The sequence below is a fragment of the Equus asinus genome, chromosome 21, assembly GCF_041296235.1.
Source record: "Equus asinus isolate D_3611 breed Donkey chromosome 21, EquAss-T2T_v2, whole genome shotgun sequence".
NCBI lineage: Eukaryota > Metazoa > Chordata > Mammalia > Perissodactyla > Equidae > Equus > Equus asinus.
This window is the reverse complement of record NC_091810.1, coordinates 93,314,222-93,386,310: the sequence shown is the minus strand read 5'-3', so window position 1 is coordinate 93,386,310 and position 72,089 is coordinate 93,314,222. Positions and strand designations below refer to the sequence as shown.

At 40.9% G+C, this 72,089-nt stretch overlaps 1 protein-coding gene and 1 pseudogene across 1 annotated transcript; both read right to left on the bottom strand.

Annotated features, from left to right (window-relative positions):
• Positions 1-16,410: 16,410 nt before the first annotated feature.
• LOC123279477 (collagen alpha-1(I) chain-like) lies at positions 16,411-24,472 on the bottom strand (annotated as a pseudogene).
• Positions 24,473-42,140: 17,668 nt separating this feature from the next.
• CPA3 (carboxypeptidase A3) lies at positions 42,141-69,317 on the bottom strand. Its single transcript, XM_014838583.3, is given in 11 exon segments — positions 42,141-42,870; positions 51,614-51,698; positions 52,435-52,637; positions 53,658-53,756; positions 54,950-55,070; positions 56,419-56,520; positions 57,547-57,648; positions 57,753-57,855; positions 65,797-65,948; positions 68,670-68,745; positions 68,840-69,317. Coding segments are annotated over 11 exon segments (1,302 nt in total). The 5' UTR covers positions 68,911-69,317; the 3' UTR covers positions 42,141-42,682.
• Between the last annotated feature and the right edge of the window lie 2,772 nt (positions 69,318-72,089).

The window sequence follows — 72,089 nt, the reverse complement described above, 5'->3', positions numbered from 1 at the left end:
CTGCTGTGGAGAGCTCTGTAACTGCTGGAGGATGAGAGGACTAGGAAGTCCTGGGAGAAGAGCAGGAATCAGCCTGGAAAAGCGCTGGAGAATTTTTCTTGTGCTCTCTACTATCTGTTCTCCCAATGGGTTTTGATGACCAGAACTGCTCTGCTGAAAAGAAACAGTGAACTCCAGGGTCACACACAACTGACGTGGGTGGGGGCTGCCCTCACCGTCACTCCCAACACCACTTAGCTGCGTGTCCCCAGAAAAGTTGGTGTCTTGAGAGAATTGGCTCCCCAGGTCTAGGACACAGGCTTCTCGTTGCACAGTCTTGGTGGCTCTGTGAGGTACAACACACTGCAGGGGGGTCGGCGCTGGTCCTGCTCCCCGCCCTGTCTCCACGGCTCGCTAGAGGCACCGTAACTTAATCACTGCACTTCAGTTTTCTCATCACAAGTTAAAGGGATTGCATGAGGCAGCCTCAGAAGATTTGTTCAGCATTAGTTTCCGATGATTGGAGCTTAGAAAAGGAAGGCCAAGACCCAGCTCTTATAAATAAAGCAAGCTGTCGACAGAGAGCACATTCCTCTTGTAGAGAGTATTGGTCGCGTTGCATTATGGGAGGAAACATGAGGGCAGGAGGGTGAAGAGGGGGAAAGAGTGTGAAGTCTATCAAGATTAGCCATGGGTTCCACTTCTAACTCCACCTTGCCTTAACTGAGTGACCGTAGGAAAGCCGCTGAACTTCTCTGAGCATCAGTTTCATTTGCGGAGTGATGACACTGGGATGTGTCTGGCAGGGTCTTGGCAAAATTAAATGAGCAGGTGTTTATAAATGTCTGCCCTGTCTTCCTTCCTACCCTCATCCCACATGGAAGTCACTCCTGTGAATCCCGAGTCCTGTCTGAGAGAGGGGCTCGAGGTGAGAAGGAGTGAAGTCTCAGGGACTCAGTGTCAAGAACTCATCTATGAAGAATGGTGGAGAGCACGTGCCAGCAGTTCCGTGATTAACTCAATTACAGATCTGAACAGTTAATACGCTGTTTTCAGGCAGTTTTGATTGCCACAGCATTTTGCTGTTGCTCTGTCATCAAAAGAATCAAAGGAAGAATTGTGTTCAGGATCCAGAGGCTGCTTCTAGAGGAAGTGCCCACGGTGGGGACATGGCGGGAGCTGAAGACGACCCTCTGACCCACCTGCCACCGAGGCTGCAGGTCTTCACTGGGGCCTGTTGCTTTGACATAAGTCATCTTGTTCTCCCTGGAGTGTCCAGCAAAAGCTGTGTTTTTCAGCACCCCTGTGGGACGTGACGTACCTCTCTCCTTAAGGGAGGCCCAGTGCAGCGCGGCTATCTGAAGGGGAGGAACGAAGTGGGGTGGGGAGAAAGGCTGGCTCTTCAACAGCCAGCCGCCAGCAGGTGGTTCTGTGCCATGGCCATTTCCTAGCAAACCTCAGTCAGGAATCTACACTAATAATGAAGTAATCTCATCTAGAACCAACGAGAAAGGCCCATTTTCTTGCCTTCATTTCATCCTTAGATAAAGATCTGTTTTGGATAGAACCGTGGGATGGTTTGCAAGGCGTGATGTCACTAAACGTGGTTTCACAGTTTCATAGCATAACAAACAAAATTTCTTTGACTGATTTTTCTTGTAACAAGGCCCAGAACCACGTATTAACCTCTAACGTTTTCGGTGGACGGTTTAAAACCCAGCCATAGGTTCTTGAGGACAGAAGCTGCTTCGCTGAGGGAGGAGAGAGCAAGGCTTGGATGGTGTGGGAGGAGTGGAGGCGTAGGGTGAGAGTCAGACGGGAGAGGAGCCACAGCCCCTGGCTTTTAGATGGAAGTAAGAGAGGGAGCCCTGGGATTCCTGCCAGGGCAGAGAAGCACCTGTGCTGGAGCAGGTGGCAGGGCGGGACTAGGGTGAGGCACTCGAGGCATCTAGGCGGCTAAGCTTAAGGAGGCACCTGCTGTCAGGCTCCTGTGGGTGTAGAGCTGGTGCCTGAGAGTGAGCACCTCCTTAAGCTTTGCATCCTGAGTGCTTACCTTGCTCCTTCTGGTCCAGGCCCCGGGAGTAGAGCAAGATGGAGAGGGGCTGCCCGCCCGTCCGTGGCTTAGTGGTTAAGTTTGTGTGCTCCACTTGGCGGCCTGGGTTCGTGGGTTCAGATCCCCAGTGTAGACATCCTCCACCCATCAGCCATGCTGTGGCAGCGACCCACATATGAAGTAGAGGAAGATTGGCACAGATGTTAGCTCAGGGTGAATCTTCCTCAAGCTAAAAATGAGGAAGATTGGCGAAAAAAAAAAAAAAAAGGTGGAGAGACGTTCTTGTTTCTCCAAGACAGATTCCAACTTACCTCCTGCCTTGGTGACCTAGAGGTTCTGATAGAAATCTAAACAGTATAACTCTGGGAAAGAACATCTCAGGTGAATATTGGGCTTACACTACAGTAAAAATAGAGACCACAGCTTAACAGAATATAAACATTATTATTGAAGGTAAAAAAGTAAAAACAACTTCCTCCAAATTAGGATCCATTCACATTCTCGGTATATGGCTGGACAGCTGAGGTTTTTTCTCCTTCTTTCCTTTTCTCTACCTTTCTTCTTCTCTCTTTCAGCTCTTTCCTTCTATTTCTCTCTCTCTTTTCCTTCTGTTCTGTTTGACACCATTGAAGTGACTGCCCTTCTTTTTTTTAATTTCTCTTTCCTTTGCTTCCGTTGCTTATAACAGATTTGGAGGGAAAAAAAGGAATCAAATATCTGTTTCACAGCCATTTCATAAACAATACTGGCTCCTTTCTTTTGGTACCACAGGCACTGAAAGGCACTGTAGGAGGACATTTGTGACAGCGTGGTGATGAATTCGTGACGAGGCGGCAGCGTAGACTTGAAACAGGTCCACGTGTTTCTCTGCATTTAGCCAAGACCAAACCAGAACGCACGCCCCTGGACGCGCAGCTGGATGCATGAAACAAAGAGGTTTTCTATTTTGTCATGAAAGGGACATAATTTGGGGGGAAAAGCCCTGCCCAAACCAGAAGTTCAGTTTGCGTTTGTTTCAGCCAAACTGCTTCAAGCCTGGTCACAGACTTCTGTGGACCTCGATTGTTGCAGAAATGTTTTTTAAAAAGCCTTTTAGGTTTTGTTAAACCTCTCCAGAAGTTTATTTCAAAATAAAGGAGTTACTAACACAGCTTTTCCAACGTTAGATCATATTGTAAAGAACTCATACAATTCACTAGCAAATAAAAAAAATCGATTAAAATATAGGCAGAGGATCTGAATAGACATTTTTCCAGAGAAGACACACAGATGGCCAAGAGGCACATGGATAAGTGCTCAACATCATTAATCATCAGGGAAATGCAAACCAAAACCACAATGAGATATCAACACACACCTGTTAGAATGAAGTATTCTTTATTTTAAACAACTTGAACTTTTTGAACTCTTTTTTTTAAAATCGCATTTGTAAGTAGTCACATCTCATGTGAAACAGATTTTCAGAAATTTATTTTAAAATCTGATAAGGATTAAAATATTCCAGTCTACCACAACAGGAAGAAAAATTAACATGGTTTGTACCATTCTCCTTTTTCTTGTTTTTTAAAACCTTTCACAATAAAGAATGTGCAACATATTATGTAAAGACAAGGAAACAAACTTTCAGCCAGAGCCGAAGGCTGATGTGTATGGTTGTGCAGAATTCGGACTGCACAATGCTGGAAACGCCATTCCTGTAAGAGCCATTGTAGATTTGTATATTTGTTACAATAATTTCCTAGCAAATCACTAGGAAATATCTTGGGGAAGGGGTCCCCCACCCTGCACCCAATTTGCAAAAAGGTGACATTTTGGAAAGCTGTGGCTCTGAGGCTGAGTTAATGTTTAAGAGGTTTATTTTTCTTCCTTTGGTCCTAGGCCTCTGGCTGAAGTGAAATGATTAGATTGGATTGGTTGTATCCTACTGTGCTTAAACTTAGGACTTTTCTCTCAACTTGCTGAGCATTCTAAAACAAACAAACAAGCAAAACATGGAGCATTGGCGTTCTTCTGTTCCACTGGTTGCCATTTGCTTTCTCTTGAGCCTAAACTGTTTCTTGCTGGGTTCCTCTCCTTGGTCCTTACTTTATGCCTCATGCTGTTCTAAGCTCTTGATGGATGCTAGCTCACTGAATCTTACGCTCGCTGTTAACTCTTTTTCCAAGGATGAGGAAACTAAGGCCCAGAGAGGGTAAGTGCCGGTAGTCACACGGCCAGTCAGTGGCAGAACTAGGATTTGAATCGAGTTAATGTGCCACCAAAGTTCCTGCTCTTAACCTCGCCACTCTCTGCCTCTCCTGAGTTGCCTCTCCTTTTCTCTGAAAACTGTGCCACTCTGAAGTCCTATTTTAAACTGATCTGGCCATCCCCTGACCAATGGTGGCTATCCCCCCTCCCTCTCTGTGCCCCTCAATCAGATCTCCTCTGGGTGCTTTCATTCGGCACCTTGCCAGACCTCCTTGAGGACCAGCCCTAATCTGGGTCAATTCCCTTAGCCCTGGTCCCCTCCAATCCCAATTTTCTCTCAATTCCTACTGACCCACAGCTGAGGTCCTGGCAGGACTTCTGGTGGACCCCATCCACCGTGTGACAGATGAGGACAAGAGGGGGCAATTGCTATTGAGGGCTATGGGATTCCTGGGCCTTGGCATGCTGCTGAGGTCAGGAAGCCTTACTCCACTCTGTCCTCACCCAGCAGCCTCACTTCAGTAGCTTCCTCCCTTTCAAGGGACTTATCCTTATATCCTCTGCACTTCACATGCCAGCCCAATATTTCTGGTACATAGATAAAATTAATTTGTCTATATTTACTTATTCCCTGCCTTATTCCAGAAAGGATTTAAGAGAGGGTCTCAAATATATGCATGTATAAATGCAAAATAATGAGATAAATAAAATTAAAAAAATAAATGAATGAGGAGAGCAGGACAGAAGAAAAATGAGAGAGTTTGGAAAGGTCAGATGAAATCAAGAGTAAGGCTGGTACACCACACACGTGCCGTAAGGCCCTGCCCGTTGTGGGGTGACAAGGGTCTGGGTCGGGGAGGTGGTCCCGGCAATGTGGAGGGAGGGAGGGAGTAGGCAAGAAAATGTCACCTGGGAACACAGCTGTGCTGGATTGACACCGGGATAGATTTTAGAACACTTAATGCAACATTTTTCAAACCATGTTCTGAGTAAAACCAGTCCCATGGGATTTAACAGGGAATAAAAGGCAGGTGGGGAGATGGCAGAGGGTTGTCATTCAGGAAATTTGAGAAACACAGGGTTAGCAGACTGAATGCATTTCTTTACTGGAAGGTTTTTCTTTACGTGCTCAGGTGCATCGTGAGTCTCTAGGGAGAGGATAGGGTTGCAGCTCTTTCTAGACTTTCTCACCACTGGCATCATTCTTTTGGAGACTTAGAGACCGCTGCACTCTGAACAGACTTTGAGAAAGGGAGCATTAGTGGACAAGAAATGCTTTCCTGAAGAAGTTATTTTAAAAGAAAAGATCAGAGGCCAGCCCTGTGGCCGAGTGGTTAAGTTTGCGCGCTTGGGCCCGTTGAGTTCGTGGCCCGGGGTTTCACTGGTTCAGATCCTGGGTGTGGACATGGCACCGCTCATCAGGCCATGGTGAGGCGGCGTCCTACAGAGCAGAACTAGAAGGATCTACAACTAGAATATGCAACTAGGTACTGGGGCTTTGGGGAGAAAAAAAAACCCAAAACACTAGCAATAGATGTTGGCTTAGGACCAATCTTTAAAATAAATAAATAAATAAAAGGTCAGTAATTTTAAGTATAAAAAGTAAAAATGTCTACATGGGAAAATATTATAGAAAAAGTCAAGGGAAAATGACAAACAGAGAAAGGATAGATAAACAGCTAATTTCCTTAATATGTAGAGAGTTCTGACAAATCAATTTATATAAGATCACCAACCCACTAGAAAAATGAGCAAGGAGGTGAACAGGTTAAAAGAAACACAAATAATTTATAAACATGTGAAAAATACTCATCCTCACTCACAAGTGGAAGAACACAAATCCAGTTAAAACAACGGGCTGCTGCTTTTTCCTTAGCACTGGGCGAAGCCTCAGGGGTGGGAGAGCCTGCTGCCATGGCCAGGGCTCCGGCGACAGGAAGTGTCCTTTGTGGAGGGAGGATCACCTGGGGCAAGCACCGTGGAGGGCAGTTTGGCAACCGCTGTCACATACCTTTGAAGTACAGCTGGACGCTGACCACATTTTCGCACGCCCACTGCTGCCGCCCAGGTCTGAGCTGCCGCATCTCAGCTGCACCGCCGCAGTAGCCTCTTCTTGGTGTCCCTGCCTCAGAGTACGTATTTTAAAACAAAAGCCAGATCGTGTCACATGGCTTGCTCAAATCCTTCCATTGGCTTCTCATTTCATTAAGAGCAAAAGCCAAAATCCCCATAATGGGCTCCAGGGCCCTCCATAACTTGGCCCAGCACCTCTTTGATCTCATCTCTTAGTCTGTCCTTCTTTCTCCCTCTGCTCCAGCCACACTGGCCTACGTGCTTTTCCTTGCACGTGTCAGGGACTGCAGGCCAAATCCCTTCCCTCCTTCAGGTCTTTGCTGAAATAGCGCCTTCTCAGCGAGGCCTTCGCTGACCACTCGATTTAAAACTGCAGCCGCCTGATCGCATTCCCTCTTACTCTTCTGCACGTATTTCTGTAGCTATTATCTTCTAACCTGCTATATGACTGCCTCATTTATTGTGGTTTTGTCTGTTTCTTTCCATGAGATGGTAAGCTCCTCAACGGAGAAATTTATTTTTCTGTTTCAATCATTGACAGTGCCTGGCAAGCTGTCAAATAAATACGTATTTATAAATGTTTATTGAATACTTTTTGAATTTATTGAATGGCATTTGACCAAGCAATTCCACTTCTTGGAATTTATTCTATGACACACTTACACATGTGCACAAGGTAACGTAAACCCTGATAGCTACTGAACATTGTTTATTGTAGCAAAAGACTGAGCAGTTATCCCAAGAGATTGAACATTTCCTGAAAGGGGCGATTTAAGGGGTTGGACGAAGTGTCAAACCAGATAGGACTAAGGTTGATTCACGTTCCACTACTTCCTACAAGGAGACGGCTGATGTTGAAGACCACGTCAGATAGAGTCAGAACAAACTACATTTTCTTTGCACCTGTGAGTAAAAAGTTGGGGAATATATATATGTATGTGGAGTTGTACTTTTCCAATTTCTCCCAAACTGGTGAGTAAGGCTCAAAGCTGAGAACAAAGAGGTGTTCAGTTCCCACATGCTGAAGAGAGCTGCCAACAGTTAAGTCAGGCACTTGCCCTTGGGCTTGCTAAGAGGTGCTGAACTGGTGCTGTCACTCAACCATCAGCTCTGTCCACACATTCTTATATGAAAAGATCAGGGAATAAGTGCACTGGCCAAGGTTCTGGCTCCCAAGATATAGTGAAGGGGCTCCAAAAATCTCACTCACAGGGACGGGGCTGCTATAAGAAGGCAGCAGGGGTGGCTGACACTTCCTTTCCTGGCTGGATGCGGGTCCATCTGGAGGCTCACTGTGGTGTTACCACCGGAGTGGAGTTGACTACTTGGGAGGGCTTGACAGGTGCTCCCTGGTTTGGAGGTAATCTGAACCCGGGGACTACTTCTTATCTGGGGATTTCTGCAAGTAGGAGGCTGGCGAGGGTCAACCACTGCAGAGAGGTCAATAGGGAAGGGGTGGTTTGCATGGGAAGAGGAAGTGGGTAGCCCCAGCTGCAGCTCCCCATGTCCTTTGGAAAAATGGAAGGTGACTTCATAGAGTAATGGATCTGCATGTAAAAGAGCGTGAAGGAGAGGCTTGAGATACAGGCCATGAGGCTGTCCAGGCAGCCTCTGGTCCAAGTGTGTGTATAGGGTTTGGAGACTGTACTAGTTTCCTAGGGCTGCTATAATAAAGTACTGCAGGCTGGGAGGCTTAAACAACAGAAACTTATTTTCTCACAGTTATAAAGACTACAAGTCCAAGATCAAGGTGTGGGCAAGTTTGGTTTCTCCTGAGGCCTCTCTCCTTGGTTCGCAGATGGCTGCCTTCTTGCTGTGTCCTCACGTGATCTTTCCCCTGTGTGTGTGCAGCTCTGGTGTCTCTTTGTGTGTTTAGATTTCCTCTTCTTAATGGGACACCAGGCAGATTGGATTAGGGTCCACCCTAACGGCTTCATTTTAACTTAATCACCTCTTTAAAGACCCTATCTCCAATTATAGTCACATTCTGAGGTGCTGGAATTTTGTGCTGCAATAAATGAATTTTAGGGGGACACAGTTCAACCCATAACAGGGACCTAGGCTTTTTAGTGAGGCTGAAGGGAGGTGGCTCTCAACAATGGAGAAGGCATGGTGAAGCGGGGCCCATTCCAAGACAGTCATCCCACCCGTGGGGAGTCCTCCGCATTGGCAGAGACTCCCAGCAGTAGGTGGAACCAGACGGTGCCAGAGCAAGTCGAAGGGAGCCTCCCAAACACCCACAGGCTGCCAGTAATGTTAGAAGGTCTCTGCTTCTCTTATTCCTCCTGCCCCCGCCCCAAACTCGTTATCAGAAATGCCTGATCCAGAGAAGGAACCAGACCCTCTCCTGCCTCCTCCACCTGAAGAAGGAGCCTCTTCCCAGCTCCAAGTGCCTTGAGGCAATGCCAGGTCTTCACTGGAAAGAAGAGAGCAGAGGAGACTTAGATTTGATGTGAAGTGGAGGTTTCAAAAGATTGAAATGACATTTAACCGAAAGTGGCAAGAAAGTTATAGGAGCTGCCCAAGAAGTCCTGTAGGAGGACATGGAGATTCTTTAGAGCTCAGTTGAATATAGTGCTTGAAAAAATACTGCTGCCAGAATTTAAACTCCACCTGGTTGGTATTTCTCAATAAACTGAATGTCTGCTTCTCTATTTACATAAAGAAGCATGTCTTAGAAAACAGAACAAGCTGGCCTTTAGTAGTCATCTCTGGGGAAGGGGAGCATGGGGTGGGGGCGGTGTGGGAAGGAAGTGTACTTTTCACTCTATACCCTTTTGAACTTTTAAAAAAAATACCATGTGCATGTATTACTTAAAAACTCAAATGATTTAAAACTAAAGTAACTAAAACCGTATGATACTAATGGAGCAGAAGACTGAGTTAAGAAACAGCCCCGAAAGATACATGTCAATTCCATATATGTAAAGGAGTTTCTTACCAGTGGGAAAAATAATGGCTGTAGGGCGAACCAGGGAACCTTGTAACGGAAAGAAGGTGAGGTTTGCTGAGAGAGAGGAGGAAGCCAATTCTATGCATTTGGAGCAAGATCTGTAGAAGGTGGAGTGAAGAGACTTGGACCCAAGCTCGAATGTTAGAATCCAACATGAGCCGCTGACGCTGTTGCTTGAAGGGAGATAAATGTTGTGACAGATGCCTGCAAAGCTTTTGGCAAGGAATGGGGTTCCATTTGGTGTGATGCTTTTCAAGGTTAAGCTCTTTTGTGTCATGTAGATGTGGCATGTTTTTGGCTCAGTGATGAACCTTGGGGTTTGGGATTTCTATAATTGTGGAAAGCATTAAGTCAAGAGGCGATGCACAATGATTTGGCAAGTGACATTTGATGTAATTCCTCACGTACATATTAAACAATAGAAATCAGCCCCAAGATATCAGGAAAGGATTCTAGCAAAACAGGAAGAAAAGAGGAAGAAGTCATGTCAGTCAATGAGTGTTGAGTTTATGGATATAGCATTCATTTCCCCATACACGATTAATCCTTGGGTGTGTTGAGAAAAGAAAAATTGTAAAATCATCACAAAAATTGTGAAATTGTAGACATTCTATGTGTACAAACAGTGGCTTGAGAGTGGGACAATAACTCTCTCACCTTCCTGGAACTGAATTAGGCCTGGGAGGAAGGAGTCTGATGAAATGAGGTACAATCAATGTGGCTGGTCCACACTAATGCCTGCCACAATTCTTTCCCCTGATATTCGAAGAGATGAAAGCGGGGACAATGAGAAAATGGTAATAATGGTAATATACATAGTAAAAAAATGCATGTCTCTGCCTTGTGTTGGAAGGACTCTGCCGTTGAGCAGCACCCTCCAAGGAGTCTCCCGTATCTTACAGATATGCCCCTGTTGTCTTTATCCCGATGCTTGTTACTCACTCGAGCCGATGGGTCTGATGGCGTCAGGCTGGTTATGTTGCACAGACAGCATCTCTCCATGGAAGAACTCAGATACCACCCCCTCCTGGCTCGTACACACTCTATTTCCATTGAGTTTTAGAATGAAAGCTTTCACGTTTGTTGATTTAAAGCCTGGATGGTGTGAGACTCAGGGAGCTGACTGAGCAGGAGAGGTGCTGTCTCTCTTCTGAGGGACTTGAACGAGGAAGGATGTCGTCAGGTTGAAGCTGCTGTAGATGTCTTGTCTCCCGTGGGTGCCGTGGTGGAGCCTGTCCAGGCTGTAGCAACCCACAGGAAGCCTGGAGAGAACTGGGTCCCGATGAAAGTTTTTGAAATTTAGCTCTGCCTGGAACCAAGCCTGCAAGTTGATATTTTGAGTAATCTGAGTTAATATATTCCACCCAAAGCTTTACGTTGCTCCAGCCGTTTTGAGTGAGGACTCCTGGCACATGCAGCAGAAAGATTCCTTCCTACCTGTTATGGTGAAGTATTGTGAGGAGATCACAACAAAAATTTGAGATGTAAGAAGAAATTAAAACAACAAATGTAATCTAAATCCGACAATTAAGTCCCAATAAAGACAAAAGGGTGGGAGCTAAAATTACAATAAATAGATGATTTAAAACAAAGGATATAAAGAATCAAAGATGAAAAATATCACAGTAAAAGAGAGAAAAGCTTAACATAAAAGACTAAAACCCATGCTATGAAAGTTTAGAATATAAAAGTGGAGGGGGTTAAGGATTAAGAAAAGGAATTGAAAGTGATAAAAGTAAAACTGAACGTTAAAAACCTTAGAATAAGAATAGCTATTGAGAAGTATTAAGAAAATAAAAGTAAAAATCTTAAAGATTACAGAGAGAGAGAGAGAGAGAGAGAGAGAAAAGAAAAATATCCAGTCCAAAGTAAAACAGTGAGAGTCCACAGAAAGGTCAAGATGGTGCTTAAAAAAATCCTGTTGATGGGATGTCATTCCTTGGGGCAAAGAGCGAAGAGGGTGGAAAGCCCTTAGCCTGAGCAGCTACCTGTAAATGCGCAGGGTGTGTCTGCTTAATACCAACACACAACATAACAGTGGGGAGAAAAACCCAGCCTTCTCATCCTCGGGAGACTGGAGAAGCAAGGCTCGCTCATCGCACCCCACGCACAATAGTGCTCATCCAATTCCTTATAGTCTGGAAATCTGGCACAAGCCAAGAGAGCCTACTTATAGTCAATTAGAAAATTGGCAGGAAAAGCAGGGAGTCGCTGGATATATTTTTTCAAACTATTTCCTTTTAAAGAAGAAATACATGGAGAATATGCCAGCAGTAAAACAGTGCAGCTATAATTGCCAAACATCAATACGACTGTGCTTCCATTTGAATTTTTGTGGTATGGATGGGATGGCTGATTCCAGCTTTGTCTTCAACAGACATTTAGTTTCTGAAATACTAGAACAGGAAAGAGGCTCCATATACAATATAAATTAAAAAATCTTTATGGTATTTTTACATAGTCAATATTTTTCAGTGGAGATTTTGCTTAAAAAAACACATTTAGTTCAAATTGAAAAAATTATTAGGAAAAGTATTGGTATGGATGGCCTCCCTAACGTTTTGGCAACGTTAGGAATAGTGAAAAGTCATTTCTTATGTCCCTGAAAACTCAGGAGCCAAAACCCCAACTCCATGTGGAGAAACTAGAATGCTGTGAAATAGGAAATTTCGTCATTTTTTTCCTTTTTGTATTTAATCTAAAATGTTCAGAAAATACGTTCATTCAAGCTATTTTTCCTTTACTTGTCTATACTATAGAATTTATCCTGTTATAGTCAGTGTCAAGTTTTTTTTCTTGCTGAAAGTGTTTCCTGAAATATTTTAACTACAGTTTCATAAATTTTGTGAAATGCCTTCGGAATGTTTGTGATGATTAATTTTATGCGTCAGCTTGGCTAGGCCTTGGCACCCAAATATTTGGTCAAACATTTATAGATGTTGCTATGCAGGTATTGTTCAGGTGAGATTAACATTTAAGTCAGTAGACTCTGAGTAAAGCGGATGACTCTCCATATTGGGGGTGGGCCTCATCCACTCAGTTGAAGGTTTATATAGACTGACCTTCCCTAAAGAAAAGGGAATCCTGCCCGCAGAGTGCCTTTGGACTGGGACTGCAACATTGATTCTTCCCCAGGTCCAGCCTGCCTCCTACCCTACAGATTTCCAGCCAACTACTGCCTGAGCCAATTCCTTGAAATAAATTTCTCTCTCTCTCTCTGCACACATTCTACTGATTCTGTTTCTATGGGGAACCCTGACCAATACAATATCCAAATTCTTTGAACAGTAGAGAATTGAAGGAAATTTATTTTATTTATTTTTAAATGCACTTGGCTCAGAAGAAAACTCAAGTTTTTTTCAATCAATGATCAAGAGTGCAATATCGAAGTGTTGTCTACAGCGTCTCAGAAGAGCATAAATATCTTAATTCTTTTCTTTCTTTCTTCTTTTTTTTGAGGAGGACTGGCCCTGAGCTAACATCTGTTGCCAATCTTCCTCTTTTTTTTCCTCCCCAAATCCTCAGTACATAGTTGTATATTCTAGTTATAGGTCATTCTAGTTCTTCTGTGTGGGATGTCGCCACAGCATGGCTTGATGAGCAGTGCATAGGTCCATGCCCAGGATCCGAACTGGCAAACCCTGGGCCACTGAAGTGGAGTGCACAAACTTAATCACTTGGCCACAGGGCCGGCCCTTAACTCTTTCCTTTCATTAAAAAATTCTTTAACGAAACACACTGGATTGACAATTTTAATTATTATGACTTCTTCATAGGTTGGGATTCAAAAAAGCGAAGTCACATCTACTCTTCCCAGCCCAGCAGCCCCCATGTCCCCTACTAAGAACTTCATGTAGAAGGATATCTAACATTCTGATAGCTGCAGCCGTTGGTTTAACAACATAAATTATTATTTAAAATTTTTTTTGATATGCATTTTTAGCATTCTTTATATTATTGATTCTAAAAAGATAATTATATAAAAGAAAATTTTTTTTGTCCTCTAAATATTAAAAAGTCTTTTTTGGAGGCAAACTTACAAGTCAATCCTAAACTTTATTTGAAGAATAATAGGACAGGAATAGCAAAAACAATATAAGAGCACGGATTGGGGCATATGCGTTAGCAAGTATCAAGACTTTCTACAAGGTGGCAGTAATTAAAGTGGTAAGGCAATTGACATAGGAATAAAACAACAGACCAATACAACAGAACGGAGAACCAGAAATATTGTCATGGATATATAGACATTTGGTAAATGAAAGAGTTGACACTATAAACCAGTGGGCTAGACCCACACAGCTCAAATCATAAAGGAAAAGGTTTTTGCCTGATAAATTTAGTATGTAAGTTTTATATGGCAAAATATTTCATAGGCAAGGTGAAAGGATGAGCCGCAGATTGAGAGAAGTTATTTTCGAAGAATATAACTAATTAGTCATATTAGATTAGTACTTTAAATATGCAGAAAATTTCTATAAATCAATAAGAAAAAAGAAAGATTAGTTGGAAAATGGACAGGAGACAGGAGCAAATTGATTCACAGAGTTAGAATCTGAGTGGCTAACAAGCATATGAAAAAATGCTCAGCTTCACTGATAGGAAACTAAAAATTAAAAAATGAGATTATTCAAAATGAGCATCTCATACTCATCAAAAATCTGAAAATATTAAGTATTATTGAGGGTGAGGGGAAATAGAAATTCATATCCTGCTGATGGCAATATAAATTGGTATACCACAATGAGAGCAATTTGACTCTATCTAGTATAATGGAAGATCCCTACTCTTAGATATAAGCCCTAGAGAATGCTCATAAATATGCATACAGAGACCTTCACTAACAACACCCTTTGGAGTATTACTTGCAATAGTCAAAAGGTATATGCAACATATTAAAAGAGGAAAGGATAAAAATTGTGATATATTGAATATACATAGCAGTTAACACGAATAAACTATTGAAAGTATCAATATGAACAAATATAGAAAACATAGTGCTAAATGAAAAAATAAGTTGCAGAAGGAGTCACAGGATAGGCTAGTATTTAGGTAAATCTTCTAAAACACCCCTCACTACTATAGATGTATTACTTTTGGACAAATGCACATGAGTAAAAGTATAAAAATGTGGACAGAAACAATAGACACCATACTCAGAGCAGACAATAATGCTCTTTTACTTAAATCTGGCGAGGATGGGGTAGACGTGGCAGAGTAGGGAGCGGCACCTGCAGAAAGCCTCACGGAGGAGCAGAGGACGGGCAGCCCCATTTTCTGGCTGGCAGTGTCTCTGCATGTCTGAGCCAGGGCAGACAGTGGGGAGGGGCAAAGCATCTTTCCACCTTCTTTTCAGCCATCGGGTTTTCTGCAACCCAGTGCCAACGCATTCATGGGTCACTGGTTATATTTCTCAATCCAATTATAAAGGCTTTGCAAATAGTGGCAATTTCTCCCAGATTTTGGCAATTAAAGTGCCAGTTCTGGTTTTCGCTGCTTGAGTTGCTATCATTTTTGGGGGTCTTTTTAAGCATCTGTATTAGTCAGAGTAGGCTAAACTATACTGTAGGAATAAATAAACACACAAATCACAGTGGCTTAATCCAGTGCAGGTTTCTTTCTGGCTCCTGCAGTGTCCAATGCAGATCTTCCAGGTCAGGAGGCTTTCCCGGGTGGGTCTCCTCCAAGCAGTGTACTCATTCATCTGGGCTTCTTACACTGTACAGCTCTGCCATCTTCTTAGCCATAGGGATGGAGGAGAAAGACGGTGGCTGATTGTGAAGGATGTTTAACGGCCAGTTCTGAATGTGGTGTACTTCACTTGTGGTGGATACCATCAGCCAGAAAGTCACATCGGCCCACTTAGACTCAATGGGGTCCACGGAATGTAGCCTTTCCTTTGCTTGAGAGGAAAAGAAAAAAGCTTGGTGCATTCATAGCATTGTCCAGCCACAACAATTTATTGAGAATATAAGACTCTGAGACAATTTAAAACCACCATGTTTTGTTTTTTAACTTTTGCTTTTAGTAATTTACATAGTTATTATTAATCATTGATAAGCCCCTGCAAATTCACCACCCAAAAGAAGAGCAACGACCTTGACAAAATCCTACAACTAACTATATGGCCTTTCCCTCTTCTATCTGCTGACTGTCTACACAAGAGAACCATCATCCAGAAACTGCATTGATCCCGCCACTGTTTTCCTTCTTGAAAAAAATTAACCTTTATCTTGAGATAATGCAGGATTCACATGCAGTTGTAAGAAATAACTCACAGAGATCCTGTGTACCTTTTACGCAGATTCCCCCGATGGCAACATCTTGAAAAACTATACCAAATATCATAATCGGGATACTAACATTGACACAGTAAAGACAGAGAACGTGTTCATCACCACAAAGATCAGTTATGTTGCCCTTTTATAGTCATACCAACTTCCCTCGTCCCTCAACCCCCCCTTAGCCCCTGGCAACCACTAGATCATTCGCCCCCTCAGTAGTTTTGCCATTTCAAGAATGTCATATAAATGGAGTCACTTCCTCTGGGACTTGGATTTTTTTTTAACTCAGCATAATTGTGTGGCGATTCATCCAGATGGTGGCATGTACCAACGGTTCATCCCTTTTATTGCTCATACTATTGCACGGTATGGATGCACTACAGTTTGTTTAACCATTCCCTCTCGAATGAGAGATGGATTTTTTTCAGTTTTGAGCTATACCAATAAAGTTGCTATGAATATTTGCATACAGATTTTTGTGTGTGTGTGTGTGTGAACATAAGTCTTCGTTTCCCTGGGAAAAATGGCCAGGAATGCAGTTGGTGAATTGCTTTTTTAGCTATTCTAGCTCCCTTGCCTTTCCGTACAAACTTTAGAATAACCTTATCTACATCTACAAAAATTCTTCCTGGAATTTTGGTAGAAACTGTGTTAAATCTGTATATCAACTTGGGGAGAACTGACAGCTTTACTATGTTGAAAGTCCTGGCTCCCTAGTGTGCCCTCTTTGACAACAACCCTGTGTGTGTTTTGGAGTTCCTGGTTACAGCCTGACCAGGTGGGGGTGGGGTGGGGGTGCAAGGTGGGAGGTGGGGGAGGGGAGTGAGAGAGTGGGGTAAAGTGAGGGGCGGGAGGGGTGAGTGAAAGTCTAGACTCCTTCAGTCTTTGCTGGCATGGGTTGGGCCACAGTTTTTGGGGTGTTTTGCTGAAATAGAGCAGTCATTGCCAACAGGTTTTCTGTCTTGCTAGGCTGTCCCTTCCTGGTTCTTTGGCTAGGGAGAGTAGGCTTCTGTTGGGGCTTTTTTCTTCTGTGTCCATTGGTGTTTCTATGTCCCTGCCTTTTTCAGCTTTAAGTCTGGTCTATATATGGCAAAAAGAACACCTGGGAACTCACCAGCATATCCTTCCTTGGGTCCCAACATCCCGAGGTGGTCTGCCTTCTTCTCTCCACCTTTCAGGTCTTCTGATGTTTGTCATATTTATTTATTTAAAAAAATTTGAGGTATAATTGATTTATAACATCATATTAGCTTCAGGCATGCAACATAATGATTTGATATTTGTATATATTGCGAAATGATCACCACAAGTCTAGTTAACATCTGTGACTATACATAGTTACAAAACCTTTTTTCTCATGACGAGGACTTTTAAGATCTACTCTCTTATCAACTTTCAAATACACCATACAGTATTATTAACTGTAGTCACCCTGCTGCACACCACGCTGACCCAAGCCGACCTCGGCGACCCGCCCCTGAACCGCCACGGTGAGACATCCAGGAGAACCAGGACCAGCTGCTCTGGGACCCCAACATCCTCCCCGAGCGGGGAGTGGAGGGCGTCCTGCACCGGGCGCTGAAGAGGCCTGGGCCGGGGGTGGTCACGGCCGGGTCTCAGCTGCTCGCCGGGGGCAGAAGCGGTGAAGGGCAGCGAGCGGGCGCCGGCAGGGCTGGTGAAGCGCAGTTTGAGCGCGGAGGCGGCCGCGGGGAGGCCGGGCTGGGCGCGGAGGTGACCCGACGAGACGGGTTCCGACACCGAGGGTAGAGGCGAGCAGGGGCTCCGGCCCGGTGGCCAGGGCGCCAGCTCCGCTCCCCCTGGTGCCCCGGGAGGCGCGTGTGCACCCCGCCAGCGCCTGGGAACTGAGTCCGGCGCTGCCACGACCTCCGCCGGCAGGGCGGCTGGCGCGGGGACGAGGGCCCAGGGAAGCAGGACCCGGACCTGGACGCGGACGGCGGCGCTAGGCTGGCCTGGCCTCCCCGCCGCCCCGCCGCCCGCGGCCTGGGCCCCGAGCACCGCCCTGGCCCGGGGCGCGCCGAGCCTCCGGCGGCCGCAGGGAGAGGGGAGGCCTCGGGGCCTCGGAGCCGGCCCTGTCCCCCCACCGCCGGCCGCGCCCCCGCTGTGCCCCTGCCCGGCGGCCCCGGCCGGGCCGAGCCGACCTCCCACCCGTGCCCGGGGAGCTGCCCTCGTCGCCAGCCACGCGAGTGTGAACGGAGAGCCCGAGCGGGCCGTGTCCCTGCGCAAGCGGCCCTGGCGGTCACCGTGTTGGACTCATCGGATTGGGGACGTGAATTCCTCCTGGCCGCGCACCCTGCTGCCCGGCCCCCGGGCTGCCCGGCCCCGGTCACAGTGTAAGGTGATGACCTGTTGATCCCTGTGGCCAGGACTGGACGGGGCCACCGCGGGGCCTGCCTGTCCGTCCTCCCCACCCTGGCGCGGGCGGGCCTCGGGAGCGCCGTGGGTGCTTCAGAAGCTTCCAGGACTGAGGGAGAGGTGGGCGGCCTGCCCCTGCCCGCGCTGCCCGGCGCCCACCCCGCGGCCCGGGGCGGCCGGCGCAGACCCAGCCGGCGGGCCAGCGCAGGGGGAGGGCGGCCCCGGGCGCGCACAGCCTTCGGCCGCCCGGGGACCCCTGCGCGGGCTGGGCGCCACCCGCAGAGCAGGAAGGGAGCCCCTCCACCAGCCGCGGCGAGGGTCGGCTCTCCGCCTCTCGGCCACCTCCATCCCTCGACCACAGTCGTCCACACGCATGTTCCAGCGGTGTGCGCGTGGTAGCCATGGAAACAGACCGAGACACCAGTGTCGATAGCATCTCCATCCCGAAGAGGTGGACCGTCAGCAGCAGCAGGATGTTCCTAGCACCTAGTTTACAGAGGTAAAGCGGGTTTCAGAAAACCTCGTGGCCTAGAGGACATGGATGGGCGTCATGACCGATGGCTTCCTGACGAACCAGAGTCTGTCCCTTCAGCTGTCATGTTTGACCTCTTTCCAGCCAGAGGACATGCCTGGCCGGCTGACCAGCCCGACGAAGCCCCTGAATCTGATCCTCATTCTTAGCTTCTGTGCTGCCCCCAGTCGGGTACAATGCCTGTCACCACACAGTCCGGTTTCTTTACGGGCTTAGGGACTGGAGGAGCGGAAAAGACTGCAGTCGGCAAGACTATTCGGTGTGAAGTATCTCTGTCTCCGGAAAAAGAAATTTCTTGTTGACTGCTTGACTGCTTACGTAAGTGGATATGATTGAGTGGTGAAGAGAAAATTCTGCGACAACCTGTGCGGATAAGCAGGTGGACGCCGCTGGGTGCCGCTGTGGTGCCACCGTGGTGGTCCGGGGTGGGCGTGGCCAGGTGAGGGGAGGCGTCTACAGGGGCAAACTTCCAGGAAGAAAATAAATCAGTCCTGGGCCTGCAGTGTACAGCACGACGTTTGCCTGATGCGTTATATCCAGGGTTTCTAGTTGTGCTTAGCGGGAGAAACGGAAAAATACGCCTATACTGTCTTCCTGGAAATGGAACTGCTTTCCTTTTTGTATAGCTTAATTGTATCTCTATTTATTCCTGTGTGGCTTTTGTTTTCCTTATTTTTACCTTGGCAAAGAGTATCATGCTCAGCCTATTCTTTAGAGACTTTCTGTTTTCACTTTGATATCGTATGGTTAGGAGTCATCGTCATGGCAGCAAATCCCTGTGGTTAATTAGTTCTGACTGCTCTGTATGTATAGGTGCCATGGTTTATTCATCCAATAGCTTATAGATGGATGTTTGTGATGTTTCCAAGTTTTCGCTGTTGTGAACAATGCTGGTGTGAACCATCTTTTACATGTATCCTGTCGTACATGTGCTAGAGTTTCTCTTGATATATACCTAGAGGCGGAATTGTTAGGTTACAGGCTAGGTAAATCTTCAACTATGAGAGGTAATGCTAAATTCTTTAACGAAGTGGTTGCACTAATTTACAATCCCACTAGTAATGTGTTGGAGATGCTACAGATCCTTACTGAGCTGCAGCCTGAAAATTCTCTCCAGGCAGTAAGCTGGGGTAATTAGCAGGTGCCCCTCAAATTTCCCCTCTCTCAGGCATCGCTCACTGTCAACTGTTAGCTAATGACCAATATCTGAGAACTACTGTTCCATATATTTTGGCTTTTTTTTATTAGTTGTTTCTGGCAGGTCAGTCTGGTCCCTGATTCTCCATCTTGTTTGAAAGAAGAAGTCTTTTTAAATCATTTTAACCCCTGCATTTTCTGTAGTAATAGTCCCCGTTTTTATTTATGAAATCATTTGTCTTTCCTCTGCTTATCTTGATTCATTTTGCCAAAGTTTATTTTGTTGGTTTTTCCAAACAGCCATTTTTTGCCTTTGTTAGTCTTTTCTATTTTATCATTGTTTTCTTTTATCCCTTATCTTGTATTTTCTTTAGTTTTTTCTGACCTCTTAAGATGGGTAATTAATTCATTAATTTTGAGGCTTTAATTTTTTCCCTTAATATTCATGTTTAAGGCTATAAATTTTCCTCAGATCACTGCTTTTGCTGCATCACATAAATTTTGATGTGTAGTTTTAAAAATTTTAAATCAGTTCTAGATATTTTAAAATTTCCATTATGACCTCCTGTTAACCTGTGAGTTATTTATCAGGATTTTAAAAATTTTCAAATAAGTGGGAATTAAAAATTTATATTTGTGTTATTAATGTCTAACTCAATTGCATACTTATTTTTGTAAAATTATTGAGGCTTTCTTTATGGCCCAATTCATGATAGAGTTTTATAAATAGTATATATTGAGAAGGATATTTTTATTCTAATTCTTAGATGCAGAATTCGATAAATGTTCATTAGGTTAAGTTTTTTAGTTGTGCCATTCAGATCTTATATATCTTGGCTGATTTTTTCTCTATTTGACTTCTCAATAATTGAGAGAGGTGTGCTCAAATCTCTCACTATGATGGTGGACTTATTACTGTGTCCCTATAGTTTCAATACATTTACATAACATACTTTAAGGCAAATTTATTAGCGACTATATATTTAAAATTCATCTTCTTGGAGAATTGAATTAAGTAGTGAACTGAATTATCTGTCCCTAATAATACATTCTACCTTTTACATTCATTTTATCTGTTATTAGTCTAGCTACAAAACTTTCTTTTGGTTGTATTTACTTCATATTTTATTTTGTATCCTTTTACTTTTTTTTTTTTTTTTTTGCTGAGGAAGATTAGCCCTGAGCTAACATCTGTGCCAATCTTCCTCTATTTTGTATGTGGGTCACCACCACAGCTTGGGTGACAAGTGGTGTGGGTCTGTGCCCAGGATCTGAACCCACGAACCCGGGCCACCGAAGTGGAGCATGCCAAACTTAACCACTACACCAATCCTTTTACCTTTAACCTTTGTGTTTTCTTCTGCTTTAGGTATATCTTTTGTAAACAGCATGTTTTAGATTTTATAAATGCCGAACTGTGACTTTCATCTTTTAAAGTTTGACTCCTGTTTAATTATGCTAATTATCGGTATATTTGGACTAGTTTTTAAATATCTCAACTTATTATTTCTGTTTTTTTCTCTATTTCTTTTCACCCACTTCATCTCCCTCCCTCCTTTAAATTGATAGCTATGTCTTCTCAAAATTCTGATACAGGAGTTGTTTGTTACTGATCCACAATGAGATGAGGACCTCCTTTCAGAATGTAAATTAAAGCGCTGCTCCCTTCGTTGAGAAAGAATTTGTGTAAACATCAGGTCAGCTGAACTAAGCGGTGTGTTTAGTGGTGGGGTTGATACACACTCTGGTGCAAGGTCCTTCTCTTGTCAGGAACTGATACACACTTCAGAGACCAGCTTGGTGAACAACACTTCCAGAAACAGTGTTTCAGTGTGTTCTTACCTGTGAGAACCCAACTTTCAACTGACTGAAAGTATCTCAACTTTCAAATAGGGGTTGCTATGAACATGTTTCCTCTTTTCCTTTGATAATACATTTCTCTCTCACCCTCTCTTTAAGATAACAACCAAGACGTTTGCTCTCTTTCGTTCAGGTATCACTTGCAGCATCTCTCATATTTGTTCTTTTATTTAAGGATATCCCACCCTGTTTTCAGCATGGGTCTTTGCATGGCAAACTGTCTAGGTCCTATATTCCTGGGACTATATTTATCAAGCCTTTAGATTTTACTAATATTGGGGCTGGATATAAAGTTCTAAACGCTAAGTTCTTTTCCTTCAATACTTTGGAAATTCTACTTCCATGGTCTTCTTGCAGTCAGCGTTGCTTTTCAATAATTTGATTCTCTTCCTTTGGTGTGATATGCTTTTTCTTTTTGTTAGCTTTTGGAACTTTATCTTTCTTATTCTTAAACTTTAGTATAACCTGGTGTGGACTCTTCTTTCTTTCTCCTCTTTGGCACTCACTATAGGCTCTTTCAATCATAGGCCTGTTATCTTTTTAAAAAATCTGGGACATTTGTCTGCATTATTTCTTCCAATATTTACTCCTCTTTTTAAATTTTCGTCTCTTCTGTGATTTGGCTTTGACCACTTCAGCTTCTATTCCTTATACCTCTTGCCCTTTCTATTTCTCATTTCTTTGCCCTTTCCTTCTTTTCTCAGCGGTGTCCTTTTTTAAATGTATCTTATCTTTGTGTTCTTTATTTCAACTATTGTAATCTTATCTTTCAAATATCTGCTTGACTCTTTTTAATGTGTTTTTTCTTTTATCATATTGCTACCTTCTTTCCTTTTTAAAAAAATTTCATTAAGTGTATATAAAATTATTGATTTAAATATTTTTGCCTCTGATGGAATCTAAAATCCAAAGTTACACTCCTCAACTATCTTATCCTTTTGGTCTGTGGGCTTGTTTTCCCCCGAGGTATTTTTGACTCTGTCAAGTCATGCCTATAGGGGAAGGCCAGACCCCTGTGTCTGTCACCACCATCAGCTCAGAGGAGGAGAATGGGGTGTATGCATGAGCCCTAGTGTGGAGAGGCCCAGGCAGTGGAAAACTGAGCCCATCACTCTTTATCCTAAAAACATAATTCCCGGAAGGGCTTTGCTCTTTGCCTGTCGGAAAGGAGTAGCTTTAGGTGGGAATCTGCCATAAGTATAGCAGCTTCCTAAAGTCATCACCTCATTTTTCACACCATGTCACAGTGGCTTCTGCCCCTGATTTTCCTTTGTTTGTGAGATCACTTGGATCACGTCTGAGTTGCTGTAGATGTAGGGTGGGTATTCTTTGTCCCAACAGTCCTTTTTCTCTTTTATCCTCTCTCTAGTCTAATGGGCTGCCTCTTGTGCTGGCCCAAGCCACTCCTTCCCTCTCACATCAATTCAAAACAGCCCTCTGTCTTCATCTCAGGGCTTTCTCATCCCTTTCTTGGTGTCTTTGGTTGATCTTGGTGGTGAAAGGCAATAACATTGCGTCTTCACCTTCCTAGTAGCATCTGGAAATGGATCCACCCGTCCTTTGCTACTGTTTATAGGGACCGACATTTTTTTTCAGCACAAAGTAACACATAGGTTTGTCTCATGGTTTTATTTTTACAAAAGGTGTTTAGAATAAAAATATAACGTACAATATAAGATATTACACCCACACTCTTTGTGTGTGTTACATTTCCGAACTTTAGAGACACACAATCACATTTTTTTTTGCTGCAAGTTTTTTACCTTACATGTTTTTGAATGTTCTTTTGGTTTGTTCTTTTTGTTTAATTTATGGTTCTACACTGTTTATTTTTCATCTATTATATATATAGAATATAGTATTATATAGAGAGAATTATATATTCTATAGATATATATTCTCTCTCTATATAGAACATATATAGAATATAGTATTCTAAAAACATTATATACCAAAACTTACCAAAGCTCTCTTACATTTAGATTATATTTACTTTTCACTACTAGAGTTGAGTATAATGTCTTTCTAAATGTATCTTTTTTCTTTTGATTTATTGGTTTAGATTTATTTTAAGAATGAGATTACAAGGTCCGTGGATGTGACAACTTTACGGCTCTTGATAAATATTGCCAAATTGCCCTTCAAAGAATGATGCTATTCTTTGAATGGTTTTCTATACACTTATTCTGATGTATACTTAATTGCATATGCACAAACGTTGTATATCACTTAAGACAAATCCTCTTCCATCCTTTTACATTACTCTGATTACATTTTTTAAGGATACATTAAATTAAAATGGTGATAGACCATCTCGTTTTTTCAAACCACTATTACTTCCAAATAGCCCTGTAAAACCCTCTTAATTCTAATTTAAGTAATTAGGAATATAAATATAAATTAAGACAGTGGGTGACATTTACTCCCTCAGATTCTAGCAATGTAGAGAGCATGTATTACTTTATAGTTTGAGGTCTTAGGTGTCCCAGAAAGGTACAAAAATATGTTTTGAAGTCAGTGTTACTTCCATAGGTTGTCTGAAGGTCTGGCCCTCCCCCTCTGTTTGTCACATGTAAGTCCTGGGGTTTAGTATCATGCAAGAAAGGGATGAGGATTGAAAAAGTAAAGCTATTAGACTTCTTGCCAACCCTAATGCATGGTGCTCAAACTAGATTTAATCTGATATAAAAAAATGCAAAAATGCAAAGATGTAACATTTTTTACATATTGAAGTTCTGCTATTCATACCTGCTATTATCTTTAAATAAAGACTCTGAATATATTGCTTACATTTTTATTGTGCAATATAATTTACAAGATTCCCAAAATATGGTTAATATATGCCAAGCACTGTTTTAGATACTATATATTTAATCCTTGCATTAATTTTTGTTGCATAACAAGCCATGTCAAAATCTTGGCAGCTTACAATAATAAACATTCGTTTTCTCCTTCACAGACCTGTGGGTTGTCTGTGGCTCAGCTGGGTCCCAGAGGTTGGCGGTGGTTCCAGGCTTTGGGTTGGGTCTTGTCCGCTTCATCAGTGCCAGTGTCTATCTGGGGCATGTTCTTCTTATTGCAGACCACAGAGATGTAAGTGGGCAGGCCAAACCACACAAACATATTTAAAACTTCTACTTGCATCACGTCTACTAAAATCCATTGTCCCATGCAAATCACATAGCCGAGCCCAGCCGCACTGGCTGGGACATGTCCTGTGCCCACAGTAGGAGGCACCGCAGAGTCACGTGGGGAAGAGTGTGGCTGTGCAGCTTTATCAAGGAGCGAGAGAAGAGCTGAGAACAGCAATCCTGTGTATCATAATCCTTGAAGCACTTGTGCCGATTGTCTATCATTGGCTTGCCATCATTCCCATCCCTATATTGTATCAAAGATGTGACGGCACTGCATTGTAGGGGAGAAGCCTAGGGTATTAGTCAGCTCGAGCTGCCATAACAAAATACTGTAGTTGTCTAAGCTGGGTGGCTTAGGCAACCCTGGGTGGCTTAGACAACAGACATTTGTTTCTCATAGTCCTGGAGGCTGGGAGCCTGAGATTAGGGTGCCAGCATGGTCAGGTCCCAGTGAGAGCTGTCTTCCTGGCTTGCTGCCTTCTCTGTGTGCCCTCACATGGCAGAAAGAGAGAGGGAACAGCTCTCTGGTGTCTTCTTATAAGAGCACTAATCCCATCATGGGGGCCCACCCTAATGACCTCATTTAGACCTCATTACCTCCCAAAGCCCCGTCTCCATGTACTATCACATTGGGGTTTAGGATTTCAACATATGAATTTGGGAGGGGAACACAATTTGGTCCATAGTTCCTAGGAACAACATTTCCCAGAACCTCTAGCCAGCAGAGTCCTGGGTCAGATACTCTTAAAGAGAACACTCACCTGAGATATCAGAAGTGGAAAATTAGGAGAAGGTGATATTCTTTGCCAGCAGGTGGGGAGATGAGTGGCAGCTGGCAGTCATGAGGTTTCCTTGGACTTCGGGGTATTCCTTTGCGAATCTCTTGCTTTGGTGCAGGCTGCAACTGAGATCAGCAGCAGGGGTGTTCTGGGAGTCCTCAGGCCTTCTGACCTTGGAAAGCCAGTGGTGGTTTTCCCTGACCTTTGCTCCCCCAGAACTTCCCATAATTTTATAAACACTTGTAATATTTTATTGAGTTTAAGATGCCATTGATTGTGTTACTAAGACAGAAAAAAAACCCTTAATTAAACATTTTTATTCCTAAGATTTTTAACTCATGCTTTTAAAAAAGGATCTTTTAGACTTATTTAGACAGGTTTTAAGAAACATATATCACAGTTATACATACAGAAAAATGCAAATATGAGCACAATAAGTTTGCTGTTATTCCTGAAATCACTTCACATTCAGAATTTGGCTCTTGTGAGTCATTTTTCTACTTTGAGGCCTCAGGGTCTGAGTTCTTCCACCCATCAGGAGGCATCAGGAACGTTGGTGATGGGTCATTTCTTAAAAGGATGTTCTATCTATGTCTCCTGTCTTTTTCTTCCAAGATGCTAACAACCATTCTGCCAGTTTGGCTGATGTTGTGTGGATATATGTCAACTCGTATTCCATTCTCAGAGAGACCTCAAATGGTTTGTGGATTCAAAGAGTGAGGATTTGCAATAGTTCAGTGGTGCTGCCCAGGAATGACCATGAGGTTCTGGACTTCTCAATGAGCTGCTTCTTTACCTGTCTTAATCTGAATCCCGTGATGCATCAAGAACTGACCCAGTTGCTGGGTTGACTAGGGTTCCTGGTTATCTATTCCAAAGAGCTTCAACTAGCTCCATAGCAATCCGTCTATGTTTTTTGAGCACATGTTATAACATCTTGGGGGAAGATCTGATTTTTGTATACCATTTTGCAATTTAAAATTAAATATAAAACTCATGGAATGTACAACAGCAAGAGCAAAACTTACTGTAAATATAGACTTTAAGTGATAGGGATGTTTCAGTGTTGACTCATTGATTGTAATAAATGTACCACCTGGTACGAGATGGTGGGGGAGGCCGTGCATGTGTGGGGGCAGCGGTATATGGGAACTCTCTGTACTTTCTGCTTAGTTTTGCTGTGAACCTAAAATTGCCCTAAACAATAAAGCCTATTAAAAAGTTAAATGTAACAACAACACTATTATTGGCAATTGTGCATTGCTTTACAGGTTCAGGCTGCATTTCATAACCTGTGTCATGATCTCTAGCTCTTTAGCCCCTTTAGCAGTGGTAGTACCGTCACTGGAGTTTCTTTAGCATTTTCTATTTGACTAAGAAAATAACTTTATTAATTTCCCCAGCTGAATTACATGCTGCTGGAAATTAAGTAACTACTGTTCACAGGCAGCAAAAAGTTTCTGACAATTGGAACTTAGGGCATTAAGGATACAGTCATGCACCGCATGATGACGTTTCAGTCAACGGTGGACTGCGTACACAGTAGTGGTCCTGTAAGACTGGTACCGTGGAGCCCAGGTGTGTAGTGGGCTGTACCACCTAGGTTTGTGTAAGTACACTCTATGATGTTCGCACAACAACGAAATTGCCTCACGACACGTTCTGAGAAACGTTAAGTGACGAATGACTGTATTATTCCTGGATGGTGCATGAATTATTCACACAAGCCTCTCTTTAGTCTCTTCTGGATGATTTGACAATTTCTCTTGCCTTCATTTCCCTCTTAGTTTGGATTCCCCTAAAAGCAGAGCCTGAGACAAGGATGTGGGTGCATAGAGAGCATATTTAGAAAGTGGTCTCTGGAAGCAGATGACCCTCTAGGGGTATTAACTTCACCCCTGGGGACATTTACTATCCCCCAAACCCCAATTTCCAGGCTTCTCTGAGGTAGAAAAGCAGAGACACCCTTATTGTTTTGAATAAAGGAAAAGAACAGTGATGAAGACAGAGACAGCTACTGGGAAGCCCTGTGCTGGTTTTGTTTTTTCCACATTACTTGCTAGGCCAAAATGCATAAAGTTGAGACGTAGCATGATCCTATGACATTTATTCTCCCAATCTGTTTGCATTTCTGCCTCTTTAACGACTGCTTGGGATGGATGCTGTCTGTCTATCCCAAGTGTATCTATTCTGCATTCTCCAGTTCACTCCAAACCCCTATCAGCTCAATCAGATCAATAACTTAGCAGTCTCATGTAGAAGTCAGAGCCGAGTGAGTCCAGTTGACATGCGTTCATTTAGCAGACCCTGTTCACTTCTCATCACATTTCTGCTCATCAGATTCTGGCTGTGGTCCCTCTACCTAGGCGTTGCCGTCCCAGGAGGCCCTGCTGAAGCAGCCTGCCAGGACTGGTCTTAGCCTCTACCATGTCATAGATGTGTTAGGTGCTGTGGCGAATAAAAAAGAAGTCCATGCCATGGTGGCTGATTTCCAGAAGTATAGATGCATGCTCAGGAGTAACCCTACCCAAGGGGAAGTTTTCCGAAGGCAGCGACTCCAACTCTGGGAACAACTGAGAGAGGAGAGCTCTCATGGAGGGAAACCCTTTGGAAAGGCCCCATGAAGGGGGGCGGGCACCACGTCTGAGCAGTGAATTTGATTTGGGGGAGCAATATTGGTAAGGGTCCCTAGGACACACTCTTTCTGAAGCCTGGGTCTCCCAAGCAAATGCCATATTATATATTATATATTACATAATATTATATAATATATATAATATATAATAATATAATATTATAATATTATATTATATTATATATATTATATTATATATTATAATATGTGACCTTATTGCTCTTTGGTCACCAGATTGTCTGATGAGTTAGTTGAAGTCTGTAGACCTTAACAGCAGGCAACTTGACTGTGGGATCGAGGTTTTTAATGTAGCTCCAAATGCTGCATTTGCTGAGGAGGCAGGTGACTGACACTGAGCAGTGTCCGTGGAGAGGCTTGGTGACTGCTGTGTATGGGAAGCTCAGTTTCTGACTGCCTGGCAGCTCTGAATAAGAGCCCTAGATGCAGTGGGACCCATAAAGAGGAGGACCTGGTGGCTTGCTCTCTAGGGCAGCCAGATGTACTACGGTCCATGCACTTGTGTCCAGGCCATGTGTCACCTGTGCTGGAACCTGCTGGGGAAATTGCTGTCCCTGGCCTGTTGGATGGTGCTGACCAGCTCCTGGGTAGCCCTGCACCCTGTGGAGCCATGCCCCCTCTTCTTCATCTCTAGGGGAGAGCTGTAACCATCTGCTTCCGCGTGGGCTCTGGTGGGCTGGAGGCAGGGGTCTAAGCTGGCTGGGAGGAGCAGTAAACCTTCTTTTGTTTGCTGGTTCCTTGTGAGTCTATGTTGTCCGCGAACTCTCACTTGTTAGATGGGAAACAGTTCACTTTCAGTTCCGGAGGCCTTGAATGACGTGCCGCAAGGACTCATGGTCACTTTTGGAAGGCATTACTTGTGTCTCAGACCTGGGTTCAAATCCTAATGCTGATCCTCTGGTGAGACCCACGGGTGATTCTCTCAGATTCTTTGAGTCTTGGTTTTCTCCTTTATAAGGCGGTTAATTATACCTGTCTCATAGCATCGTTGGGACATTAAACAATAGTGTGAAGTGCCTGGCACGGAGCTCTAGAAACGTCAGTTCCCTTCCAACACAGCCTACCCTGTCAGTTGTGATACCTGAAGCTAAAGCCTTAAAAATCCAATTTAAATTTAATAAAAAAAGGATATCTATGCATTATTTAAAAAAAACACTATGAGAAAAATCTTTAGATTTAAGCTGAGGAACTTTGAAGGTGGAATTATAGTCTTATTTCCTAAATGCAGTTGTTTCCAGTGACTATTTTATTCACTTTATATAGAAAAAAATATGTCATAGAGAAGAGATAGCCGTGGTATAAAGGCACCTGATGAAACGCAGCTAATTAAACACATAATTTGGTATGGACTGTGTACCCAACATATTTTGGCACATAAAATATTTACTCTGATAGACCGAAGCTGTTACTCTGAGCTGGGTCTGAGTTGTTATGGAGACTGAGTGTTTTTAATCTAGCAAACGATAATGACTTCATCACTTCTGACTTTGTGTGTCTGGTCTCAGCCCGAAATGAGATTTTATTGCTGTGCTTTCAGCTTTGGGTAAGAGCACTTGCTAGGCTATCCCTACAAAGATCCTGTTTTTGAAAAGAACATTAAATACTTGTTAATTTATATTTATATTCAAAACTCTAAATCTGTGCTAAACATAAGCAGGTCTCCTAATTATGAGTTGTCCCCCTATTTTCAGTTTTTTGTGAAAGCCAAGAACTTGAGCAGAACGAAAACTAGATCAGCTCAAAGTTTCTTCTCAAAATGCGTTCATGCTTTGGTCTCTGCCCTCGCTGCTTTCTGATGCATTCGTATCAGAACAAAGGTGTCGTCTTGGTCATGTTCTAAGTAGGTATATTTTGAGGAATAAATGCCCCAAACCTGTGCTTTAAGAAAGCACCGCTTGGTTCATTTCAGTTTTACGTTTACTTATTGTTTTTGAGTCTACTGCTAGTCCTACTTGAGTTCAACTTGAGTTTCCTTCAGTAAGTCTCTGTGTGGCTTTTAGACGTTCTGAGCTTCGGATTTGTGACCTCCCAAATTAAGGGCATGGAATGAGAATTTGCTCGTGTTAGCTAAAGCTCGAGAGCCTGACTTCTTTAGCTGTGGACGTCTCCGGCGCCGGCGCTAGGGCCCAGTGCTTCAGGTGGGCCGCCGGTAGGTTGGTCTGGGGGGTGTGGTGCTGAGTCTGCATTTCTAAGAGGCTCCCAGGTGGTGCTGAGGAGCACCCTGGGGAGAGAGTTCAGTGTGCACATTTTAACATTTGACTGCTTGGATTTGAATGCCTTTTCTACCTTTTATTAACTCTGATTTTGAGTAGGGCGTTTAGCTGCTCTGAGCCTCCGTTTTGGCATCTGTCAAAATGGGAGCGATTAAAATGACATTTAGCTCTGAGGGTTCATTTAGGAATAACTGATATAACTCATGTAGAGTATTTAACACCTAAACCAAAGTGATCACTACTAATAAATATTAATATATATCTTATCTGGTGAAAATATTTCTAGAAAATTGGAAGGAGTGAAGGAGTCCTAATATTTATTTATTTTTGCTTGAGAAACATTTCAGTGCAACTCGGTGACCAACCAGCTCAGTTTTCTCAGGACCGTCTTGGTTTTAGCACTGAAAGTCTTGCATCCCAGGAAGCCCCTTACTTCTGAGCAAACCAGAGCAATTGATCACCCCATGTTTTATATAGTTCTGTTTAAGTCTTCACAATAATCTCGTGTCATAGGTACCATGGCCTGAATTTCCTAGATGGGCCCTGGCTAGTAAGTGGTGACACCTCCATTCAAACCTGCCTTTGGGCAACTGCAGAGCCCTTGAATGCTCCATTGTATCTGTTGTATGCTCACATGTTGTTCCTATATTCTTATTTAGTCTTTCAAATGTATATCAGAAGTATATTTATCTTATTCTCTTTCTCTCTCTCTCTACCTTATTGTAAGATAAAGGAATAAAAGATCTTTCACCTCCATAAGGTTTTTTAACAACAAATCAATAGGTAAATAGGAATCTACTCAACATGCCAGAATCATGAGGCTGCCCTGGTCCAACGTCTAAGAAAAGGTGCCTCACCACAAAGACTTGGTTTTTGTAGACCAAATGAAATGGCCACTTGGGTTAGGATGAGGCTTAGAGGCAGAATATTTAAATAATTTTGGGAGAGGGTGGGAGTATGGAGAAGGGGCTAGGGAAAATCTATTTTGTTACTTTTTTCTCCCTGACCTGTTTCTTTCTACTCTTCTGCCAAAATGACCAGACACATGTTCCTTACCTTTCTTCATTTCTCTGCCTCTGTAAAAAGTTAACTGGAGCAGCCACAATTGAGCTTTTTCAAGTGGCGATATCAAGGGATGCCTGAACATAAGAAAGTCCTCAGATTGGCCCATTTCCCTGTCTGAGCTTTCCACGTGACAGCCAAGGAACCATATGAGCTGGCATCCTCCTCTTAGTCTTCATGCAACAAATGCTGTTACCTGCAAAAATACTTCTGCAAATACTTCTCACAGAATTCACTCAGTTTTACTATTAAGAAAGCTACTGCAGGAGCTGGTCTGGTGGCATAGTGGTGAGGTTTGCGTGCTCTGATTGGGCAGCCCAGGGTTTGCAGGTTCGGGGTTTGAATCTTGGTGCAGACCTACACACTGATCATCAAGCCATGCTGTGGCAGTGTCCCACATAAAAAATAGAGGAAGATTGGCACAAATTTTAGCTTAGCGACAATCTCCTTCAAGCAAAAAGAGGCAGACTGGCAACAGATGTTAGCTCAGGGCCAACCTTCCTCACAAAAACACCAAAAAACAAGAAAAAAAGAAAGCTACTTCTTATAGCCAAAGGCATTTTTACAAAAGTTTCCAAACCAGAGTTTTCTCAGTTGGATGTAGCTGTTGTGAACCTGGGCCTTAGTGGAAGTCACATTTTTTATGTTCTAAAAATGGATTTGGATATGACATTTAATGTAAAAATTTCAAACATTTAAAAAGTCAATAAATTGATAAATAAACATATGTAAATATAAATAATAAAAAATAAATTAGTGCCAGTTATTTTAAAAGCTGTAGAATCAACAAAATTCCAAATCAGGGACCCTTTATTATACTTATTTATGTATATTTTAAAACTGTTTTAATGTGTGATGGATTTGAAATGCATAAATCTGTGTTCAAATGCTTGGTTTTGTTATTTACAAGCATTTTCATAGACGATAGGAATTGAAATGGGAATATTATGCCTATTTCATCTATTTGATTTGTCTACAATTCTAAGTGAAGATAAAACCTATGAGTAAATTACTTTGCAAATAAACTACACAATTCAGTAGAGATCACTAAAATTATTGAAGAAAAACCATCATTGAAAAACAGATGGAAAACTTAGAGTTATTCTATATCAGTGGTTCTCGAAGTGTGGGTCCTGGACCAGCAGCATCAGCATTCCCTGAGAACTTGTTAAAAATGAAAATTCTTGCACTCCACCCCAGACCTGCTGTTTCGGGAACTCTGGGGGAGGGGCCCAGCAACCTGTACTTTCATAAGCTTCCCAGGTGATTCCAATGCACGTTCAGGTATGAGAAGCACAGGTCCAGACCGTCCAGAAGTGTGACCAATGGGTCGTTATGATGATACACCTTTAGCAAGGTTTGAGCATTAGAACCTAAATTGATGACTCACAAATTAGACTTTCTCTCTCTGCCTTCTAAAGAAGTGATGACCATTGAACAGTGTGGTGCAATGAAAAGATTTTGAATTTTGAAGTGTGAAGATCTAGTTTCAATTTGCAAGTTTATATATGCAAGTCACTTATGTACTTTGAGCCATGGTTTCTAATGTCTAAAATGGGGATAATAACAGCCTCCTCCCATCTCAGCCTCATTGAGTCGTTGGGATCAAATGCTGACATGCACGTGAGGGCAATTTTTAAATGATCTGGTGCTATGCAAATGTTACTTTTCATACGATCATTGCTGCCAGTATGATTGCAATCACAGAACTTTCCCTTCTCACCTCCCCGCTTTTTGCTCCATTAAAACTTAATTACCTCTTGAAATTTAAGTTTTGCAAAGCAGAGATTTTTTAAAAAAGAAATTGGACTTTAAAAATAAGAAATCAGAGTTCTTGCAATATTTTATATACGAAATGATACATATGGATTTTTTCTTTGTTTCATGAATAGTCTTTTAAGCCTTTAATCCACAATGTAAAATGAATCAATAGCACACTTCAGGGATACCATGGCAATAAGAATGCATTTGGGACATTTAAGTGTCAAATTTCCCTCACAGATTTCAAAAATTGTTTTACATTTTTCTGGTTTAACCTCTCTTGACACCAGTGAACTCTTAAGGCTTGTAATTGAAGGATAAGTGAGCAAAAAAGCAGTTCAAGTGATAATCCATTTATTTCAATTCCTATTTTCTGGACGGAGACCTTTTATGCTAAGTTCATGTGAGAGTAAATTTTTATGACAAAATTATAACCCTCAGATAGATGTTACTCAGGCAGGCTGAGCTCTGTCCTGGTATAATGGATTTTGTGACAATGAAATGCGAGAGAGTCTCCCAAAAGCTTTGCCTAAGGAATTTCTGACAGTAGCCTATAGGCTGCCAAAATTTTCAAGATGCTATTATGACTCATTATAGAAAAATGGCTTGGTGCTTTAATCATGAAATACAGTTGTATTGAAAAGGAGAAAGAAGTGTGTGGCATAATCTTTGAAATAGTGCCATGTATTCATATTTGCTGCACTATTTAGTAAATGTTGTTCCTTTTAATGTGGTTTTACATAATAAAACCTTCTAATTTGGAAGGTCGTATGTATTTGTTACTCCTAATTGAGTTCCTCTCATAATTTTCTGCATGTCACTGAATTCCATATAATTTCCTGTAAGTTCTTTCTTCCCTAAGTCGTACAATACTGCTGCTTCTCCCATTTCAATGGGTTAACTTTTTTGAGGGAAAATATGTAAAGTTGCCTCAAAATGTTGTAACATGTGCAGTTAAAAATATCACAGCATCTATAAGGACCATATATTGTTTTCTTTTTCTCCCCCAGATTTATTGAGATATAATTGACATAAACTTGGTGTAGCTTTGCGGTGTACCACGTGCTGATTTGATATGCTTGTGGAGTGATTACCACAGTAGGGTTAGTTAACACCTCCATCACCTCACATAATTCTTTTTTTTCCGTGATGAGCATTTAAGATTTACTCTCTTAGCAACTTTCAAGTATATGACAAAATATTGTTAACTGTAGTCACCATGCTGTGCAGTAGATCCCCAGAACTTACTCGTCTTATAGCTGGAAGTTTGTCCCCTTTGACCAACATCTCCACATTTCCCTCATCCCCAGCCCTGGCAACCACTATTCTATTCTATTTCTATGAGTTTGGCTTTTTCAGATTCCACAAATAAGTGATACCATACAGCATTTGTCTCTCTCTATCTGACTTATTTCACTGAGCATAATGCCCTCGAGGACCATCTATGTTGTCACAAATGGAAAGATTTCCTTCTTTCTCATGGCTGAATAATATGCATACAATCATGCACACATAATGACGTTTTGGCCAATGATGAGCCACATATACAATGGTAGTCCCATAAGATTAGTACCATATATCTTAGATGTATAATCGGCTATACCATCTAGGTTTGTGTCAGTACACTCTATGATGTTTACACAACAGTGAAGTCACTAACAATATATTTCTCAGAATGTATCCTTGTTGTTAAGTGACACAACTGTGTGTGTGTGTGTGTGTGTGTGTGTATATGTAAAATGGGTGACTGGATAAAGAAGTTGTGATCTGTATCCATTCGATGGATACTTAGGTTGTTTTCATGTCTTGGCAGTTGTGAATAATGCTGCAACGGACATGTCTGCAATGCATTTGTCTCTTTGAGATCCTGATTTCCTTTCCTTTGGACATATACTGAAAAGTGGGATTACTGGATGATATGGTAGTTTTATTTTTAACATTTTGAGGAAGCTCCATACTGTTTTCAATAGTGGCTGCACCAGTTTACATTCCCACCAACAGTGCCAAGGTCTCCTTTTCTCCACATCCTTGCCAGGACTTGTTATCTCTTGTCTTTTTGATAATAGCCATTCTAACAGGTGTGAGGTGATATCTCATTGTGGTTTTGATTTGTATTTCCCTGGTGATTAGTGATGCTGAGCATCTCTTCATGTATCTGTTGGCCATTTCTATGTCTTCTTTGGGAAATGTGTAGTCAGCTTCTCTTCCCATTTTTAAAATGGATTGTTTGGGTTTTTTGCTATTGAGTTGTGTGTTCTTTATATACTTTGGATATTAACCTCTTATTACATAGATGGTTTGCAAATATTTTCTCCCATTCCATAGCTTGCCTTTTCATTTTGTTGATTGTTTCTTTTGCTGTACAGAAACTTTTTGGTTTAATGTAGTCCTCCTTACTTATTTTTGCTTTCATTGCTTGTGCTTTTGGCGTCATATCCAAAAAATCATTGCCAAGACCAATGTCAAGGAGACTTTCCTCTATGTTTTCTTCTAGGAGTTTTATGGTTTCAGGTTTTATGTTTGTCTTTAATCCATTTTGAGTTAAATGGTTTCCACATGCATGGAATATCTTTTCCATTCCTTCGCTTTGAATCTATGTGTTTCCTTAAGGCTGAAGTGAGTCTCTTGTAGGCAACATATAGTTGGGTCTTGTTTTTTAATCCATTCTATTTTTATCCATTTAATGCCTTTTGATTGGAGAATTTAATCCATTTACATTTAAAGTAATTATTGATAGGTAAGTACTTACTGATGCTGTCTTATTAATTGTTTGCTTGCTGTGTTGTAGCTTCCTTGTTCCTGTCTTCCTCTCTTGCTGTCTTCCTTTGCAAATTGATGATTTTCGATAGTGGTATGCTTTGATTTCCTTCTCTTTATGTTTTGTGTACATACTGTAGGTTTTTGCCTTGTGATTATCATGAGGCTTACATAAAATATCTTATAGATAACAGTCTGTTTTACACTAACAACTTAATTGCAATCAAAATCTCTACCATTTTGTGTATTCATATCATAATTTACCTCTTTTTACATTGTGTATTCACTAACAAATTTTTGTAGCTATAGTTATTTTTAATACTTTGGTTCTTTAATCTTTTTTTTTTTTTTTACTAGAGTTAAGCGGTTAATATACCACTGCATTAGAGTATTAGAATTTCTGAATTTGACTATATGCTTACCTTTACCAGTGTCTTGTATATTTTCATGTTGCTAATAGTGTCCTTTCATTTCAACTAGAAGAACTCCTTTTGGCATTTCTTGTAAGGCAAGTCTAACGCTGATGAACTCCCTTAACTTTTGTTTGTCCGAGAAAGTCTTTATCTTTCCTTCATTTCTAAAGGAAAACTTTGCTAGATCCAAATATTCTTGGCATTTTTTTTCTAGCACTTTGAATATGCTACTCTCTCCTAGCCTCTAAGTTTTCTGTGCAGAAATCTGCTGATAGACTTAGGGGGATTCTCTTATAAATGACAAGCTTCTTTCCTCTTGCTGCTTTTAAGAGGAAAGCGGCAAGTTCACCTTTGGTATTTCACAGTTTTATTATAATGTGTCTTAGAGAAGATCATTTTGAGTTGAATTTGTTTGGGGATCTATGAGCTTCATGAACTTGGATGGGCAAATCTTTTCCCAGATTTGGGAAGTTCTTAGCCATTATATCTTGAAATAAGCTTTTTGCCTTCTTCCTGTCTTCTCCTTTTGTGACTCCAATAATCTGCAAATTGCTTCTCTCAATGGTATCCCATAATTCATGTAGGCTTTCTTCACTCTTTTTACATTCTTTTTTCTTTATTCTCCTCTAGCTGACTACTTTCAGAGTTCTTGTCTTCTGCTTCACAGTTTCTTTCTTCTGCTTGATCCATTCTGTTCTTGATACTCTCTGCTGCATTTTTCATTTCATTGATTGTATTCTTCAGCTCCAGAATTTCTGTTGGATTCTTTTTTATGATTTCTTAAACTTCTCATTTTGTTTGTGTATTGTTTTCCTAATTTTGTTGGATTATCTTTTTGCATTTTCTTGTAGCTCATTGAGCTTCCTTGAAACAGCTAATTTGAATTCTTTATTGGGTAAATTGCAGATCTCCATGTCTTTGTGGTCAGTTACTGGAAAATTGTTGTTATCCTTTGGTGGTGTTTTGTTTCCTTGATTTTTCATGTTCCTTCAAGTCTGGCATTGCTGTCTTCACATTTGAAGTAGTGGTCACTTCCTCCAGTCTTTCCTGACTGACATTGGGAGAGAAATATCTTCTGTCAGCCCTGCTAGGAATTCTGAGGCTTTCTCAGACCTCTGTGGATATGCCTGCTCCACACCTGTGGCAGAATTCTTAAGCTTGTATGCCTTCTCTTGATCTTTTAATGCATCAGGCTGGCTGCTGATAGTCTCCCTTTTGCTTCCCCAAGGGCAGTGCTAAATGTTCAAGCTTGTGGTTTCTCCTTGGCCCCCAGATTCGGGCCAGCTTTTGGTACATGCTCACTATCTGTTTGCTGAAGCTTGCTCTCATCGGTATTGGGATTGCATACAGGGAGGTGGCCATGGGGTGTAGGAGTATGTGTGTGATGAGTACAGCACGCTGGGAGTGCTTGTGGGCCAGTTGGGGGGAATCTGTGGGTGAGGCCTCCCAATGACTCATGGGCAAGCCTCATGATGGAGTCTGTGATATGGTTAGTAGCATCCAGGTCCCTTTGATATGTTCCAAGGCCTGGCTGCTGTTCTCCTAGCTGCTCACTGCTCCCTAGTCATGCAGCTCATGACTCAGTACTCTGGATGAGGTGAGAGAGAAAGGGGCCTCTTTGGCAGCATCCCACTCAGCTGGGGAAGCCAGGTGCTCACTCACATGCTCTCCCTTTCCTCCATGGGAGGAATCGCAGGCCAAGAAAGGCTCTCTTGGGCTGAACTGTGCTGCCTTGGAGGAGAAGTGATGCAGGTAAAGTCAAACTATTCCTCTTACCCTCTCCAATGTGTCCAATCTTGGATTTTTTTGCTCTAGTGGTGTGCTGTAACTTCTCCACTGGACTCTTGGACTTCCACAAAGTAAGTGGTTGATTGTTTAAGTCAGTATTTTCCAGGGGCTCCCAGACCAGAGGGGCTGGTGCCAGTTTGTGGGCCATTTAAGGGTCCACAACTGGGACTGAGGTATATATGTCTATTACTTGATGCATGGGTGGGCAGGACTCCTCCTAGATTCCTTGGCATATGGGGCTTGATCCTGCAGCTCCCACAAAGGCACTTTTGTCCATGGATGGATGCCAAATCATTGTTGTTGAGGGAGGGATATGATATGAGTGAGGGATGTCTTATTTGGCCGTCTTGCTGACATCACTCCTCTCTCTATGTGCTAAATTTGGACAAGCACCAGCTCAGAGGCAGAACAACTGGGGATACTATAGATGGCCCTATAGAGCAGGGAAGCATTCAGGCCACATATTATAACATAAATTGGTAGGCTTTAATCATTTTGTAAAATTTTATGATATTTACTTTTCTTGTTTTTGATAATTGGAAATTTTTTATATTTTCCAGCCATCTAATAGCCATTTTATATATTTTTTTCTGAATGTTGTTAAAAAACAATAGTAACAAACAACGACAAAAAAGAAGCAAATTACTGTACAGACTCTGAGATCCCTGAATTGGAGTTAATTTTTCCTTTTGTATATAAATACTTTTTCAAATTATGTCAGATTTTGTCTTCCATTGTGCTTAAATCTTTGAGGATCAATAACCTTTAGATTGAAGAATCTGATGAAAACTTTGCATGCCGGAAAATATACATATGCACATGCACATGTCACTCTGCATCCCTTTGCAGCAGGGCCTTGGGGAGGAAACACACTTGAGAGCAGCAATTGGGCTATTGTTTCTGTACCACCCAACACCTACCTCAACTAGGAACCACCTGAGCTGACTCTCTTTAAGATAAGTATACTTTGTCCCAAACATAAACAAAATAGCTCAGTGGCTTACCTTGGTGAGCATCTATTACCCTAAATCCTAACAAAAATCTTGGAGATGAGCAGGGCGGGGAGAGGGTGATTGTGTCTTGCTGGATATTATTCAGCAGTAGATTCAGGATTCTAGCCCAAACCTCCTGATCTCTAGGCCTGTGATTTTGTGTAACACTACATCACCCTCCAAGGATTTCCATCTAAGACACATCTGGAATGCTCTACCAATTGTCAGAGGCCCAGGCTCCTACTATCATATTTTTTTGCTTCGGTTCTCAAGAGCATTTTATGGTCCAAGAGGATCGCTCAGCATCAATCATCACAACTGTATTCCAGCCAAAGAGAGAGATGGAGAAGGACCAAAGCGTATCTGCCAGAGGTCTTTGAAGTTAGCTCCCTAGACTTTGCCACATCATGTTTCCTCTTAGGACTCACTGGCCAGAACAGTCTATGTGCAGAGCCACTGCTATGTGAAAGGGAGGTTTGGAAATTGAGCTTTTATTTGAGTGGCCATGTACCCAGTTCAAAATTGGGAGACTTATTACTAGGGAAGAGAGGAGAATAGAATTTAGTGGGCAACTAGCAATTGCTAAGGGCAGGCGCAGTTTCTGGGCTCTATTCTTCTTATAGATGCTCAAATAAATGGCTGTTCACCTAAGATTGCTTACTGCTGCTGCTTTGTATTATTTGTATCCTGGGAAATCAATATCAATTTAATATTACCATATTTCATTGTAGATTTTTGGAACAAATGCATATTCTTTTTTTTAAAAACCTCTTATTTACATTTTCTATATTAAACGTAAAGTTTACTATATAGTACTGAGAACCACGTGGTGGAATCAAAAAGATTTCTTTGTCTTTGATTTTTTCCCAGGTTCAAGAAAGCCCAACATTCATTTGTTTGGGATGACCAAAATAATTTAAACACTCTTGTGAGAACAAGTTGCTAGGCAAGAACCTGAGAACAGAGAGAACTTGTGTATTTTCTGTGATCTGTTTTAAGTTTCTCTGGGAATTACTTGTTTATTTTTTCATCTAATGAAAATCAGGCATAGATGTTTGTTTTAAATGAGAAACAGAAACTTTTGTCAGTAAGCCTAATGTTTACTTAGCCAGTGGGCACATATGTAGTTATAGAATGTATCCAGAATTTAGTGTGAGGGGAGGGTACCTCTGATGCGACATTTAACAATCAGTTTGGAATCATATTGCCCACTGGAAACTAATTTATTTGCATTTGTAAAAATAATCAATAAGATGTTTCATTTCCTCATATAATGAAGCTCTGTGTCTCAGCCACTAAACCGTTGCCGTAAAATAATAAATTTTCAAAATACGAAACAATGTCCCTTGAGTGAATTTGGTACTAAGAAAACTAAGAAAGGAATGATGCTTTAGCAGATTTTTTTGATGAGACACTATCAAGAATATTGTAAGAGATAGCACACTTGTCACCTGGGTACAAAGTCCTTTCACCGATAAATGAGAAACGACAAGGGAGGAATCCCAGTCCTGAGTACTCAAACTTTCTCAGAAATAAAGGGAAGTTTTAGTTTTTTAAATTTTACTGTAGAGGGCCGGCTCCGTGGCCGAGTGGTTAAGTTCACGCGCTCTGCTGCGGCGGCCCAGGGTTTGGATCCTGGGCGCGGACATGGCACCGCTCGTCAGGCCACGTTGAGGCGGCGTCCCACATCCCACAACAGAAGGACTGGCAACTAAGATATGCAACTGTGTACAGGTGAGGTTTGGGGAGAAAAAGCAGAAAAAAAAAAAAAAAGATTGGCAACAGTTGTTAGCCCAGGTGCCAACCCTTAAAACAAAAGAGGAACATTGGCAACAGTTGTTAGCCCAGGTACCAATCTTTAAAAAAAAAAAAAAAAAACTTACTGTAGGCACTTTTCTTTACAATTCATATGAAGTCAAAGAAGTAAAATACCCTGGGATGCCAGGGAAAAGAAATTTGATTAAGATAAGGAATGGTCTTGTCAGGATTTTTGATTTTTAGCCACTCAAATGATTTTTCTGGTTGAGAAAAGAAATATTAAACTGCATAATAGCTCAAATAAAGTGGTGTGGAAAATTTCTGTGTCTTTTATAAACTGTATAGTGAATGAACGCAGGACGATATTCAACGATAGAGATTCGTTCTCTCACCTCCTCCACCTAGAGACCCAATGAAATTAGAAATACTTATGTAAATTTTAAGGCTTAGAATTTCTTTCAGTCCTCTCTCAGTTGAGTAAGTCAGTCTGAATGAGGGTATAATTCCCATATGGCGTGTTTAATGGAACAAATTTACATTCCCGTGTTCTGAGCCGGTTTTGAATGCTAAATGTTATGGATAGATATTATATTTTTTCTAAGTGGCAATGTAATCTTAGAACCATAGTTTTTCTTTTATTTTCTTGACTTTCACCTTCCCCTTCTGTATCTGTAAAGCAATTTTGTTAGTTTATATTCGTTACCCCTGGATAATTTTGCATGGGAAAATTTTACCTACCTCATAACTATCAGAAACACCATCGCCTTGTAGATTTGATGGCACTCTTTGTTTTCTGGGCCCCTAAAGGATCCATGAGGAATGTCCCAGATTTTTTGTTGATCTTTCAGGATCCTCAAAAATTTTATGCAGAGTGTTCTGAGAAGTTAAGTTTATAGGAAGTCAAGGAACTCTCTACTTGTCCCTCAAGTTCTGGTCAGGCATATGTGTTCTGGATTTCTAGAGTGTAGACACCACTGTTGTCACAGGATGAAGTCACTGAAGAATCAAGGCTGGGGAAAAGGTATTTTGTAACACTATCTTAAACAATGGGATTATAGACACTATAAATGTACTAAGTTACTCTGATTGCCCTTGGTCAACCTGGCTTTCTCTCTTCAACTTGTCCTACATTCCCAGGCCTCTTTTCTATCTGTTATGAGGGCAGAGCTCACAGCTAACCTGATTGTCCTAGCTGTGCCTCTAGCTGCCAAGAGATGTTTTGGCAGGAGGTTTCCTCTGATTACGGCAGGTTAAATTAAACTGTTTTGAATTTAATGTACATTACGTCGATGAGAACAGGACTGGTTGTTTAAAGCACTGAGATTCATCTCTATATGAACCACTTTATTTCCTGATAGGACATCCTTTTGCTATTGCGAAGATATAAACAATATCCACTCCTATTAAAAGAATTTATATGTAGGCAAAATATGTTTTTGAAAATTGAAGGTCATCTTTCTTAATAACAGACTTTATGAGAAGCATTAATGCTTGATTATTAATGCTAATAGAGGAATGTAGACAGTATACTTCATCAGAAACAGAAGATGCATTTTGGATTGCGTTTTATTTTTATTATACTAGCATGTGAATGATGAAGCCACATGGAAAATCTGATTCTGGAGAAACTGAAGGTTCTCATTTCTTTCCTGTGATCACTGTATATCACCTTTCAAAATACTCAAAATCATACTTTGAGCTGGGTTCGAACTTTACTTTGAGCAAAGAAAGGTAGTTAAAAGCTTTCACTTAAAGATATTTGTTAAGGTGCTACCGGGAATAAATAAAAGCAGAAAGAAATAACACAGGACTTAAGTGAGCAAGAGAGGGAGTGTTCAGGTGCCGCGGAAGCTCCATCTAGGGACAACTGAAGATGGGCCTTCTGGTGGAGAAAGGCACAGAGAAGGATTAACTGGCTTATTCCAAACTGAGCGCAATTCTTTAGGAAGTGTGCTTGAGGATATACTTGGCAATAAATTTGACAGCTAGCATGGTCTCTTTACACGTTGACTTTATCCGAGATTCTGCAAGGAGAAAACCAAATTTGCCTTTCTCTCGGAGCTCAAAGGCAAATGTGTGTTTGATGCCCAGGATGTAAGCCCAGTCTAGAGAAGAGCCTGATGTCGGGTCTGTAAAACATAAGCAGTAAATATTTAATTAGAAACAAATGCTAACATTTTTCTTGAAATGGAAATTCACTGGTGTAAAATTAGCAATAAAAACAATTATGTGTACAGTTAATTGCAGTAATGAATGGGAGTAGTGGTCTGCATAGTATAGAGTGTTGAATAAAAAATAATCTTGGCTTTGGAATCCACCAAACATTTTAAAAATGTGCTGCATATTCAACCTTACTTTTTGCTTGGGTCAGTACCCTAAATTGAGTTTTTTTCCTGGGCACACGTTGTTGCAGATGGTCTGAGCAAGTGCAAGCAGCTGAGAAAACCAACTGAAGAGGGGTCAACAGTCACTGAAAACCTACCTAGGAAAACCACGCACACAAGCTATGCAAAATTACATCCTTTCTAATAGTTCAGATCTCTTTCTAGTCAAGTTGCTAGGTTAAACTATTTTATAGTTAAAAGATCAATAAAGTTATTAAATCAGTTATTTCAAGGATGTATTTAGTCCCCTAATCCATGTTGATTTTTATGAAATTTTACTAGCAATGTTATTATTTGGTAAAAAGATAGAAAACAGAAACACACATCTAGAAGTCATATACACATAATGTTTATACAGTGCTTATAAATACTATAAATGCATTTATGTATATTTTGCTTTACATAATAAAAAATGATTTTTCTGTACATGAAATCATTTATGTTCTAGGATAAGTAATGAGTTTAACTGATATTAACATGTTAGGTTTGTAAGGTAAGAATTCAAAGCTGTGATGAAGAAAGAGAGAAGGAATATTTTGGTGGAAAGAGATAGGGTTGGCTCTTAAATTATTTGACAAATATTTATTAAACCTTTAATATTCACAGTGTACTTTATTTGGCACTGTGGAGGGTGGGTGGTGCAGGGTACAAAGATGAAGAAGATGCTATTGGTGTCTTTTGGAACTTACAATTTAGCGGAGAGAAGTCAAAGAGGCAAATCAATAGAGTTGGGCAGAACATATAGGTACGATAGGAAAGGTACAATATCTCATGAATATTTAAAGGAAAAAAGAGATTATGCTTGGTGAGGAGGATGGCATTTTATGCTCAGCACTTGCCCAAATACCACCTTCATAATGGAGGTGGTATCTGAGGAGAGCCTTGAAAAAAGGCTAGTATTTTTCCAGTAGAGATGGATGGCCAATGAACTACAAAAGGATGGAAAAGCATGGAGGCATTTTTAGGGTCCAGTAAGATCCAGTTGTATGGGAATAAATGGATCAGTGAGAGTTTGTGGGCAAAGCTCAGAAAACCTGATAAATCAGGACAAGGTGTTTTGTTTGGGAGGCAATGATAGCCATTTCAGTGCTGGACTTAGGATGGTTAATCTGGACTGGAAAGAGTAGAGACCAGTTAGGAGGTATTGTGGAATGAAAGCCTGAACTAGTGTAGAGTCACCACACTGGGAATAGAATTGAGGGCTCTACGGAAGAAACGCTGGAGTGGAAGAGTCACAGAATTTGATAAAAATGATTGAGATTTCAATCTGGGTGGCTAAAAGCAATCCACATATTATTAACAGAAACAGGAACTCGGAGAGCGTAGTGATAGGGAAAAGAGAGGGTGAAGGAAGGAAGACAAAGGATATGTTTAGCATCGATCAGACATTCAGGACAGAGCTTGGGAAAACAGATTTTGAAATTATTGGCAGGAGCATCATAGGTGAAATTGGCTTGCACACTCTCAGGCTCATTACGTCCTCTTGGTGGACTGATCCTTTTATCATTATTAACGTCCCTCTTTGTTTGCTCCGAAATTTATTTTATCTCATATTTAATACGGGCACTCCTCTTTTGATTAATATTTGCACGGTGTATCTTTTCCCAGCCTTTCAATTTCAACCTGTGTCATAATTGAAGTGAGTTTTTTGCAGTGCATTGTTGAGTCATAATTTTTAATCTACTCTGCCAATCTCTATCTTTTAAATAACGCACAGATAAATTATTGATATGAGTTAAATCTGCCATCTTATTATGTGATTTTTGTTTGTTCCCTCTGTTTTTTATTCCTCTATTTCTCTTTCGTTGCCATCTTCTTGGTACATAAACATTTTTAGGATTCTATTTTGATTTATTTATGATAATGTTTTTGAGTATATCTCTTTGAATACTTTTCTTAGTAGTTGCTCCAGGTATTACAATATACATACGTAACTTATTACAGTCTCCTGGCATCAACGTTTTATCAAGTGAGAGAGAGAAACCTTACTTGTACTTAGGTTCTTTTTCTCTTCCTACTTCTTAAATACAGTTGTCTTGAGTACTTCTCTATATACGTTGAACATCACAACAGATGGAGTTATAATTTTTGATTCAACCATCATAAGGAGAAAGTCTAGTTACCCTATCTATTCATTCATTTATAACCTAATCCATCACTCTTCCTTCCTTTCTATAGTTTCAAACGGCTTTCTGTTTTCATTTCTTTCTTATTTGGAGATCTTCCTTTAGCCATTTTTAAAGGGTACGTCTGCAGGTGACAGATTCTCTTAGCTTTCCTGTGTCTGAGACTGTTTTTATTTCCTCTTTATTTTCGAAGGATATTTTTGCCAAATATAGAATTTAGAGTTGATAGTTCTTTTCTTTTAGCCCTTGAAAAATCTTGTCTCTTCCTTTTGGCCTTCCATGGTTTCAGATGAGAAATGTGCTGTCACTTGAATTGTATTTTCCTTCTAGATTGTTTCTCTCTGGTTACCTTCAAGAGTTTTTTCTTTGTCTCTAGTTTCCAGAACTTTAATTGTGTGGCTCCACATGAGTTTGACTTTATCCTGTTTGGGTTTCGCGTAGCTCCTTGCATACATTGGTTTATGTCTTTAGGAAACTTCAGTCTCTATTTCTTCAAATCCTTTTCTCCAGCCCTACTCTCTTTCTCTTCTCCTCCTGGGACTTTGATGACTTGAATTTTGGATCTTTTGTTATTATGCCACACATCCCTGAGGATTTGCTCATCTGTTTTCAGTTTGTTTTCTCTCTTCAGATTGGGTGAATTCTATTCACCTTCCAGTTCTCTGATTCTTCCCTCCATCATACTCATCTGCTGTTGAGCCCCTCCAGTGAGTTTTAAAAAATATGTTATTGTATTTTTCAGTTCTATAATTTCCATTTATTCTTTTTTATATCTTACCTTTATTTGCTGAGATTTTCTATATTTTCATTTGTTTCAAGGCTACCTGTAATTGCTTGTTGAAGCATTTTTATGATGGTGACTTTGAAATTCTTGTCAGATAATTCCAACATCTAAATTATCTCAGTGTTGGCATCTCTTGATTGTCTTTTCTCATTCAAGCTGTGATTTTTCTCATTTTTGGTATAAGTGACTTGATTATATCCTGGACATTTTGGCTATTATGTTAAACCTTAAATCTTAGCTGAAATCTGTTTCAGCAGGCAGTCATCCTGTTGAGGTTTAGCGTGCAGGCCTGGGCTTCTTTTGTGACTTGTGGTTCCAATGACAAATATAGCTTTCAGAGCCTTTGCATTGCTATTTTGGTCTGGTGGGTTCCCCTAGTGCTGCTGGGCTCCCACTGCTCTCTGCGGGTAACTGCTGCATGGGCCAAAGGTGATTTCCCCACTGGGCCACCTGGTGCCTGTAGGTGGCAAGCGTGGACTCCAGCCTGTGAGGGTAGAGAGCACTTCCCAGATTAGGAAAGAGCCCGAAGGAAGAGGAGGGGCTTGAAGAGAGGACTTTGTGAAGTATCTGCATATCACACTATTTTTTCTTTTTGAAAATGTCTACTTTTAGAGGCAGTCGGCTGAGACAGTGTAGAAAAGGAGGAGACAAAATGAGGAGGGTTCGCTGTCCTGGAAGCCAAAGCAATGGCAAGAAGAAACGATGTCCACAGGGTCCTGTGTTGCAGGGAGTTTGTGGAGCATGTGAGCTGAAATAACTGTACTGGCTTAGTGATCAAGAAGGCTGCCATTTTTAGCTAAAGTGAGGTTTAAGTTCATTAGGAAAAAAGCACATAAAGGTAAGAGTTTAGTAGTACTGGAGGTAGAGTAAATAGGAATTGTGTGTTGCATGGTGATTTAGAGTGTGCTAGACATTTTAATAAACCTGGCCAGTTTCTAGCTGCACCAGCTCTCCATTTTCAGTTAGTAAACTATTGTGATTTCAAAGACTTAGAGTATGGCTACTCCGTTTTGACAAATTTATTTGAAATTTCTCATTAAGATCGATAGTGGTGATTGAGAATATATGTGATTGATGACTTTTCATTAATTGTGAGATGTTATTGAGTGTAATATATTTTCTTTTACGACACCATTTTTTTGTATCTTCGAAACCTTAAATTTGCAAACAAAAACTATATTAAGGCATAAAAAACTTTTTACTTGTAAGAATGCATTATTATAGAATTTAATTTGTTGAACATGCTACTTAGCCTTTTATTTATCTCCATCTGTACCCACTAAAATATGTGTATATATTTATAAAATATAATAACCATCACTTGCTAAATACCAGGCACCCTTTGAAGTGCTTTATGTGTGTTAATTCATTTCAGTAATTCCTGTCACAGCCTTATGATTCCAATACCAACTGCTGTTTCACAGAAGAGGAAACTTAGGCACAGAGAGATTAAGCAATTTGCTCAAAGACAGTAGCTAGGAAGTGGTTGAGTCAGGGTGAAACCCAGGCTGCATGTCTTCAGAGTGTGTGCTATGAAGCACTACGTACCACATGTCAATCTATAGTCCTCCCAATAAAAACTCTTCACTGAGTTCTACAAGACAAGTTTTTGTCGACATTTTCTTAATATATCAACATCAACAAATTTTTTGTCTACTCTTTTTGAGGCACGTTAGGTGCAAAGAATTTGCTGTAATACAATCAAAACAAGTCAAAATAAAACTGAGCCAAACTAGGAATCTAGTTTCAGCCCAAAGGAATCCACATACAGTGACACTGGTGATTTAATGTGTGTTTTTTAATAAAAAGTATTATTGACGTGCATTAAACATAATAACCTGCACTTTTATATCAACTCTAGATGAAAATTCTATTTGAAGCAAGAGCTGAAGCTGGAGATACACGGGCCTGAGTTGAAGTATTTTCTCTGCACTTCTGTTGCCCCTTAATATAATCTCAGCTTGAGTGTCTCTTAGTAGATATGTATTGGGTGTTGTGAGCTACAAATTCGGGTCTGGATTTTATCCTCTTCAAAATGTACAGTGGTACAGCGTGGAAAACAGTACGGGGTTGAGAAACAGGAGCTGATCTAGAAATTTTGGTGGGTGGGGAAAGCAAGAAGAAAGGCACTTTGAAGGTAACTGTTTAATTAATGGTGTGACTTACAGATTGGTGATACGAACGATGCAAGCTGTCTGGTTCCCATCAATTCAATGAGCTCTTCTTGCTAACTAGGTACTATGTTCAGTTATTTCTAAGATGGTAAAGGATTGGTTATACTGTCAATATGCAAATGTAAACATTCACAATCTTTTAACATCCATTTTTGTGCCACCCGATATCGTTGCTTTGTGGCACAGTAGTTGGTGTAGCATTTGACTCTGGTCTGGAAGGCTGATTTTTGTTCCTCTTCTGCCCCAAAGTGATATAATTCTTCTGTTTCTCCATTTTACAGTCTATAAATGAGGGATTTAGCTTAGGGCAGTGGTTCTCAACCTTAGTTTCATCTCAGAATCACTTTGGGTACTTTAAAAAAATGCAGATTCCTGGGCCCCACCGCAGACTGATGAAATCAGACTCTCTGGTGGGGGGCCTTATCGCCTGCGTGTGTTAAAACTTCCTCAGATGCGTCTAATGGAGCCAGGCTTGGGAACCACGAATGAGATCATCTCCTAGGTTTCCTCCTGGTTTCAAATTTTATGACTTTAACTTACTTGCTATATTTGCTTTGTAGGTTCAAATTGCAAACATATTTATTTTTTTCTGGAGGTCGGAGATCTCTCCACAATTTGGGTTTTAAAAATGCTCCCTCGGTTCTTTTCTTCTGTCTCCATCAAATCAAAGAGAGAAAAATACTGGCAAATGCTAGATGCTTTCCCAAACTCTGGGACTTGTTAAGTGACAATCAGGATATTGGAATGATTAAACTATAATCGTGGGATGCCCTTATTTTCTGTTCTTACCAAGTCAACCACTTTGCAAGCCCCTGCTTCTCATGGGTGTTTGATTAACATTTAATCAGATGCTTTATTGAAGCAGTCACTCCTAAAAACTTTGAATGTCTGTCAAGCTGCTGTAGCCCTGTATAGAAGAGGCAATTCTTTCTAAATCGGAATTCCTTAAAAAAACTTTGAACATAATAAAAAAAGTTTAAAATACTGCTACACAGTTGTGCAGAGTAGTAATTCCTGTCCACCCTATCCTCCCTTTTTGAAAGTGACACATGATGGCATGGAGCTATGGTGCCTTGGTTCTCTGTTCCTCCCAGTTAGAATGTAACCCCTTTGGAGCAGTTATTGTGTGCTAACTCCTCTCACCTCTCTCTCAAAGCTCTAAAGTGCTGGATTATTAGGTAGGCGCTCCATAAATGCTTGCTCATTAAATGACTGTGATGCAATGCCAGGCATAGCTCTAGTATGCTCAGAATTTGCATATATATATGCAAACATACATTGAAATTATATGTGGAAAGTGTGAGAGTAATAATCCTTTGATGTTCTAGTTGCCATTTGCAAAATTTGTTCCTGTTGGGAATCCTTTGTTCTTTGCTGTCAAGGATATCTATGTGTCTTTTCTGCTTCTGATGTAAGACTTGCTCTTTTTCAGCATCCCTGCTATTTCTCAGTATCCACCAAGTATGCTGCCATTTTAAACTGGTGTTCTAGTCTGTCCTCTTGTTCTTTATTTTGCTCAATTTTGGCCACTCACAGACATCATCTGTTTTGAAATCCTGTCATCCACTTGGACATGTAATGAACCCGTGGCACGGCTATGTCACAGCAAGATCTATTTGGATGCTGGTGATTGGCTGTGTCACTGTACTTTCTCTTCAGCCCTTTAGTGACCGGTCGATAGGTGATTGCTGATGAAGGTTCTGTAGGAATGGAACTTGTCTGTTTTTTTAAGTCATTTTTCCAATTCCACCAAAAGAGCCTCCAGTAAGTAGGCTCTAGAAGCTGTATGTGATGATGCCATTTTCAAATTCAAAGAGCAGTGGTTGAGGGTGTAGACTTTTAGTTCCAAGTTTATAGTTTTTTGCTTTGGTTAGGGAAGTGGTTTCCAAGGTGTGGCCAGGTAGAGTTATTGCAAGGAAACCATAGATTCGCGTGTACGTATTTATTTTTTCAATCCACAAGTTCTAAAAGTATAATGGAAACAAGTATGTGTGTTTGGTGGTGGTGGGGGGGTTGTCCAGGAAATGTTTAAAAGTTAAACAGCAGTCTTCATGTTAAAAATATTGGATATCATGGCTCTCAAAAGTGATGCAGGCTAAATCAAGCCTAGTCTTGTTGTGGTTTCAATGCACATTCACTACTTTCGGCTAAGTCAGGGCGCCATTTTCATTGACCAAGTTTATGGGAATTAATTCTGCTGCTGTTCCGTGCCCTGCACTGTGCCAGATATTATGTGGTCTGAGAGAAGATTGGAAGTGTAATCTTTGCTTTTGAGAAATTCAATTTTGTTAGGAAGTTAAGGTTTTGTAAGCAGTTTCATTGGGAATTTTCTATAAAGTTTGGGCCTAAGAACTTAAGCTTGGAAATGGTTTGGAGAAAAGGTGATTTTTATTAAAGTATTTCCAAACTAAGATCAGTGGGATCCTGTTACAAGAGCAGAAATGATCTCATTTCCCCCGTCTGAATTAATGGTCTTTGATTGGTGAAAACCAAAGGAATTTCTTTTCATTGCTTGAAAATAGAAAAGCCTGGTTATTTTAACCACAAAAACCAAATGAGAAAGCGGTACGCACGGTAGCTGAGATGATGGGGCTTTCCCTTTGTTACAACCTGGGACTGAATTCCAGCTCTGTACTTGTAGCTACAACTACTGCCCACCTCCTATGGGGTTGTGAGGATTAACTGAGGTTGTGAAAATCAAGGGCAAAGCACAGTGCATGACATGTAAGAAATCTAAGTCAATAATTCAAAAACACACAAAAACAAAGTCTAAAAATAGTGGAGAGTGAGAAGCGGTGCTGAGACACTACAACAAAAGCAAGAGAACCAGAACCTCATGACCTCCTTTCTTGAGCCACCAAGTAGGTTTCAGCTGAATACAATAGGAAGGGGCTGGGGGAAGGACAGGAAACTGGTTTTACAGGATCCAACTGGCTGAAACTGTTGGCCTATCCATTTTCCCACCAGGAGCTCGGGAAAAGACTATGCTTGCATGGGGACAAGGCCAAAGAAGAAAGAGTCCAATTAAAGTTAAATGGTTTAAAAGAAATTTATCGACTTCACCCCAACTAGTTCTCGTTAGTTCCTGTGAGGATAACATGGTGGAGGTGGTGGAGGTGGTGGGGAGGAACAGGAAGGGAGATGAATTAAACTGTGAAGTTGTCTTCACTTAATAACTTCTGTTGACCTGGTTCTAACCTTGTAAAAGTTCATTATAATTTGTTTCTAGAAAAGTCTTATCTCCCAAAAAGTGTGGAATCTTTCCCTTAGATTCACATATAATTCAGAATTACCTGTTAAAACTGAAGTTTAAATTAGCAATTCCAGATGTTTTAATCCTAATTTACAAATTCTATAAAAAAGAATTAGGGAAAACGACGTAGTAAATAACAGGAAAAACTTACAAATTGTTGATGCTATTGTGCCATAGATGTAGTGGGTTTCATATCGAGTTGATAGAACATTGGTGCCAATCTTTGCAACTTTGACCTGGAGAGAAAGGGAAGTTGGAGTGCAATAATAGGATACTATGTAAATGCCGTTACTTTACTGGAGATTTAAAAAAGTCAATTTTCCTGGTTATTTGGCATTTGAAGATCAAAATAAAATGAGTGATTAAATTACAAATTTACTTTCAGTAAGATACACTGTCATTGTGAAAACTTCTAAGTGTGAAATCAGTTACGTACATGCTTGTATCTCATTTTGTATTTCCACTCTTTCTTTTTTTCTTGTCTCCCTTCCTTTCTCCATCCCTCCTCCCTCCCTTCATTCCTTATGTATTTCCTTCTAAAAAACATATTCTCTCTTCTTCTTCTCAGACTTTTTTGGCTTCAGATATTTGTCTCTTTGAAAGTCAGTTTCTCTCATGTTCCTCCTCTCTGTCTTTATTGGCTCCACATTGCCATAGGACTTTCTCCACAACTGATTTTAGCATGCCAAGGGAAGAAAGGTGGTTGACTCCTCTTTAAATCAGAGTTTCTCTTCCAGAGTGGCATTTCATGACCTTTAATACACATTAGTGTTTTGTGCTGTTGTAATGAACTTTAATGGAATAGAGTCACTAAGATATTTGTACTCTAAATGAAGACTTTTTTTAGTCTATATGTATAGTGTATATAACCAAGAAATAATTTTTTTCTTAATAAGTTTAGTTGCTGTGTAAGAACAGACTGAAAGCCAATGGTGGTGTCAATGCATAAATCATAGACATTTCTCTACATACCAGGTCCTCATGGTTAGGTGGCAGTTCTGACATATATCCAAAGGGAAACAGTAGCATCTGGGAGTAGGAATGGAATGTGATGTAGGCCTCGATTGATTTCAGGTGGCATCGGATGAAGTCAGTGGCAGCTTTGGTTTCTCTCTCGGACTCTGGTGCAGGGCCCCGATAGGTATCTGCACGTGGGTCCTTGGTGTTAGGAGGAGCCGCAGAGGACATGGATGGATGAGATCACAATCTGCTCCTCATCAGTACAGCCCCACCTCTTCCCACGGAGATTCACAAAATGTTTCAAACATTTTAGTCTCAGGTTTGCAGCGCTGTCTCAATGTCTCTGGTGTCACAGTCTCAGCAGATTAACTTTGTACAGACAACTCAGAGTGTAACAGACCCAGCCCACTGGAATATTTTAACCTTGTTTGTCCCCCCCACCCCCCTACCCCGCCCCCGTTTCCCAGGGTCGCAGGAATGATACATTAGAGGCAGCCACAGACCTGGAGCCAGAAAGAACCCAGTTCCAATTCAACCCAGGCTGTAACTCTCTGGAGACTGGTGCAAATTACCTTCTTTGAGCCTGAGTTTCTTCAACCTATTTCAGCAGGCGGCTCTCAATTAGGCACAGCTGCTATTATCACAGTCATCATGGTAGACTAGAATTAAAGGCCGAGGTGGCATTTTCAACAAAATTATTTAAAGGAAAAATTTATGAATGGAGCAGTGGTAATTTCTCCTTGAATGCACGTAATGATAAAGTCCTATTTGTGTAGCAACTGTAGTGCCGTCTGAGGAAGCAGGCCTCTGCTTTCACTGCCTTTCCATGAAAGCTTTTCACTTGCTTTGCCCCAGATGTTTCTTTTCACTAAACATCTGAAGAACTGGTGTATGTTGGTTTTAACCACTGGTATTTCTCAACTTTTATCAGGCCAGGAAGAGGAGGGACCTGAGACCTCTCTTCAGATTATCTGAATTATTGTGCATCTGGATTGTGCCTGATTTAGCAAGCTAGATATATTAAATAAAAGATGGTTTGATATACAACCCCGCTACCTACTTCCTCCCATACAACGAAACATTCATAATACTTCTGCGATAGTGATGATCATCTTTCATTTTTTAGATTGGAAAATTAATACCTATCTTTACTGAAATAAGTAGGTGGTTTAAATAAATTTGGTGTCTAAACACTCTTTTTAGCTATTTTCCTTGAGATCAAGTCAGCTACTCACAGTTCCATGAGACATCAAAGTTCCTGTTGAGGTCAGTGCCGATGCATTGGGAGTCCTGGTTCTTGGAACGATTTTTTCTCCACATGCGGTTCTGCAGGACTGAATGATGGAAGCGTTTACACCAGATCAGTTTGCGTTTTTCAATTTGATCATTTCATATCCTCTTTGCAGTGTCTACAGCTTTATTTGAAATCTATCTAGTTAACCTGAGGCCCTTTATTATGAAGAAAAATATATTGTTTTCTTACAACTTGTAATATTTTCAGAAATATTCCTTTTTATATTAATATTCTAAGGCTTTGATAAAATAATTCAGTTAGTTTTAAAAACTGTTGATTAGTTCTCAGTATTAGATAATGATCAACGATGTTCTGAAATTACCTATAATTTAAATTATAACTTCATTACATCTTTCACTATTTATAGATTCAGATATAATACAGGTCAAATTGTGACTGTTGGGGCATAATTTTCAGAAAAGAACTTGATGTGATAGTATCCATCTGAAAGTGCAGTATTAATCTTATTTAGCAAGAGCAGGACCATAAAGCATCCTGTTAAAGACAGACAGACAGATGTCTGTGTCACTCTTTTCAGTTGGCCCTCTGTATCCCAGAGTTCCGCTGATTCAACCAACTGCAGATCGAAAGGCCTGCGATGGTTGCATCTGTACTGAACACGTACAGACTTTTTTCCTTGTCATTATTCCCTAAACAGTGCAGTATAACAGCTATTTACACAGCATTTACATTGTATTAGGTATTATAAGTAATCTAGAGAAGACAAAGTATACGGGAGGATGTGTGTAGGTTATATGCAGATACTAAACCATTTTACATAAGAGACTTGAACATTTGAGGACTTTGGTATCCTTGGGGGACCTGGAACCAATGTCCTGGGATACTGAGGGATGACTGTATTTATTTTTTGATGCAATTATTCCACCTCAAATTCTGTCCCATCTTGATGGAATACAATGACTTTTGCTTTGAGGTCAATGTGTTTGTAATGTCTTTAAATGGCTTTTATTCTTAGTTAGAATATGCTTCTGCTATATCATATAACATAAATTTCCTTTATAATTATTTTTCCACATTACTAGCTTCCGCAGCAAAAATTTCATATTATTTCAAGGACATCTATGCAACCAGGAAATCATGCTTGCCTTAGTCTGAAATATACTTTTCTGTATTGGACCAACTGGTTACCCAAACCTTAAACTTAAGGTATAACAATCAGTGTGCATTAAAGTCAGTAAACAATATATTATCTAGATGCAAACAAGAGACTACAGAGCAGTATCTGTGTCCATGACCAAATATATCCATCAACGTTGAACACGGGAAGAACATAAAAATTCATTCGGTCCAAGAGTTTGGTCATAATTTTGTTTTTTCCATAAGTTTTGGTTGCCTGTAGGGGTAGGAAAAAAATTAAGCTATTAGTATAAAGTTTAGCTACCATGTGGAAAGCTGTGGTTACAATAGTAATAACTGCCACTCTGTAAGTCATTTGCCCAAGGTCACATGATTTCAAACGTATTTCCCTTAAACTGCATGAAAATAAGTGACCTATATGGATAACAGAAAAAAATGACACTTATTCAGACTAGTGAAATTAATTTAACTGAACGTTCTTTAAAGGATCATTTAATTAATGAGATTTGTGGCATTCCAAATGTAGCATGCAAGATATGTTTCATAGAAAAATGGAGGCCACATGAAAAATTAGCAGTACAAGTTGTTTTTAATGGATTCTTTCCTTCACATTCCTTAGGTAAATATAGATTGAGTCTGTAAGCATAGGAATATGTTAATATTGGAGAGGATTAATACATTACTTATAAATAGGATTAAACAAAATATGCTTTGTTACTAAGAAACTCAAACCATCTAGAAATTGACTGATCCACATTTTTTCTCACATCTAGCTAAAATTTCTCTAGTTATCTGGACTTAATGTGGTTACCTAACATCTCTCTCATCATTCTTGGAAATCTCTTCCAGACGCATGTGTACTGGAGCCAAGAGATCTCACATAGCCCCACGATGGGTGTTCCTTTATGGGTTGAATAAGGGGAACTCTTGGGCCTCAGCTGGAACAGCTAAAACAACCACAAGGATAAGACAGTTCTACTGGCAGATTCGTTCCTAGTGGAAGTACCCATGCCCAGAAAGCCACTGTCACACGTATTCCATCAGCATGTTGTATACAAAAGCTGCAGAGAGAGAAAGTTAAAAGATAGTAGGAGTCAGAATACAATAGAAATAGAATGAGAAGAATAGTAAATTTATAAATTGGATTTACTTTTTTTAAAAAAGTGAGTTAATTTTCATTTGGAAATGAAATTTAAATATGAAAATTCCAAGTGCATATGTGGCCAATGAAATCTCTAAATAGGAACTAAAGTTCTGGGCTTTGAGCGCACTGAAGAAAGGCCACGTTTGTAGGTTGTAATATTAAGGTGGTTTCAGATTTTCTATACTTAACTATAGGGAAAACTCTCAAATTATAAGCCAAACATTTTCTTTTAGTTTTATAAACTGTCAGCTGGAGTTCAAGAAGTTTGAAGGAAGGTGTCAATTTTATAAAAACTGCAACGATGAGTAAAATCCAGAGCATTTATTTCCTGACAGCACCAAATGTGGACTCTTCTAGTTAAGTGGAGCTGCACTGGTTTGGAAAGGGGTGTTGCCACTCAGCGAAGTGCTGGAGACTTGACAATCAAAGGAGAATTGTGAGAGTGTTCCGATTCACTTACCTGATAGACAGACCACTGGCAGAAGGCTGGGGAGATCCATTCTCGTGCATGAATGCCACAATCCATAAAAATAGCCTTCCTTCTTTCATCCTTTTTCCCAATCTATTTAAAAATAAAGTTGAGATATTATTTTGCATGATCTCACACACTGATCCTTTGTTGTCCAATAACTCATTCACATTCTCAAAGCAGCGCTTTCCCCTGTCTCCTGTGGAATGAGGAACTGTGCAAGCATGTATTATTCTCAGGGAAGACCAGGGCACATATCCTTAAATGTCTATACATAATTCATCATCTATTACATAGTATATTTTTCAAACATTTTTTCCAGTACAGAGTTGCTTTATAGGGTTTTTTAAAAAAATCACAATCCATTTTTTTCTTGTTGCTAACATCCACTGGTCTGAGAAATAGTTTATAATATTGCTTCTGCTTCTGTCATTTCCTTTTTGTTTTCTGGCTTCATAAACTGGAGATGGTCAGCCTGGATATTTAGTTTGTAGTTGTGTTTGCAGTGGGGAGGAGGAATAGTGGCGGAATATTTGAAGGGCTGTCATTTTGGAGAGAATTTAGGTTCATTTTGGGGGGTTGGACGGAAGGAATGGATGGGAGTTCAGGGGAAGGAAGGGCTTCTGGGTTACGAAGGGGCTGCTTCAGGGAGCAGTGGCTTCGGATGTACAAAAACCCAGCAGCAGCTGAATGACAATTGTCAGCTCCGTTAGAGAAGGGAATCCCCCATCAACACGAGGTTAAATGCCTCACTTACAATTCTAGGATTCTTAAGTTTATCTTTTCTTCATGACATTTTAGTCATCAGTTTCACTGAATTGAATGGATGGAACCTGTTTTATACACCAGGGACATCATAAACTCTTGTAATAAGGATACAGGATAAGATATTTGTCTGCATGTGTCCTCTGTGTCTAACATTGTTTATTCAGGGACTGTCTTGGTTCTACCTAAAACCACCCGTCACTTCTATTCTTGAGTGGATGTCTAGAGCTTAAATGTCCTTCAAAAACTAAGACTTTTTATTGTCTCAAAATTAGCTAGATGTGTCACAAAGTAGCTTTTCAATTCATGTTTTTCAACAATAATAAGAATCAGTAGTTCTTGAATTATTTTTACCTTGAGAACATATAGTGGGTTATCTTCAGCAGTAGTTCCAATTTTAATATGAGAAACCATTTCAGGACGCTTATGCACCATTTTTTCAGTCTAAGCAACAATCTTAAGAGCAAAACCAATTCGAGGAATTAGAATAAAAGAAAACTAAATGACAACAAATGTTGAGGATCACTCTTGTTTTGAAGCACAGGCATTTTGTACTGTACCTTGTCCCAGGTATTGTATTTTGCATAGCTGTGCCTGCCTGGGATATCTTATTTAACATCAAACTGCTTATCAACCTCTTCTTGTAGATCATGAATCAAGATTCTGTTTGACAGGGGATTGATAAAATACACACTTACTAAGAAAGAAAATCACAGTTATTTTTCACTTGCAGAAATGTTCTCTTCATTCGTCTCTCAGATCAAGTTGGCCCTGTTTCTTCATTATTCTCTAGCCATCTCTTTTAGATGTGTCATGTGTCTGGCTTCAGATTTCCCATTTATTTAGAGCTGTGCTATCCCATGGCAGTCTCTAGCCACATATGGCTCTAGAGCACTTAAAATAGGGCTTGTCCAAAAGCAGAGATTGCTGTGCGTGTAAACCATACACTGAATTTCGAAGACTTAGAATAAGAAATTATGTAAAATATCTCACTAATAAGTTTTATATTCATTACATGTGGAAATATATTTCAGCATGAATATACTGGGTTCAATAAAATATATTGCTAAAATTAATTTTGCCTGTTGCTTTTTACTTTTCTGATGTGGCCACTAGAATATTTAAAATCACACACGTGGCTTGCATTATACTGCTACTGGGCAGCGCTGATCTACCGTCACACCCCATCTTTCTCCAAAGTGCACACACATTCACACACACACAACACAGGCAACAATGTGTATTCTTATGCACATCCTTTATCATTTCAGACTTTGAGAGCTGGGAGAAAGTTGAGTAACAACAGTAATAGTAAGCACGCACTTAGCACTGGTCATTGCTCTAACCACCTCGTGTACATTAACGTGTTGAATCTTCACATGAGATTATTATCCTCATTTTACAGATGAGAAAACTGAGGCACAAAGTGTTTGAATAGCTTGCCCATGGTTTACAGAGCTAGAAAATGGTTAGGCTGGTTTGGAGGGGGCGAAATAAGATGCAGGAAGAATTGCTGGGAAGCTAATGTTGGGGAGCAGAAGCTTATGCCTCTACCCTCTTCTCTATTTTCATCTCTTCCTGAGTCGTCTCGGCATCTCCTTGAGTCCCACGGCTCTCATGGCAACCTGACTGTAGCATGTTTGTGTCTCCAGATCTGGCCTCTCTCCTGAACCTCCCTCTCCCCTTCCTCTTCCTTGCCTCTCCCGTGGCTGCCACAGCCAACTGCCTGCCTGACACTTTCACTTGGACATCCATGTGTTTAGTGTGGGCCAGGTTGGGAATTTGAATGCAGGCTTGCCTGACTTCAAGATTTATGTTTCAAAAATACCATGTGTCATCGTGTACACAAATACTTTTGTATGCTTTGTCTGTTTTGGGATTTTCTATGGTGCTCCATTAGTCTGTTTTCGTACTCTTGCGTAAGAACCAAACAATATTTAATTATAGTTTTAATATTGAATTTTAACATTTCACAAAGTGTCTATTCTTGCTTTCAAATTTTTTGAGTAGTTTCACCTGTTTTTAATGAATGTTTTTGTCAGAATCATTTTAGAAATTATTATAAAATGGGCTTTTGATTAGAATTTTATTAAATTATGTATAAATTTGAGAAGAGTCTTGTTAATAATGAACCATCTATAGCTGTCTTTTTGATTCCTCAGTAAAATTTTGTATATTTTGTTTATTCAGATTTTTTTTATTAGTCTTATGAGTGGCTTTCTTTCCACTAAACATTTGAACTGGTTATTATTCATATATTAAAAAATATATTGCTTTGGTTATACTTATCTATTAGCCACTTTATTAGTTTAAAAATTATCTTTTTACTTCTAAGGATTTTATATTTATGTCTTTTGGGTTTTCTGTGTAGTTATTTCTTCTGCAAAAAATTATATTTTCTACTTTTTTTACAATAACTGTTTCTTTTTTTTCCTTTATTGCATTGGCTAAACTCTCTGAACAATGGAAAATAATACTGGTGAAAGAGGGCGTTCTATTTTTTTTCTGGTTTTAACAAGAAAACCTGTCTTTCACCATGAGTATAATGTTGATTGCCATTTTCAGATTAATATGACAGTATCTATTGATATGATCAAATCACCACTGTCCATCCATGTACAGTGGCATTAAAATGTATTATTAGATCCTTTAATATGTTAAATATTATGTTACAGCCATAGGAGATATACAAACACTCTCACAAAAAGCCTCGTTCATCTTATTTTAGATACAGTTATAAAAAGCTTGTCCAACCTAGAAAGAATGCACTGGACATAGGGAAAATGACTCACAGGAAGCAAGCCTACTCTCAGTATGTGAGAGCTGACGGCAAAAAAAGGAAAGTGAAATGACACAGAGAGAAGGATTTAGCACACCTGGGGTCAGAGGTCCCTTGATGTAAGTCCAAATCACCCAGCATATTCTGGTAACTTAAATAGCCCTTGAGGATATCACTCTCTTACAGCACATATGAAAATTCATGTTGATAATGATAATCCTGAAGGTAAACAGTATTCAATATATTCTATTTTGCAGGGTAAGGAACTGTGGCTTATGATGAAAGTACTTCAGTGAAATACTTACAATAGGGAATTTTTTGAAGTTCTACTCATCTGAACAATTTCCTTATTTGGATTATCTCAATTCCTGTTGACTTCATGTAAAACATGGCATTAGTCTACTTTTGTTGATGAGACATATGTATTTTCCTTCTGTCAGCAGTGAGTCCTATGTAGGAAGATGTTGCCTACTTTTTCATTCTAGTAGGACAGGATCCTGCACTCTTTCACCTCCATAAATGCTGTCAATTAGGGCAGTAGTGATCTAGTGGGGAGAGGCTCTGTGGTCAGACATTCTTGGGTTCCAACCCCAGTTCGGCTACTTAATACTTAATGTGATTTTTGCTGGGTTAACCATCTCTCCGAGCCTCAGTTTACTCATTTTTACAATGGGACTAAACATGCCAGCCAGGATTGTGGTGAGGATGAAATGAAGTGAAACGTGAGATGTACTTGGCGTGCCATAGGCACCCAGTGAACCTCAGGATAATAGTGAAGATGAGTCACAAAACTGACAACCGCTTCACATCTGAACGTGTCTTCAAACCAGGCTTTGATGGTATGTAGCTGTTCAACACTGATTCCTTCAATTTCTTATGATAATGAGCTGTGACAGTGTGGCACCCACTCTACTTGTCGGTTTCTTCCTGCTGATTGACTGACTGACCTGAGTTTGGAGGCAGAACATAAACGAGGTGTACTCCTAATTAGAGTTTATTTAGCACATGAGACCGAGTACTGCTCATGAATATTGATTCCCATTAACAGCACTGACAAGCACATTATTATGCACATTATATCTAACTCATTGTATGCTTGGCTTTTGACTTGCGATAAATCTGGGATTTCTAAGAAAAAAAATTGTGACAACAATTTTGGAATCAGTTGGGGCATGTTGCACTAAAACTCACCCAAAGCCTGAGAAGGTTGGAAATTATATTTTGAGTGGTCATTACAGACATCATTATTTTAAGCTCTAAAGAGGGCACGTGGCTTTTGCTCCACCTGCGTTAATAGAAGTAGAGGAACCAGACAAAAGAGAAGTTTTATGGTTCCAGAGGTTGATTCCTACTATAAGGCAGTATTAATTAGTCACAGGAAGCTCATATCTAAGAATATTTTTAGACTTACACATATCAGTTTAGCTCTTGCGATAATAATAGGAAAGGAAAATTGTATCAGCTGAAATACAACCTTTCCACAAGTGCAGCTGCATGAGGACATCAGAATGGTGCCAGATTGTTGCTGATAGGGACTAGAAATTAAGCCTAAGGCTGGAAATTAAGAACTAGGGCCAGATGTTATTTTCATGAGCCCTTCCACTAACCAGCAGCCAGGCTTAAGCAGATGAAACCAAATTACTTTCTCTTGAATATTATTTTAGCACTCCAAGTTTGCTTAATTTGTTAAAAAAAATTCCTAAATTTAGGTGAAAGGGTAAACAATTATCACTGAGGATTTAATGATGTAAATGGCTAATGTTTGTTGAGTCTTATGTGCTGGGCACTCTGCTCAGCACATTATTTATATTTTATCAGTTAATTTTCATGTGAACACTATTAATTGGGTACCATTATCACCTCCATTTTTATAGGGGTTGGGTTGATTTCCAAAGTTGACGCAACTGATAAAATACACAAGTTGACATTGGAACCCAGAGACGTCTGACTTCAGAGTCCTAGCTGTGAACCATTGCACAACGCCTCCATCACAAGGAGTGAAATCCTCGGGTGCTGGCATCAGACCCATAGTCTTCTTAGTCTACTGAGGCTTGTGCAAAGTTTGCGCGGTTGATCAGCTCTCCTGGAAGCCTGCGTCCCAAGGTCAGGGAGCAGGAAACAAGTTCAGAGAAGAGGCAAGATGAGTCTTATTTTGACAGCTTCAAGTCTCCCTCCCTCTGCTGCTTTTAGAGAGTAACAAAGAAGGAACGGAATACCGTGGGCCACGGTGTGTGACTGCTATAGCCTCTGGTGTGTGTACCTGCGGTCGCAAGGGATGTTTCAGAGAAGCGGAGTCATTGTTATAGTGCTTTATACACTGATCTGGACCCCGTGTCTCCATGCCCACATTCCAGCAGGACAGGGGCCACTCAGAAAGCATGATTTCAGGTTTCCAAAAGATCTCATTTGTCCCCAGTAACTCCCTAATTGGGTTACTGTGTATCAAACTTGGCCCTTACTGACATGGATTTCTCAACGTTTGGGGCATACTTCTGGGTTGGATAATAAACTTTAAGGCACTAATTTATTCAGTAGGAGGAAACGGGAGCATCTGGTGGTAGCCTCTAGTGATCCCCTGTTGCACAGTGTGCATGTGTGTGTGTGCGTGCGCTCATGTAAGCGCATGTATAAATGGTCTTTCCTCCACGTGCAATAACAGAAGTGAAGGAACCAGGCAAAGAGTGATTTATGGTCCCAGTCAATCTTTAAGAAACCCCTACGAAACACCATTTTAAAGAGGAAGAAAATGAGGTGGAGAGAAGTTAAGTAAACTGTCAATGTTAAAAATACCTAATGCATGGCTTAAATGGAACTGGACCCTGACAGCTTCGCTCCAGAATCCACATTCTTACATACCACACTCTTCTGCTTTCCACCGTGACCAACATCTCATTGACGTTTATAGCAGGTGTCAATATATCTGTTTTACTCTTGGGCAAGTAACATATAAAAATGTGGAGCAGAAGGAAAAATAAATGGTTTGAGACATTAGAATGACTTATTTCATTGAAATACTTATTTGATAGGACCATGTATATCCTTGGAATATGAATATGTGTCTGACTGAACATTATTAGGTCGTTGGACATTAATATGAAGTGTTGATGAATCCTGTGTCAGTTTGGTGTGGATCTCTTTTCCATTTCCCACATAATCTTATGTGGATTTTAATAAGATTTTACTCAATTGTATCATTTGAGTTTTACTATTATATTAATATTTGTTTTCTGAATTACTTTTCATTAACACCTCTTTACTTTCTAATTTTAACTTTTGATAAAAGAAAAGATAATCTAAAATGTATCTAAGATACAAATATCTAAAATTTAAAAAATGAGCAAAAACACTAGGGTTTTATCTGCTGAATCTGGATCTGGCATCTGGCCCTTCAGGCTCGGTCCAATGGATGGACGTGCTCTCCTTTAGACATTTACTCAGCAGTCTGTTCAGGTTGGTTAGTATATCCACATGATTTCCTTTTGGGGCTTGGCCTTTTATGACTTTGTAAAGGTGTAAATAAAAAGGAGCAACCATACTACTTTAGAATCAAATCTGTCTTAGCAATTTAATTTTATGAAAATTAAAAGAATATCACGCACAGATGCTTTAAACTAAATAGTGGTTTATATGCACTGTCTAGTGAAGGGTGTCTAAGCAAACCAGCCTCCTACTGTGGCTTTATCCACACTGGTGCCTGGGTCCAAGCAGATGTTTCTGTTCTTAGAGACCTCTTCTCTCACTGACTGACACCAAGCAACACACGTAATTAATACGCAAAGAAAATTATCTATATAATTAGTACTTGGAGACAAGATTTTGAATAGTTCTTGTCTGCACAGATCACTTTCCATATTTATATTTCCAAGGAAGGTAACTATCTATGTGGCTTTCCCACAACTGTGGTTAATTTGGACCAATTTCTAGAAATCGTGTTCTAATTAGATAAAACTAATTTTTACAGGTAGTTGAACACTTTGGTTCTTGCTGTAGATAGCATGGAGGCATCTTGGCGTCGAAGATACGCCATTGTGAGGATCTGGAGTCAGCCCTCTGTTTGGGTCAGAATCGTTTCAGGCTGGCAGAGGCCGAGAGGACCGAGGAGGAAAGAGGGCTGACGGGAGCTTTGTGATGGACTAGAAGGATGTCAGCTGCCTACCTGGGTGTCTTCTGTCACAGTGACTTATTCCACTCTCCACTCTTATTTCAAACAGCTAGCTTTTTGTCTACATTACCAGGATATGCAGGAAAACATAATGCTTTGTTTTTACCCTGCTGTTCAAACTAAATTATACAAAATTGGCAAGCTACAATTTATTTTAGTTTGGGCTGGATACTTAGTAAGAATTGGTTGATCACAGGAGTGCCGGCAGGTTTTTTTCCTACATTAACCGAGAAAAGCGAAGAGTGTGATAACCGAGGCACACATCTGGGAAGCCTGACAGTGAAGGGAATCAAGAGACGCAGTCTCGGGGGTGTACAGAGTGGGGGACGGTTTCTCTCACGAGAAAGAATCAAGACGTCACCTGAACCTTAGTATAAGCAGGGTCCATAGTGTATGACTCATTTCCGCTATTTTGGAGGTACATTTATAAAGTGTCTATTTCTAATTTTAATGGTGCAATTTATAAAAACACAGAAAAACACAAATCGATACATTAATTAAAACAGGCTAAATGCAGTATAAATTAATCTTGAATACGTTCTCCCCATTTATTAACTTCTACGTTTGCTTCACAACTCTCCTGAAACCACAGTAAAAACAAAGACAGAGATCAACAACATCACAAATAATAGTCTGCTACTTTTTAAGCCATTAAGCCATGAACAAGAATGTTGTTTGTCTTCTGTCTTAGGTGTGTCTTTGCTTAATTTCAGTAAGAGTTTATATATATTAAGGATGCTGTAGTAATACCATAAATACAATCAAGTCAGGATGAGCAGCAGTAAACCCCGCTCTGCAGTGTGACATATGGGATCTTGGTCTCCACCAGCAGAAGAAGGCCTTTTCAGTTACAGCACTGAGTTAGTAGCAGAGGCATGAAATAGCAAGTTGGAAAGAAAGCACTAGTGCTGAGCAGTGTTTTGAGGGGGACGGGTGTCAATAAAGGGGACGCCTGGGGTGACAAGTGCTGGGGAGTTAACACAGGACCCTTCAGTACATCAAATGCTAAATGTTTGAAAGTGTAAAAATACATTTTGTTTTCTACATTACGCATTGATTTGTGATAGTCATCGCTGGGCTCCCTTCTTGCTCGCTGCCCCAGGGCCCAGACTTGCATGGCCCATGGACGGGGCTCAATAAATTCTAATTTCCCCTATTTCTCTATGAGGCCACAATGATTCATTTCGGCATCTTTGGTCATTCAGAATTCTCTCCTCTTGCATGTAAGTCTTATTCTACTGCATTGCTTTTGTTTTCTCTGAGGAAGAATTTCTTCCATTAGAATTATTTATTTATTATATATTTTACATTCCCATATCTCTGACTTAAAGATGAATTCTCCTTTGATGTATCTGGAGAATTCAAATAGAAGCATGTGGTGCTGGTGGTCACCAGCGTGGCTAGCCATCCGTGCCTGCTCGCGTGCACTCTGTCCTTACTAGGGGCTGATGTTTGGAGGTGGCAGATGTAGGTAGTTGTCATTCTTGCAGATCAGAGCACACAGAAGATGGAAGTTGAGTGGCCAATATAAGCAGGCCTCAAGAGTCTGTCAGGAAGGAACTGTAAATTTTATCTCATAGATAGAGCTTTTGTTTTTTTGGCCCAATTAAAAAATAGTACTTCCCTCGCAATTTCAAGACTCCCCAAACTTTAAGTATCCAACACATTTGAACATTTTCATAGGACTTATTTATAGTGCATTTTATTTTGGTCCAAGGCAGACTGGATGGCTTGGGATTCATTTTCACCAACTCGGAAATCCACCGTCATGTTAGCAGCTACGTGGTGGGTGGCATCTGGATACCAGAAGTCAAGCTACGGAGATGAGTTCAGTGTTAGCCACAATTGTTTATTTGCTCATCCAACACATATTTATTAAGAAATGATTGCATCATACGCCACAAAAGGAATTTGGGGTTCAATGTGACTAAGGTATGGATCCTTCTCTTAATAAGCTTATGAGATTTTTGCAAATATATTTACGAATTGCTGAGTATTAGGGAGTGGGAAAGAAACCATTTGTACTGATGACTTTTTCAGGACATAGTATCTAAATATGTGTATCTATATATCTCTATATAAATGTATATAGTATCTATATATCTATACGTAAATGCAAAAAGAATGAGCAGCTTTTGGTTAATCTGTTTGTTTTCATCATCTTGGGGCTAATTGGGGTTGTTACAGAATTGAGTTAGCCAAAACAACTGTCTCTCGTTGGGAATATAGATTAAATATCCCCCCACCCCCGCCCGAGTCAGGCCTCAAAACCAGATGTCCTGTGAACTCTGGAATTCCTGGAAGGCTTGTGTCTAACAGAAGGCATAATCTCCAGCCTTGTCATTTTTCTAGCAGTATGTCCTTGGGCAAATTACTAAAACTCTTAGAGTTTCAGTCCTCTCCCCTAAAAAATGGGGCTAACAGGACTCCATTGGGACTGTCATGAAGATTGTGAAATGGGTATGAGGTCTGGGACATTCAGGCATTTAGCAATGCTGATTCCCTTCTCTTTCTCTTCTTCTAGCTGAGAATTTCAGAAATTTGGTGAATGAGCCCGGAAGGATAGCATTCAGATTAAAATAACTTTGAGAAGATTCCAATGCTTGTTGTTCTTCAAAATTCACACTCAACTATGAAAACGAATGAAGTACCACTCCCCAGCCTGGAAAGTGCGAAGGAGGTACTCAATTTCCACCCATCACACCAAGCTCGTGGGCGTGCCCAAGTCTACCTGGCTGCTTCGTAGTTGAATCTTTCTCTACCTCTGGGTCAATCGATTATGTGCCAGTATGAGGCTGCTATGAACCAACCAATATTTATTGGTGTATTTTGATCAAAAAGCTACAGTGTGAATTGGACGTAAGAGAGATGAGTGTGATTTAAAGGCGAGTTAGGCGAGGCCGTCTCATCACAACAGCAATTTCTCTGTTGTAACAGGGCCATGTGGAGCAAGAGTGTAGGGCTCAGGGAACTTTCATGAGAGCTGGGTGCTGTGGTCGTAGAGGCTAATAAAGGACTCATGAGAAGCAAGAAGTTGAGTGTGGGAGACAGAGCACGTATGCATTTCCAACATGCTGACCAAAGCCAGGGGCGAGCACTGGGTGTTCTAAGCACACAAGAAGCAATCCAAACAGGGTGATGAGAATTGGTGGACAGAGAAGACTCCTGCCAGAGACACCATCTGCGTTGGGTCTTGAAGAGTAAGTATGAGCTAGCCAAGTCAAGAGGGAAGCACATTCCTCATGAGAAAAGGTGTGTGGGCCAAAGTGGGTGAGTCTTTGTTGTTCAAGGGGTGAGAAAGAGGGTGGGGGAGCAGGAGACTGCAGAGGCTGGCAGGCTGGCCAATCATGGGCTCTGAGTGCCACACCAACACCGACAGAAAGTGCATCTACAGTGTTTGTTATGGCCAGGCCTGCTTCTAAGCGCTACCCAAATATTAGTTCACTTAGTCTTTATAATAACCTTAAGAAGTAGGTATAATTATTATCACCATTTGATGGAGGAGGAAATTGAGACGCAGAAAGGTTAAGTAACTTCCCTAAGGCCACAGAGCTGGGATTGGAACCTCTGAAGACCACGCTCTTTCCATACGAGGCTGCCTCTCATTAAAAGCTTCAAATGGAGGAACACAACCATCAGGTTTGAGAGGGAGCAGGCAGGGTGTGGGCGGACTGGGCTTTGTGGGAAGGAGGAGCAGAACCCGGAGCGCCAGTTAAGGGGCAACTGAACTCTTCCCAGGAGAAGGTAGGGCAGCACGAACTTGGCAGTGGCAGGGGCAGGGAGAGGAAAATAGCGATTTGCACAACATCTGGCAAGTAGAGTGGGCAGAAGTTTTGACTGATTCGCTGTGGAGACAAGGGTGTGCGTGATTCTAGTAAATCCCAGATTCACTTCTGGGCTTGAGTCTGATGTGTAATCTTGGTCGTTTAATTACTGTCTTTGAACTTCAGTTCTTCTGTTTTAAACGGGTTAAATTATGACACTGACATTGAGAATCTCTTAGCGAATCTGAAATGGTATATGTCAGGTGGCACAGTGCGCCTTTTGTGTAGGAGCAGCTGCATAAATGATAAAACGATCACGTCGGCCCGTTGGATTTGGAAGGACTGATCTAACTTTAAGGGTTTCCTTTTAAAATGGACCTGCTCTTGGAAGGGTCACATCTTGCTGTTGTCAGCCAGGTGGTCCTTCATGTTACCGGTTAATACTTTAACAGAAATTGTGCCACCGGTGAGGGTGAGGGTGGGAGCGAGCAGCATGGCGCCGGCAAAGCACCAGGAATGGCCCCTTGTGTCACAGTGTCACCCAGAAAAGGCTATTTCTTGCAAAGCTTTTGAGAGGGAAAGCGGAAGTGGTAATCTTGGGAAAAAGCAAAAAAGGGGGAAGTATTGGTGATGGGCTGACTTATCCAGGCAGCTCCCCCTCCTTCCCTTATCTTTGTCTTTCATAGCTTCGTGGACATTAAACCTAAAATAAAAGAGAAGCAGCTTTCAGAGAACAGGGAGAAAAGATAAAATATCCCTCTGAATGCTTTACCTTGTTGGTTTTGGCCAAGTCCTTTATGATGTTCGCTTGTTCTTCATCCTGGGGCTTCACTCAGAACACCTTCTCCCTTTGAGAATGCAAAAGATGCAAAGTGTGAACTGTCAGGACTGTTCCTCAGTCCTCCTCCCACCCAGAGCCGGAGCACAGGTGGTGGCATTTACCTGTCAAAGCGGACAGGAGAGATGGCGAGGGCGGCAGCGATCAAGCCCATGGGGGGCAGGAGGAGCCGCATGGTTCTCTGCCCGCCCCAGACCCTCTGCCAGTTTTATGCCTCAGCTCTTATCTGGAGGTGGAGCTGATTTCCTCTTAGGGGTCTGGTGGATGAAATGGTTTTCCCCTCATGTTTTCTAGTTGGGGAGGGAGGAGTGGGGTGGCAATACTAGCACTAAATGCCCATTTCATGGCAGGCACAATGTCACACTACTCATATACCTTTTACAATAGGGAATATCCCATTTTACAGATGGGATGGGAGGCAAATTCCATTTTTAGTGAATAACTTGCCCAAGGTGGCGTTGCCAGCATGTTCACAGAGCTGGATCTGACCCAGTTCTTTGTTCTAAAATACTACTCTACCACATGCTGGAACTGAATGACGGAAGGAATCAGTTTGAATTTGCACTTGGAACCTGAATTTGGGAATCTGGCCACAGAACCTTGGTTGGAGGTCCTTAATAACAAAAAATATGTTTCTGAAGCTACATTGTAAATTGTTAAATTAAAAGCATTTAAATTACAAAATACTTTGATTATACTAAAAATATTGTAAGTAATCTGGAAAACGCTGAGGTGCTCACCACCTAGATTTTATGGTGGTTATAGTTTTGCCGTACTTGCTCCGTACCTCTCTTTGTAGAGAAGAAAACATCAGAGAAACAGCTAAAGTACCCACATCCCCATTCCTTTCCCCTTCTCCTCTCTGTCCTCAGAGGCAGCCCGTGTTCCTAAAGTGGCGTGAGGACTCCTAGAGAGAAGATAGGAAGCTTGCTCACACGTGTGTCCATCGGCTTCTGCCTTCAGGGTCAAGATGCTGTAGGTGCCCAATAAACGCTTCCTGAGAGTTGAGTTAATGAAAATCATTTACAGATCATTTCAAACAGTCTCTCAGGCGGTCTTTGGTCTTGAACACAACTCTGTTGATTATGGATTATTAAGAGAAGGCAAGACTTTTACCCAGAATCATAGGTGACTGAACAGTGAGTGAATTTACCTAATGAGATAACTAATTAGAATTTCCTTTTAAAAACTACCTCTTCACAGAGACAAATGTATAGAGGGTCATATGTGAAACTTCTCAGAGTCATGGTTGTATATTTTTATTATAAAATAATATCATTGGGGAGACGCCCTTGTTATACGTAGCTTAGCTTAGGCAGCAATAGCTTCATTCATCTCTGTCTGATAGGCGTGCGACATAACGTAAGGCTCTCTTTTATTCTCCCAAGAGAGGCCCCTTGCCCCAATCCTGCAGATAGAGAAGAGGAAGGTTTTGCAGACGCCTTCGTGTTCTGGACATTGGACAAGCTCATCAGCACTAGAAACTCCCAAAGCAAACGCTCGCTCCATTGCTTCTAAGGGTGCGTTTGTCAGGGGCACAGAGGACAAGAAAGAGCTCCACTTTGGAGTTAGATGGATGTAACATCAGACACTAGCTTTTTCACCTTGAGCAGGCTGCCTAGTCCTTCTGGGCCTTCGTTTCCTCATCTGTAAAGTGGGGATGCAAAGGCAGCTCTAACAAGCGGCTGTGGGAAGATAGCATATGTCGAAGACTTGGTGGATGGCAGGCCCTCAAAGAACGAGCCGGTGCCCTCTAGATAGTTGACAGAGTTGTTCTGTAAACTGACTTACCGTTGGCCACTGCAAGGCTGCAGAACTGAGCATCTGCATTTGTCATGTGGGGGATTAAAGTGGTGGCTATGACCTTTAGGGGTGAAATATCCCTCTGCATTTGTTTTAATGTGGACTACCTCAAGAAAATTTTTTTATGTGATAGCTTTGCTTTTTGGAGTTTTATTTTCTGACTTTAAAAGTAATCAATGCCCATTGAAAATGATTTAGCAAAATACAGAAAAGTTGAAAGAAGAAAGAAATCACCCTTCATTCTAGCATTCCAATATATTTTCTTGAAGCCTTTTTCTGTTTGACTAGATTTAAAACTATGTAGAGAGGCTGCTATGCCTGGTTTCAGGTCAAGTAGGAAGGATCTTTCTATTTTAGCTAGGGATCTAAGTAAACACTTGAGGATCCTGGTATCTCTCAGGAGAAGACTGCAGGTGAACAGATCGTCTTCTTTACACCTGTTGCATACTGACAGGTCTCTTTCTGGAACAGGACATAGATGTGGGATGCTTTTAAGACCTTTCGCTCTCCCCAACCTGTTTAGCCTCAAGAACTGTACAATAGATGGATTTCAAGAATAGTCTGGAGCTTTTTCTCAGAATGAGTGTGTTTTCTTGGCAAGTATAGTTCAGTACAACCTTATATTACTGCATCAAGAATTGTAAAAGGTCTTGGCATATGTACGGAGGAGGATGAGCAGCTGTTGGACACCGTATCATTTTAGGGTTGACTGTAAGACAGTATGATGTTTCATAGGTTAAATTAATCTCTTTAAAAAGAGATTTAAAGTCGAGTGTTTCACACGGCAATAATTTTCCATCTTTCTGGATCTTTGCACTCCTAGGATTTTTCAGTAGTACATGTCTAGCCATGGTTTAAAATATCACTTTATTTTTTTAAGCTATGCTTTTTTGCATATTTTTCAAACATTATTATAGAAAGGAAATGTCCTAGAAAATGGAAGCAAAAGTTTTCTTGTGATTTACTGGAATCTTTCAAATAATTCTCTATCTTCAAATCAAATCCGGTGAACTTCTGGAATATCTTTAGGCATTTCATAAAGCATATGTTGAAGGAAAAATTTGTGACCCTTAGTTGTGTATGTTGGACTCAGTATCGAAACGAAACTGCTTTGCCTAATGCTGCAGAGAACTTCATTAGTGACAGCCAAGGTGGCATTTCTGGACAAAGACGTGGTGTGTGGTTCCGCGGGGTCCGGCCTGGTGCAGGGGGAGTCACTACCTCCTCAAATGAGACGACCTAAGAGGCTCATCAAGACCCCATTTGGTGCCCAAATGACATCATTAGCTATTGTCGTTCTTCCTTCTCTTCCTCCTGGGCCTGAAATTCTCTCTCGGACCAATTCATTAGGTTCGCCGGCAGAAGCAGGTGACACATGGCACGTGAGTCCAGGGATGGAGAACTTCCCTGATCCAGACTGGAAAACCAGCCTTGCTGTTCTGTAGTCACACCCCTGGGGAAAGGCAAGGCTCAGGGCGCGTCCCGGGCTGTGGGCGCACGGTTTACCCACCCTACTTCTGAACTCCGGGCGCCCGCGTTCGTCGGTTCCAG